Below are 72089 nucleotides of genomic sequence, written 5' to 3'. Positions count from 1 at the left end.
CCATCAAACATCTTCTATATACGTCTGACTCCTAATTTGGCAATTAATTAATTGATCTTCAACTATTAGCAGTAGATATGCCCAATGGCCTGTGATGGGATGTTAGATGGGGTGGGATCTGAGTTACTACAGAGAATTCTTTCCTGAGTGTCTGGCTGTTGAGTCTTGCTCACATGCTCAGGGTTTAGCTGATCGCCATATTTGAGGTCAGGAAGGAATTTTCCTCCAGGGCAGATTGGCAGAGGCCCTGGGGTTTTTTTACCTTTCTCTGCAGCGTGGGGCACGGGCCATTTTCTGGAGGATTCGCTGCACCTCAAAGTCTTTAAACCACAATTTGAGGACTTCAATAGCTCAGATGTAGGTTCGGGGTTTGTTACAGGAGTGGGTTGGTGAGATTCTGTCCTGCGTTGTGCAGGAGGTCAGACTAGAACAGTGGTTCCCAAACTTGTTCCACTGCTTGTGCAGGGAAAGGCCCCAGTGGGCCGGGTTGGTTTGTTTACCTGCCATGTCCACAGGTTCAGCCGATCGTGGCTCCCAGTGGCCGTGGTTCACTGCTCTGGGCCAATGGGAGCTTCTGGAAGCAGTGCGGGCCGAAGGATGTACTGTCCACCACTTCCACCAGCTCCCTGAAGCAGTGAACTGCGGCCACTGGGAGCCGTGATTGGTCGAACCTGAGGACACGGCAGGTAAACAAACCATCCGGGCCCACCAGGGGCTTTCCCTGCACAAGAGGCGGAACAAGTTTGGGAACCACTGGACTAGATGATCATACTGGTCCCTTCTGATCATAATGGTCCCTTAAAGTCTATGTTTCTATGATTCTTACATCAGTGTGCACATGTTGTAGACAAAGAGATGTTAGGGACATAGAATGTCTGAGCCTGGAAATGTGGTGCTAATAGAACACATTTATGTATTTGTTTATTGGAGAAAACACCTACAGAAAAAATGCCCTAGAGTTGTGGGGGGGGGGGGAGGGGGAGGCATGATGTTCTTGGGAATGATTTGTTCATGTTATTTATTAAATTAGCTGTTTACTGCTGAAGTAAAACAAATCAGTTTGCTACTTGGATTAATAAAATAAGGAAAGTTTGTTCTGTGGCAGCCCCAAAGCTGACACCCATCCATATCTGTTGCATCAGCGACCAATTATCTTGCATTTTCTGTTGCTAGTTTTTTTAGAATTCATGGAGGATGGGGGTAGGGCGTCCATCCCTTTTCGGTTCCTTTTTGGATCTCTGAATTTAAATGATCTCTCAGGTTTTTCTTATTGTGGAGGAGAGGAAGAAAGAACTGTCCTGTGGTGGAAGAAAACATGGGGAAACCTCTAATGTCTCTACTGGAATAGTAGGAACTTATGAGGGAAAGTGTTATGCAGGGAGCATATGGGGAATGTGGTGTCCAAATTCTTCCTTGATTTATGTTCCATGCAGTTCTGTTTATTTAAGTGGGGCTGCAAGGCAGCTGTAGAAGAAATGAATTTAGAGGAAGTAGTAATCTTACGGAGAAAGAGACCATAAGGACATCGGTGTTTCAGGGGTTTTACATTTGTTAGGAAGACATTGGGGATATCAACATGGGGAACTGGCCACCTGCAGCCACCATCCACTCAAGATCTGGTGTTAAATAACTGATTTTTCAGTTCACTGAGAATTCGGGGGGGGGGGGAGGAAGAGTTTCAGGTCAACCTGAAAATTATTTTTTTTCAAAATTTTTCAAAAATAATATTTGAAAAAGTATATATATATATGAGTCAAATGAAATGTTTAATTCGAAATACATTTTCATTTTGATTTTGAGGATTTTAAAGGGTTTTTTTTTTAGTTTATTGAAATAAAATTGAGACATTTTGAAAGAAAAAGTTGTTTCATTTTGAAAATGTCAAAACAGAATATTTTAACTTTTGGATTTTGTTTTTTGATGAATAGCTTGGTGAAATGGACATGAAGTCCTAAAATACTTCAGTGCTGCTGAATCAGCATTTTTAGCCAAAAATTGGTTTTGGCCAAAAAAAATTCACACAACTTTAGACAGGAGTGCAATTTACCAGCAGCCTCCTCATAAAATTCTTTGTTATAGCAGAGACTGGTGGCACACACCATCTCATGTGTATCTTGTCAGCTTTGCTTTGAGACACTTTCAAAAACAGTTTTCATCATAGCGATGGAAGAGCATGCAGTCCTGCAGGGTCCTTATCCCTGAAGGATGGCCACCAATATTTTTTTTCTCTTTCCATCACAACTGGTCATTCTTATTTTTGTCAATGAGAATTAGAGTGCACCTCCGGGTGCTATTAACATTTCTAAAAAGTTAATAGCAGCCGGAGGTGCACTCTAATTCTCATTGACAAAAATAAGAATGACCAGTTGTGATGGAAAGAGAAAAAAAATAAAATCTAAAATAAAGCTTGCTTGCTTGCTTGAAATGTTTGAACACCCTAGAGTGAGGGGTTTGACAGTTAACTTTTGCTTTCTCTTTACACTACCAGAAAACTTAGTTTAAATACCTTGCATTTGTTATATAGCACTGATGCATTTCTGTCAAGAATTGTTACATGATGTTAAACTTATTAAATGCCACACCCTGAAATATACTGGTTGTGGAACAAAATGTACAAGTTTGTCCACTCTGATGCCTCATTTACTTGCATATCCAATTTTGTACTTTCCATTTTCTTTATATTACTGAGACACAAGTTGCTTGTGTTAAATGGAAATCAATTGTTAATAGCAAATTAGGTGTGAAAGTCTAGTTCAAAATGTGAAGTCATTGATTTTTATAAGATAAGCTTAATTAAGCACTTTAGGGATACTAAAGCAATATTTAATATGTGCTTTACTATCCTAATTCCTTTACCTTGTCAGATATTGATACTGAAATTGATTACTTAATTTAACAGGGCATCTTGTTTTTAATCTTGGCATTAGTTCCATATATTTGGTTACATTCTGAGGAGTTCTTTGACTGGAGATGCTAGGAATGTATTCTGGTAAATTTCACACCCCTTCACTTGAACACTTGGGTTTTGAAATACCCTGCTTGTTAAAATCCTTCAGTGTTCAAGTCTAATTATTTATGTCACTTATTCATGGTGCACCCATTATACTGGTATCTGACCACATCATGGCTAAAACCAAGCATTACATTATAACTCAGTAAAGTCAGAAAAAGACATGCCAGAAAGCTAAAGCTATGTCTAAACTATGGGCTTTGTAGGAAAATAACAACTACAGTGCTGTAGCTATGCTGTGGTTGTGCTGTAGTATAGATGTTTCGTACAGCAATGGCAAGGTTTTTTTCTCCATCATTGTAGGTATTCCACATCCCCAGATTTCAGGAGCTAACTCGATGGAAACATTCTCCTGTTGACCTTGCATGTGCACTGGGGTTTAGCTGAGCATAGCTATGGCATTTGCGGAAGTGACATAGTTGTAACGATCAAAATCGTAGACCAGGCCTAATAAACGCTAGCTCGGCTGGATCACTAAGGCTTGGTCTTGAATAGAATAAAAATGTGGTATGTGGTTGTTTTTTTATTTAGACTGTTAGCTAGAAATTTCTGAATTACATGTCTACGCTCGAGTTGCAGAACAAAAGAAGTTATAATTTATTGTATGCTGAGCTTGTTGAATTCAACCTGATCAACAAGCAGTTAAAAATCCACACTGCCTTGTCCATACTAGAATTTTAGAACTTATTCTTGTAATACACACCCCAAAGGATCAGATCCACTAATCTTATTTTCTACAGGGCTAGAAGCAAGTGAGGTGTATCTTACTGGAGTCAAGGAACATCCTCATTCCAATGGTGTAAAGTTCCCAGTAGATCAAAAGACAGCATACTTTAAACTTCCCACTGGTTCAGCAATGACTATTGCCCATCCTCTGGCTAGTGTAACTTTTGTGGAAAAGAAGACAACATTATTTGTGAAGGTGGATTTAAAAAGTAGCTGTTTGAATCCTCTCATATATTGGGAATATTAAAAGTTGACCCAGTCTTAGTGGACAGAGTGCAGGTGAGGCTGTCAAGAATGCAGTTGATGCCAAATGCAGTATATCCATGGATATATTACCTCCAAATACCATGTTATGGACCAGAGATCCATGAAAACACAGATCTGCATAAAATGATTTTAACTGTAAAATTAACAGGACCTAAATTATTTTCTGCAAACGGTGGGATTAGGATAAATCAATAAAGGCTAGATCCTACAATTTCTGTTGTTAGATAGATAGATAGATAGATGAAATCTACAGGATTGTGGTGAGAAGCTACAGAGATTTCAAAGCAATCTCAGAAAACATGTAGCACTTGGAATATATGCCCACTAGAATGAGTATCTGAGCACTACATATTATGTGTATATAATATATATAAGGGTGACTATGCTTTCCATGGTGACTTTAAAATTGCACAACAATCCAGTGGAAAGTGAAGACATTTTGAATATTTCAACAATATCATGCAGATGCTGCTTTTCTAAATGCACAGCTGACATGGGTCAGGTCCCAAAATGGTGAACAACAACATAAAAAATATTTTTTTTGCATTTACAGAGTGCCCTTTATCTGATTATTTCAAAATGCACTACACATGGGAGAATCATTATTAGCTCCATTTTTACGGTTGAGGTAGTGAGGCACTGAACTCTCAGGTGTCTTGTACAAAGTCATATAAAGGTCCATATCAAAACCAGGAAATAGAACTCAAGTCTCCTGACTTCCAGCTTGTGTTTTCATCAGAGAAAGAAGTTATACTGAAGTTTACATTGCTGTAAAATATCAAACTAACTCCTCTTTCAAAATTATGGATGACATTTCCTGAGATCTAAAACAAAGCTGCTGAAATGAGGGTACATAGAATCATACAATGGGATTTTTATTCAACAATATTTTCTTTGAGCAAGGTATGTATTCAAAGATATTTCTTTTTGAAATACACCAGTGCTAAGGCGCTCTTATAGAATCAAATGATTTATTTTATCTGATTACTACCAAGACAAAGCTTGCTTTAGGTGGCTGATTGTTACTTTTATTAGGTCAAGATACTTAGGAAAACTCTTTACAAGCAAAAGTTACTCCTGGGATTGCTGATCCTCAATCCGAAGACCTAAGAGATCTATGATGTGTTGCTCCTGTAGTAAATAAGATGCTACTTAACGTTGCTTTTAATACTAGGGGTGCAGAATACGTATTAAATTTGAAAATGTATGGTTATAAATGTTACTTTGATATACTGAAAAATAGTCTTGCCAGATAGCAACAGGTTCTTTGTGATATATAAATATTCTTTTCTTACACAGAATCATAAACATTAGTGATGGAAAAGACCTATCAGGGTCATCTAAGGTATCCCCTTGCCTGTAGAGAGCTGAGCTCAACAATATATTTTCCAGTGCTTTGTTCAGCCTGCTTTTAAATGACTCAAGCAATATTGTTTCCTCCTCTTCACTAAGACTATTATGCAGCCTACAGCTTTGTCTGCACTAGACCTTTTTTCTCCTGCAATTGCTTTCATTTCAGCCGCTCCACTAGTGGCAGCAACAGTGGGAGCAGTGATATAGACAATACACCAGTGGCTGCCGGCAATTTAATTGCCATGTTGGCTAGAACTCTGCAGTTCCCTTGCTATAGGAGAGAGTGAGCGGCTGCCAGGCGATTCTCCACAAGAGCCCCATAACTTTAGAATACAATCCTTCTGCTCCCTTGCACCAAAATACCTGGGATTCAGTTACCTTCCAAGTATGCTGCAAACCCATCATTTGCTGTACACCCTGGAGGAGTGCTAAGTTAACTGGGGAAAGGGTTTCTTCTGGAAACTTGAAGGGAAGGGGAGATTTTGATTTGGTGTGTAAATGTCTTGCTGCTGGTTGCTTGTATGTATTGGGGGCAGGACAGAGAGGTCTTCGCAGCTGTTCTGGTTCTGTGTGATTTTTAGCAGATGTTAACGTGTCTAAAGCTCAGGAAAATGTGTTCTTTTATGAGCATCTAAATAAGTGTATATAAATAAATAAAAAAATAGGCATACAATTGAAACTAGAGTAAAGTATAACTAAACAGAGAAACTTCCTCATTGTGGCACCCATTCAGCAAGGTACTTATGCACATGAGCAATTGTGTAGTTTCACTGACTATGCTGGAGCTGCACACGCACTTGACAGTTAAGCACGGCTTTAAGTACCTTGCTGATTCCGGACTGATCCTTCAAGAACACTTAGATCATCACAAGAACTATGAGGCTTTCTGGTAGTATCTTGCAACTGACATGAATGGTGAGGGCTTTTTTGTGTTTATGACCTGACCAATTTATTTATGGCTTTGCCGATTATATCTAATAAGGAAAGCGTTGTTGTAAATAATATTTTTTTTCCTGAGGCATGATGATTTGAGCATGAATTATCACATTGAAATTTACTGCAATTCACTCTGGGTTATTGGCATTAGAAATATATGTTGAGAAATAGTGTCAGTTTCTTATGTGCCCCAAAAGAGCACAACAAATATTTGCTGAGAATTTAAAATATATATAATTACCTGTAAATAGGTATTCAGAAAGGCTGCGTGATCCAGAAGAATAAATATGGAGCTGAGAATCAGAAACTCTCTTATTCTAGTTTGGATTTACCGAGCATGGCTGTGCATTGTGTCCAACAATGACATCAAGCATCGCACGTGTTCTGATGTGCCTATATAGTCCAATCCATAAGGAGCAAATTTGCATACAGATATCACACAGGAATTTGCAGTCTCCCACTGAAGTCTTGGCATGATGTTGGGCCTTTTTTTCAATTAGTTTTTCACTTCTGTCTTCCTCCTAGTGTTTACAATCTTTATTGCTAGTTGATCTCTATTCAGATCTGTGGCTATGTCTTTGATGTATCAATATGCTGAAACCTCTATAACCTGATCTAAATAGGACTAAGGCCAGATTGAATAACTAACACCCTGGATAAACCAGAGAATTGGTGGTGGGGTTCCTGCTGTCAGTCCTGGTCCCCACCTCTCTCAGTACCAGGTGGCTGGTGGTTCAGTTAAAAAAGAGAACCAGATAATGGAGAGCAGGTTAAATGTGGTTCTACTCTACTTATGATGCATGAGGTGAGATTCTGCTTAATGGTGTCTTTGAAGCTTTTTTTTTTAACCACCTTTCCTGAACTTTCCAAGTTTCAGCTCGCCATAGAAAAAAATATCCTCACTGAGTAACCTTAGATAAATTACTTAGGGCTTGAGCCAAAGCCCATTGAAGACAATTAGAGTCTTTGAGTTAGGCCTCAAATCTCTGAGTGCCTTGATTTTTCCCATCTATACAAACAGAATGATAATTCCTACATACCAGTTGGCTTGTGAAAATTAGTTAACTTTTGTACCAGGCTCTGATCATATAAAGTGCTATGAAAATGCTAATTATTACTACTAGTATGTAATATGCATACATAGAGGGTAATTTCAGAAATTATGTAAATGATAGAGTAACTGTACTATGGCATAAATCGGTATAGTCTACACACTAACAGCAATGGTATCATAACAGAAAAAGTAATCAACAAGTGTGTGGTAGTAAGTTTAGAACTTCCCATTGGTTTCTTCCCCTATCGCAACTCTGTTGTTCGAATGCCATTAGAATATGGCTACATTAGAATTTTTTGTCATTAGCTAATTGATTGCTTGTTAACTCAAGGTACTTAATATGTTTGTAAAGCAGGTGTGGGCAAACTTTTTGGCCTGAGGACCACATCGGGGTTGCGAAATGGTATGGAGGGTCAGGTAGGGAAGGATGTACCTCCCTGAACAGCCTGGCCCCTTCCCCCTCCCACTTCCTGTCTCCTGACTGCCCCCCTCAGAATCCCTGACCCATCCAACCCCCCCTGCTCCTTGTCCCCGACCGCCGCCTCCTGGGTCTCCCACCCCTAACCACCCCCCAGGACCCCACCTCCTACCCAACCCCCCAGCTTCCTGTTCCCTGACTGCCGCGACCTCTATCGACAGCCCTGCCCCCAACGACCCCCCCCCGGGACTCCCACGCCTGTCCAAACCTCGGTGCTCCCCGTCCCCTGACTGGTCCCAGGGACTCCCACCCCCTATCCAACCCCCCCACTCCCTGTCCCCTGACTGACCCGACCCCTATCCACACCCCCTCCCACCAACAGGCACCCTGAGACTCCCAGGCCTATCCAACCCCCCTGTCCCCTGACCCCCCCCCCAGAATCTCTGCCCCATCCAACCACACCCTGCTCCCTGTCCCTTGACTTCCCCCTGGGGCCCCCTGCCCCTTATCCAACCCCCCCCCAGCCCCCTTACCATGCAGCTCAGAGCGGCAGCACTGGCTTATTGGAACACCTGGGAGGTGGGTGGGTGCAAGCCACGCTGCCCACACTGCAGCATGGCTGTGGGGGACAGGGGAGAGCAGGGTAGGGGCTTGGGGCTAGCCTCTTGTTCCAGAAGCTCAGGAGCTGGGCAGCACAGTCCCGCAGGCCAGATGTGGCCCGCGGGCTGTAGTTTGCCCATCTCTGTTGTAAAGGCTAGTCTGGACACTCCACAAGCATTTGTTCCAGGCTTTACAAACTTTTGTGGTTTACCCCAGGGCAAGAACAAATGCTTGCAGCCTGGAACAAAAGATTCGGGATGGTCCATGCCGGTGTTTGCACACATGTTAACTCAAAGTAAAACACTTCAATGAAGACAAATCCTTACAGCCTCCTATAAAAATATAATTTGGCAGTGTCTACACTACAGCAGAACAGTTATGGTGCTGCAGCTGTGCCAATGTAGCCCTGTAGTGTAGATGCTTTCTGCATTGAGAGAAGTGGGTTTTCCATTGATGCAGTTAAACCATCTGTCTGAGAGATGATATCTAGGTTGATGGAAGAATTCTTCAGTCAATTTAACTGCACTTACACCAGTGGTTAAGTCAACTTAACTGTGGTGCTCAAGGCACGGAATTTTTTCACAGCCCTGATCAATGTAGCTAGGCCAATGTTTAAGTGTCTATCAGGCCTTAGTTCCACTGTGCCAATATCACTCCATTGGAAGAGGGGTTATGCCACTTCAAAAAGGGGTATAATATGCTTCAGACTGTGGGGGGGTTCATCTCAAGGAGGTAGACTTGCATTTGAAAACATGCCAACCTGTCGGTACACCTTTTGAGTATACATCAGGCCTAATTCAGATTCATATTAGTGAGACATAGCATGCATGGGAAGAATTGCTTATGCCTCTCCATATAGTTTTACTAATATGCCCCTGGGAAAACCTTGCATTTTGAGACTTCTTCTGTGAGGGACAACAAAACATGCTGAATAGAGAGGTAGGTTTATGAGGTGCATAACAGGGGATGGGATGTGAACCACCAATCTCATTTCACTTCTTCTTGTTACTTAAAATAGGTTTTAAACCTGCAGTGATGGGCTAGCAAACTAATGCACACATCACCTCACCAAGTTCTGTTTACTGTCAGACTGTCTATGTTTCTTCTATGTTTGTACATTGCAGAACAAAGTGATGTAAACCATTTAAGTTTCCACTAATACTAGTTTTATTTGTAGTTTCACAAATCTAAGACTGATTGGCTACGTACTTTTTTGTATTTAGTTTTGCATTGTACAACCTGCCACTGAAATGCACTTCATTTCCTGGACTAAATTTGGTACCCTGCTGTAAGGGAAGAATAGTGCTGCTCCAACTACTTCTGCTCTTCCCTGATATTCTATTATTCAACTTTAATTGGCTAAAATTCAGTCCTGTGCTTGCCTAACCATGTCAGAATTAGATGTGATATTGAAGCCAGTGGGACTCCTTGTGGAATACTTTGTGAGTAAGGGAATCAGAATGTGGCCTAGAGGAAGAAGAATCTGGCCTTTTATGGTTCATGAGATAGAGATCAGTTAGCCATATCAGTTAGTTGAAACATTCATTGTCTGAGTTAGTAGAATTGAAAGGAAAGCCTTTGTCTCAGTAATGCAAAAATATTTTTTTATAAATATTAAAACACTAGCAAATTCCAGTAAAGTCACATCAGTTGAGAAATTTCAGGGTATAAAAAAATGCTGAAGTGTTCATTGTTCCTACTTTTTTTGGAATTGGGAAAAGATAAAGTGTTTTCTTTCATAAGGAGAAAGACAGACATTTATTTTCACAAGAAGAAGAAAAGTTCCTTAATTTGTGCTGAGTGATACCAGCCCTGGAGGAAGCAGGCGATTAACAAGAGGATAATTTTTAAGGTGACTTACACAAACAACACTTTTACAACCGGCACAGATTAGGGTCGACTTCTGAGCTAAAACACATTGTCAAGGTTCCTTCCCCACTGTGAACTCTAGGGTACAGTTGTGGGGACCTGCATGAAAACCTCCTAAGCTTACTTTTACCAGCTTAGGTTAAAACTTCCCCAAGGTACAAACTATTTTACCCTTTGCCCTTGGTCTTCCACTGCCACCACCAAACGTTTATCTGGGTTTATTTTTATTAGGAAAGTGTTGTTTGGAAACGTCTTTCCCCCCAAAATCCTCTCAACCCTTTCACCCCACTTCCTGGGGAAGGTTTGGTAAAAATCCTCACCAATTTGCATAGGTGAACACAGACCCAAACCCTTGGATTTTAGAGCAATTAAAAAAAGCATTCAGTTCTTGAAAAGAAACATTTTAATAGAAGAAACAGTAAAAAAAGAATCACCTCTGTAAAATCAGGATGGTAAATACTTTACAGGGTAATTAAATTCAAAACATAGAGAATCTCTCTAGGCAAAACCTTAAGTTACAAAAAGACACACAGACAGGAATATTCATTCTATTCAGCACAACTTAATTTCTCAGCCATTTAAAGAAATCATAATCTAACGCATATCTAGCTAGATTATTTACTAAATTCTAAGACTCCATTCCTGTTCTGTCCCCGGCAAAAGCATCACACAGACAGACACAGACCCTTTGTTTTTCTCCCTCCACCCAGCTTTTGAAAGTATCTTGTCTCCTCATTGGTCATTTTGGTCAGGTGCCAGTGAGGTTGTCCTAGCTTCTTAACCCTTTACAGGTGAGAGGATTTTTCCTCTCGCCAGGAGGGATTTTAAAGGTGTTCACCCTTCCTTTTATATTTATGACACACATCAATGGGGAAACAGCTGAAGTTAAGACTTTTTCTTTGAAGCATACGTGTAGGATGCAAACAATTTAGAGGTAACAGAAGGGAACAGAGAAGATGTGCGTGTGTGAGAGAGAGAGATGACAATAGATGTTCCAGTGTCTCTCTGTGGGAGATGAAATGAAATAAAGGTTATTTGGATGTTTATTTGCTCCTTGGTAATCTTATAATTGCTGAAAGGGTGGACTTTTTAAAAGAACAGATGTTTATCAGGGAGTACAAAATTAAGTTTGGTTCTATTGTGTTCTGGTAGCTTATAGGGTTTTATATCTAACTGCTTTTTTCTCATTTGCTAAACTCAGCAGGGAAATGTGAGCTATAAGGACAAGTATTTGTTGGATTACTTTAAAACTGTCAGTGTGTGTGTATATATATACACACAGTGTGTGTGTGTATATAAGCATTTATAGAAGATTAGCATTAGAGAAGTGAAGACAGAAAATTCTAGATTTTAAGTGCACCTCATCTCCTGGCCCCTAGGACAGAATGAAGATCTGAATCTGTCTATTGGAGTGAATAGAGTGCTAAGACTACCAGGTGTGTCATCCAAATTAACTTTTCACAAATAAAGGTAACACCAGTTGCTTAGCTAGGCCCTCGTCCTGCAAAACTTATGCATCTGTTTTATGCACTGAAAGTAGTCCCATTGAAGACTGAGAATACTTGCAATGCATAAAGTTAAGTATGTGCCCAAGTCTTTGCAGGATTGGGGTCCTCATAGCATAACTCCATTTAAGTCACAAGGATGTGGCCCCACGTCATGACATCATAGCCTGCTTGACACTTTCCATATTTTCTATACAGATAGCTGCTCTTGTTTTGTACAGTATATGGTGGCTGCATGGCTATCCCAAAGATGTTCTTACTGAAGATCCTCTAGTTGAGTATAGTATTGCAGTTTCAACTCCCTCATCACCAAACTGCTTTTTGAGCACCTCAGAATTCCACCTTTGAGCCTGTGTAGCAGAACACAGAATGGAAATGAATGGAATCTTGGAAAGAATTGAATCTTGGATCCTTTTATCTGTATCTAATATTTAGGAAGCTTTGTAGTGCTGCTGCCATTCTTGTGTGTCTGATACCCTTCTAAAACTAAGATGCAGGAATCTCAAAAAGCTTTCCTGATAAAATAATTTAAAAAAACATATAAACTGAGAGAGAAAAATATATTTACCTGACACAAATGGAGCAGGTTCAAGCTGACACCAAGTTGAAGGAATATTATTAAAAAAAATTCTGAAATAATTGTGACAGGGTCGGGCCGGATGGCTACAGGAGAGTAATAGAAGTCAGATATGTTAGCCCCAGGTTAAGTAGGTCCCTTGTCCCTGGTAAGGTAACAGGGAAGGTTCCAGAACGATCAGGAACCTTCTGGAGACAATTAAGACAGACTAGCTGATTAGAACACCTGCAGCCAATCAGGAAGCTTCTAGAATCAATTAAGGCAGGCTAATCAGGGCACCTGGGTTTAAAAAGGAGCTCACTTCAGTTTGTTGTGCGCATATAAGGAGCTGGGAGCAAGAGGCGCTAGGAGCTGAGAGTGAGAACGCATACTCTTGGAGGACTGAGGAGTACAAGCATCATCAGACACCAGGAGGAAGGTCCTATGGTGAGGATAAAGAAGGTGTTGGGAGGAGGCCATGGGGAAGTAGCCCAGGGAGTTGTAGCTGTCACACAGCTGTTCCAGGAGGCACTCTAGACAGCTGCCTTCCACAGGGCCCTGGGCTGGAATCCGGAGTAGAGGGCGGGCCCGGGTTCCCCCCAAACCTCCCACCTCCTGGTCAGACACAGGAGGAGTTGATCTGGACTGTGGGTTCACGAAAACGACCAAACTGAGGGCTGCCGTGAAACTCCAAGGCGAGCAAATCCGCCAATAAGCGCAAGACCCACCAAGGTAGAGGAGGAACTTTGTCACATAATCTAAAAATTGAACTATAAAAATCATAATTTACTGTTTTAACATATAAGTAGTTAGAGACTATTGCATTTCTCCAGATGAAATCTAACATTTTTAGAGCTCTGATCTTACAATCATATTATGACAGGGTGGACTAGGCCTAGAGGCTTCCTGCTGGAGGCCTCAGGCTCCTGTTACACCTGTCCCAGAAAAAGAGTAGTAGAGGAGTCCTCCAAACTGGCCACATCCTGTGCAATCAGGGGGAGGCTGCAATGGGCTAGCCAATCAGAGGAATTAAGGCTCATGTAAAAGGAGATTCCATGCAGACCAGAGTCAGTTGCTGCTTGGAGTCTGAGGAACGAAGGTGGTGCTCCTAGTGGGCTGAAGGACTGCAGGACAACAGACAGCTCAGTGCTGGCAGGGACTGGAGAAGTGAAAAAGAGCTCCTGGCTTGTTGCTGGGCCTGAACATAGAAGAGCCCTGAGGTAAAGGTGAAGCACTGGTGAAGGCTGGGACCATGGGGAAGTGACCCAGATAACTGAAAGCAGTTGTCTTAAAGGGACATAGCAATGTGTAGCTGCTATTCTTAGGGTCCCTGTGCTGGGATCTGGAGTAGTGGGTGAGCCTGGGTCCACCCCATAAGCCACAGGGGAAGTGCCCTACAATTGGACAGTGATAAACCACTGGAAGGGGATCTGAACTGTTAGGCCCAGCTGGAGCCAGAACACACTAAAGTAGATGAAGAGTCTCCAGGGAATTTTTAAAGCAGCAGGCCACAGGTTGCCCACCACTGGCTTTAAGACTTTGTTGGACTAATACACCAGCCAGAGGCTGAGTGACTGGAAACTGTCGGAGAAACTGCCAGAAGGGGTCACCATGGACTGAAAGAAGTACAGACACATGCCCAAACAAGGGGGCACTCGCAAGAGGTGGGTGTGCCAACCCTTTATAAATATGTATAAAAGACAGACCTTCTTATTAGCTACTGGGAATCGTGAGTTGTGATTGATAATGTGTATTGGTTTCTATAAAAGCATGTAAGAAATCTAGTTATTTCATCATGCATACTTGGTATTGAATTAAAATTCTTTATAATAAAAGTCAATAACTAGAAAAGTCTTTGATTTGGTGATGATATAGAAGTCTGAAGGTATGGATGAATATGCACCATGCCGGGTGGGAGAGGGTGAAAAACCTAGGGTGCTCCACATTACATAATGCAAAATAAAAGATTTTAGTATAGTAATACAGCTGTAGTTTTACAAACCAACACTAATCGGCATGATAAAAAGGATGTCTGCATAACTCAAAGGTATTTAACTTTTCTGCATATTTAGCTGCACGGTGTAATACTATATTTTACAGTTTAGGTTCATGAACTGTACATTATTAAAGAGCTTGGAAGGAAATGTATTTTAATTAAGCTATGATTAATGTCAATTAAAAAAATCTCAAAAGATAAAACTGAGAACATTGAGTCATTGATTGACTCCTGCATTTTGAACATAAATAAATGTTTCCTTCAGCTTTTATTTGACAAATTATGGAAAGCTTACCAATGTGAATTTGTATACTAGTGGCAAGATGAACATGCTTGGCATCTAGTCTTACAGAACAGGATAAAGAATGCCTTTTCATAGGGGTTACCTATAAACGTAGGTTCATTACCTGAAACTTCAGTAATGATGATCTGTGAGTGTTTGCTAAATTGCTAAGGTTTGAAATATCAGTCTTGAATTGTGGAAAAAATACAGTGAAAGGAGATGTAGTTATTTTGCTTTGCATGACAATAAAAATATTTTAGAAATCTAGTAAATGTGTCTGTAGGTATTAGCCTCCAAGAATTGGCTTTAATAAGTAACTTCTAAAATAAGAGCAGGAGGCAAATTTTCCCTCTGTTTACAGAAATTGTTAGGTTGAGTCACACTTAGAATTTTTGGTCCTGCAGTTACAAGAGTGCTGTAGGAGGGACTTAGTAATGTGAGAGAGTCCCAGCTGGAAAGTCACCCTGGAGTTCTCTACGTTAATACTTTTGTAAATCTCATTTCATATGCTTAATAACTTTTTGTGAATCCCACTCTGGGAGTCTGATTGTTCTTGGCTTATGCTGCAGTTTCTCAGCCAACACCACAGAGATGACTGGTTTTTTTCCCTGGAACAAGGCGTCCTATGGCTCAACCTTCAAAATTAAACTTCAATACTGATACTGTACCTTAATTTTAAATTTATGGGAGAATCCATCTATCTTCTTTCGGCTGATGTTACTCTTAAGAGTAATTCTCAAATCCTTAAGGCCCTTGTTCAGTAATATACTTAAGGAGATGTCTAATTTAAGCTTTCATGGAGCCCCACTGAAATCTGTATCTACTCACTAGCTTAAAGTTAGACATACAGCCCCATAGACTAAATACACCTCTCTATTTTAGCCCTGCCTTGAAAACTTGCTAGGAAACTTTCCTTTGGGCACAATTGAAAAGGCAAAGTCATATTGCTCTTAGATAATGATTCTCCAATTTAAAAAAGTTTAGCTGAAAAATATGTATGTCACTTACCACACTGTCTACACACAGTTTTTATACCAATTTAAATTTATCAGTTCAGAAACAGATATAGTTTGTAACGCAACCCTGAAGTGTGAACAATGCAACTATACCACTATAACAGTGCTATATTGGCAAAGTTTATTGCCCTTAATTTAGGTTAATAAGCTATACCAATATAAGCACCTTTATACTGAGATAACTATGTCTACCCTTAGGTTGTTGCACCACTTTAACTGTAACTGTTTTTGAACTGACATAGTTAAAAGAGTACAAAACCTGTGAATAATCACGAGAAATTTCAGCCTTGAATCTTTTTTAAAGCATATTGTAAGTGGAGCTGGTTTGGAAAAGTGGACACTTTTTCATGAAAATTTTAACTTTTCTCCTTCATTTAAAAAAGAAGGTTACAAAACACAATGTTTTGACCAGCTCTAAGCTGCTAAAATAATAGATTTTAATGGAAAATCTCAGTTGTATTATATATTCCTGGATAATAATCCTTAGTAATATTTTTGTTACAGTTGCTAAATTATATCACAATTTGTCTCTTGCAGCTCTTTCCCCAAATTGGATACTATACCAAAGAGAGAACCTCCACTTGGGAGTCCATTTTCAGCTTAACTATAGTGTCTGTCTCCATTTAGTATTGGCCATGAATGAGTCTTTTCCTCTCAGACCATGGGATCAAAGGGATTGTTGGCATGCTGCAGAGGCTGTGTGAAGGAAGATGCCTCAAATAAAGTTAGGATATTACTGAGCATGTCTTGTGCATGTACAAGGCTTCTAATATAACATGCTGAATTACAAGATTTTTTTTGCAATTCTGTAGTCTGTGTATGAATTATTTGTGTAAAGTGGTTGTGCTTACAGTTTCTCCATAAAAACTAAGTTTTTTTCCCTTCAATTGTATAAAGTGATAGAGTAGTAGGAAACAACTGCACTATGGAGTTTGACACAGACAAAATGACATGTCAGTTAAAATATTAATAATTTTGTTAAATATACCAGCATAAATGCATTAATGTGGTACAGTATGTTATCAAATTCAAAACATATCTTCAGCTAATATAGGGCATAAAATGTACTCACTTAGGGACAAAAACTGTCACATTTATAGCAATTGAGTTGTACTTTACTTCATGAGTAGCTCCAAGTAAACCAATAGGACTTATATTTGTAAAATACTATTCACTGTAATGATGGTGAGAATCTTGCCATAAATTTTATGCTAATTAGTTTTGCAGTGCCCTGAGAGAAATTATGCATACACTTCAAAATAACAGCCTTTAAAAATAGTATTTACTGTAGGTGATTTGAATAATTCTATATTATTTTTCTGTTTGCACAGTAGGTCTACATATTTGAACATTTAATTATGACAGTCTGGTTTTGAGAGATATAAAATGATCCTTATGGCTCTGGCTCTTACAATCCAGAATTGCAAGGAAACTTTTGGTTATATAATTTTGGCCATTGTTGCTAGGAAACAAACACTCCTAAACTCTGCATGCCTTAGTTACCATAGCTGCTGGTAATTTTTTGTCCAAGTAAGCAAAAATAATACAGTAAGGAGGTGAAATCTGAATCTGCAGTGATAATTATCGAAGACTTTTATAATTCATAAAAATCCTTAAGAGATTGATGTATGAAAGTGAGTTTCAGAGGTATTCAGCTAATATCACAGAACAGTTGGGGTTGTTTTTTTTTTTTTTTTTTACAAAAATTAGACACTTTTTAAAAATTCCAAAGATTAGAATGTCTGTGATGAACAATGAAGAGATCAGCTTGTTCGCCTCTGCATTATAATCCTTCATTTCTCACTGGCACACCACGCAATTTACTCTGCCTTCCGACATTTAACTTGCCCCCCTTCATCTTTGCTAAAAGTATACACAAAGGTCAAAATAACAAATGAATCAATTTTTGGAAATGGATTCCTTGAATAGAAAATGGGATTTTAAATTACTAGAAGGTTATAGATTTGTGGGGCAACAACCACTTAAAGCATTGCTAGCAGATTTCATTGACCAGATTATTAGCAGCTGTAAATTGGTGTAGCTCAACTGAAGAATTGTTGTGATATACCACACGAGGAGTATAGGGTCTAAGGTTATGTCTGCACTTTGAGCTCAGGGAGACATATCTGCTCTCACTCTGATTGAGCTACCATGCTAGAAATAGTGTGTATCCTTGGTGTTGAAAGCAATGGGAGGGAGTAGTTGCCCCCAATGTGCCTAGTTGCCCACGTGCCTAGTGTCTCAGATGGGTGCACAATCAGGAAGGCTAGCCCCTTCTGCCTCTTATAATACCATGGCTACGGTCTATTTCTAGCACACTAGTTCAATCAAAACTAATACTGTTAAGTGTCCTCAAGCTCAGGAGGTCATCTAGTCCAACCCCCCTGCTCAAAGCAGGACCAATCCCCAACAAAATCATACCGGCCAGGGCTTTGTCAAGCCTGACCTTAAAAACCTCTAAGGAAGGAGATTCCACCACCTCCCTAGGTAACCCATTCCAGTGCTTCACCACTATCCTAGTGAAAAAGTTTTTCCTAATATCCAACCTAAACCTCCCCCACTACAACTTAAAACCTTGTTCTGTCATCTGGTATCACTGAGAACAGTCTAGATCCATCCTCTTTGGAACCCCCTTTCAGGTAGTTGAAAGCAGCTATCAAATCCCCCCTCATTCTTCTCTTCTGTAGACTACATAATCCCAGTTCCCTCAGCCTTTCCTCATAAGTCATGTGTTCCAGCCCCCTAATCATTTGTGTTGCCCTCCACTGGACTCTTTCCAATTTTTCCACATCCTTCTTGTAGTGTGGGGCCCAAAACTGGACACATTACTCCAGATGATGCCTCACCAATGCCGAATAGAGGAGAATGATCACTTCCCTCAGTTTGCTGGCAATGCTCCTACTTTTACTGTCCAAAATGCTGTTAGCCTTCTTGGCAACAAGGGTACACAGTTGACTCATATTCATCTTCTCATCCACTGTAACCCCTAGATCCTTTTCTGCAGAACTCCTGCCTAGCCGCTCGGTCCCTAGTCTGTAGCAGTGCATGGGATTCTTCTGTCCTAAGTGCAGGACTCTGCACTTGTCCTTGTTGAACCTCATCAGATTTCTTTCGGCCCAATTCTCTAATTTGTCTACGTCCCTCTGTATCCTATCCTGACCTTCCAGTGTATCTACCACTCCTCCCAGTTTAGTGTCATCTGCAAACTTGCTGAGGGTGCAATCCACGCCATCCTCCAGATCATTAATGAAGATATTGAACAAAACCGGCCCCAGGACCACCCCTTGAGGCACTTCACTTGATAGCGGCTGCCAACTAAACATGGAGCCACTGATCACTACGCGTGGAGCCCGACGATCTAGCCAGCTTTCTATCCATCTTATAGTCCATTCATCCAGCCCATACTTCAAGAATACTGTGGGAAACCATATCAAAAGCTTTGCTAAAGTCAAGGAATAACACAGCCACTGCCTTCCCCCATACACAGAGCCAGTTATCTCGTCATAGAAGGCAAGTAGGTTAGTCAGGCATGACTTTCCCTTGGGGAATCCATGCTGACTGTTCCTGATCACTTTCCTCTCTTCTAAGTGCTTCAAAATTGATTCCTTGAAGACCTGCTCCATGATTTTTCACCATGGTGTTAATCTGATTTTACTCTGGGGTAACTCTGTTCATGTGGAGTTAAACTAGTTAGGCTCAATCTATCTGTGATTTCCCTATATATCTATATATAAAAAGCTGGAGGGTGATATTTTTGAGGCACATCCAATTTTTTGACCAATAAAAATAATGTTCATTCCCTTAGTATTCTGGTACTCTTTCAACTTCCACAATGTTAAACAAATATAATTGGTGATATGCTGTCAGAAATAAATATTTATTACTTTTACATACTCCGATACTAAGGTTTTATATGTCTCAAGCACATCCTTGTTCACTGACTTCCTTTTCTGAGAAAGAAATCATATCAGCATTAGAGTTTGTTGTTTTCACTAATTTTCCATGGTTCTGGGAAGACCTTACATATTTCAGCATTACAGGGCCAATCTGCAGATATTTTCTAGACCTCAGATATTGCCTTGCAATGATGATAAGTCATGAGAGGAAAGAGTGATAAATTACAGAAGATAAGGTAATCAGGCCTTTGACGTTTTCACAGTCCCACTAGATCCCTCATTTGTCACAGTTCTCTGCATTCTGTTGATCTCAAAGGAAATAAATCATCAGTTTATCATGTTGCTTTTTTTCATCCCCCTCTGTATCAGTATGCTTTGCACATTGCAATAAGAAGCATGACAGGAATTCTGAATCAAGAAACTTAGGATGTTATACTTTCCCAGCTAGCACTCAGATTGATGACACCGTGGTTAACATAGACTTTGTGTTGGCACCCATCAAGCTCAATAATTTTAGAGTAAGCACCTGCAGTTTAAACTGATAAACAAGTGTCTCACCCCTCCCTTCCCAAAAAGCGTTTCCTCAAAAATATTAAACTCTGCCAAAATATTAAGTCGTGTGGTGTTACATCGAGGGTTTTACTAATAGCACATTTGTACCATTACAATATATAAGCAATGGAATATTTTCCAGACCAGATGTTTAGAACTTACATAAAACAAAGACAACCAGCTATAGTTTCTGTATTGAAATCTATTATTCCATTTATTTTCCTTCAGTCCATTTCTTATACTAAAACTTTTTTTTAGGTGTGTGGTTTAAGACCGAAGGACCGAGAGCAGGTAACTTAGAAATGAAGATTTTAAAGTATGATATTAATTTATCTGTTGTCTTGAGTAAGCGCAGAATGTAAGGTGTATGAAAGATCACCTTAGGTTTAAGGACCTTTAAACATCCGGTTTTGTCTAGATGAAATAAGGACTTTTAGATTTAATTATGAATTGATATGCTTTTTTGAGTATAATATAGGCCATATTATTTTAAATACTGTGAGCTTTGCCATTGACTTCAATGGGATCATGATTTCACTTAGTGTCTCTTCATTGCATTTTAAAATGTAAAAAGCAAAATCTAAGACTTCTGTAGATTCTGAGTTTCCTTTGTGGTCTACGGCTAAGACATATTTTGGGGTTCTCTGGCTCATTGAAAACTGTGCTTTTCAGAGACCAAGAGAGACAGAACAAACTTAGAGCATGTAAAAAATGAGTTTAAACAGACTCTGTCTTCATTTTGTTGAGGCAAAAAAAATACCCCAAATCCTGCTGAAAGGTCAGAAGGGACATTGGCCTACCAGACTTCCCATTTTGAAAATGGGTGACTTCTGGTTTGTTTGGTAAATATGTAGGAACTTTTATTGTTTATATAGTTTTTTCAATTTACTATTTTTATCCTAAGAAAAAAGGTAGTGTGCTGAGAAAGAGATGCATTGTAACTTGTAACCGCTGGCAAGTTCTTGGGAAGAAAGCAACACACAGGTGCTGGCATTTAGGCAGACTGGCTTGCTGAGGATATCACAATATATGACACTAGGTTGTACAGCCTTAATCCCCTGATGTGAAGGGTGCCTTTCCCAGAGAGAGGTAATGGCTGGAGGCCTGAGAACTGGCTGGGCACTCCTGGATTGGACCACAGAGGAGGAATACAGATGCAGTTCCCCTGAACCTAGGACATTTCAGATAAAAAGTGCTCTTATCCCCATTTTACAGATGGGGAAATGAGGCACATATAGACTGTGAAGTGCCAAACTTCACACAACAAATCTGTAGCAGGCCAAGGAACTGAATCTATATCTCCTGAGTCTCAATGTGGTAGCTCAACTCTGAGCCTATCCTTTGTCTCTATCATCATATCCCCATGAGGTCTTCTGGTTTTCTGCTATTTCCAGGTATGCTGACTCCTCAAGTTTGTTTCTTTAGGAACAATGTTACAGCTTCTTGTTTGATCACCATTTTTCAGCTCAGCAGTGATTGGGCTGAATGAAGCCTTTCTGCCTCCTTGTGTCTTATACTAGCTTCACAGCTTTGTTCATTTTAAAACCTTTTTGTCCTATGCCATTAATCACCATGTCTTTCCAACACATCCTTGGTCTTCCTCTGTTTCTAGTTCCTTGCACTGTATTATGTATTGCCATGTATGACACACTTTCTGAGTTTGTTCTTGACGTGTGTCTGAACCATTGAAGTTATCTTTCTCAAATCTTCAATAACACCATTATTTCTTGTCCTAGCCATTTTCTTATCACTTCATTTCTTCATATTCTGCTGTCTTGAAACTCTGTCTTCCCCTAATCCTACTAATTTCTGCAGTAAATACCTTACATTCATCAGCTTTCCTCATAGTCCAGTGTCCCAACCTGTAGTTGGTATCAGCATGATGATTGTCTCATTTACAGTGATTTTATTTTTTGTATTGAAATGTTAATCTTCCAAAACTTGCAGATTTTTCTGAATGCAGTAGTGACTAGTCTGATTCTTCTTTTTTATGTCATCTTCACAATTCCAATTCTTCAACACTAGACCTCCAAAATACATAAATTCTTCTACATGTTCCAGTTTTGTCTCTGACTTTGCATCTTCCCCTTGTCTTGCAATTGCCAAAGTTTTGGTCTTCTCCATGCTGATCTTCCATCCAGATTTTCTGCTTTCCTGGTCTACCTTGTCACTTATTTCCTACTTGGTCAATCCTCTGAGGTCATTGCTATCTGCACATCTGAAGTTATTCACATACCTCTGACGTAACATAATTCCTCTCATTTAATGTCTCAGTGCTACAGCCATGACTTCTGAAGAATACTGCTTCCAGTACCAAGTTGAACAGATCTGTCCAATAGCGTGCATCCTTCTCTGCTATGGTTGTCCTGAGTCATTTCATCAGCTTCTTGTCTACACTCACTACACTCATCAACTTGCTGTAGATGTTTTCTGTAACCTTGATCAATTTCTTGGAGTTGTCATGCATTGCCTTTGCCATGTGTTCCTCACCTATTTGTAACACTTTGTCACATTCCTGCAGCTTTTCCTTTTTCAAACTTTCTATTGAGATCTTTACTTTTCCTTCTGAGAATCCTGGAATCTGCTCTCCCTCATTTGTACTGGAAAGCTTCTCCAGGACTGTTCATTTACGGTGTTGTGTACATTGTACACCTCTTCAAAATATTTTGTCCATTGCTTCTTCTTGTTCACCCTCAGTGATTTGCTGCTGCTTGTTTGTCTTTCACTGTTGATATCTCTAACTCAGTACAACCCATCTTGCATTTCTTTTCACATTTTCACTTACCCAGTTGTTTCTGTCTCTTTTTTCCGATTCATCTTTCTGGTCCGTCTATTGTACTCAGCTCTTAGACTCGTCTCTTCCTTTGTATTCTTCTCCAACTTCTTACACCTGTCACGCAGCAGCAGCAGCACTTTATTCATCATCCACGCTGGTTTCTTCATTTTGGCTCTGTAGCCCAGTACTTGCTCAACTGCTCTTGTACTCCCATATTTTATACTGGTTCATGTCTCTGAAATGCTCTTTTCTTCTTTCACAAGAGCCATGATTTTTTTCCATTCCTGACGGCTGTCTCTTTCAGTTTGTCCACATCATAAATCTAAGTTCTCAGCACTATTTCAGTTGCCCTCAGCCTCAACCTGATTGATGCACTAACTTATGATCTGCTCTAATATTGGCTGCAAACGATTTGCACGACAACGCACTTGATGTTCATCTGTGATTCACAAGTACAAAGTCTGTCATGGTCTGTCTTTGCCCATCAGGACCACTTCTTCTGCAGCTTTCTTTGCTGAAATAGCATGTCCATCATCACCAGATTGTTACTTCATCAGAAATTTAGTAACCCTTTCCCTTTTTCATTTTCTTCACTGAGTCTGAATCTGCTTATTGCTCCAGCCCAAAAATTCCAATATGGTTCTTCTTTCACATTACATCTCTGATCACCAACAGCATGTCTGCTCTTGAAACTTCTTGTATTGCTTTCTGAAGATTGTTATAAAATTAGTCTTATTTTTTCCTTGGGCACATATACTTGTACTATCATGACTGCACAGGATTTGATTTGCCTTCAGCGTACAAAGAGTTATCTGTTTAAATGCCATAAGAGACTGGCTTGCCTTCAGCTTTAGCATCAATGTGACTCCATGTTGGTGTCCACCATCTTCTCTTCCCAGTGTCAATATCCTGTGTTCATCATGGTAGAATTCTCCTTTGTCTACCCATCTCATTTTGTTTTAAACCAACGTTTCCCTACTCAACTTTTCAACATGTGCATTGTTATCAAAAATGGTCCAGCCTGGTAGAATGTTCTTATGATCTGATAAATGTCTTATCCTTTGTGTTCATCCTTTAATTCCTTTTTCTGCATGTTATGTTTGCGCCAATCACATACTTTTTTTTTTTTGCTCCTGCCTCGGTATCTGAGCAATGAACATAGTCTTTGTTTCTCGTGGCAATGACTGAGCTCGTATAATTTTGTTTTCTTTCCATTTTTCATTAAGTTTCTAAGGTTCAGTATTTGCCATGTGTTTGACCATGACTCCTTAGCTTTCTCCTTGAGCAGTGTATCATAATCCATCTGCAACATTGTTCTAAACTATCCATTAGCTTCCTCCAGCACTGGGTCCATCAATGTTGTATTTTGGAAGTTGTTTTGTTCGCTTCACCATAGGATACTTTATTCAGTTGGAGCACCAGACATGCCCTTTCACTAGTGATCACAGCCTGCTACCCCTCCTTAGGTTTAGCCTGCCAGCTCAGGCAAGGTCTTGGGGTCTGGCGCTGTGGTGCACACACAGCTACCTGGAGCCAGTAGCGAGGGCTGAGTGAGGCATCAGGACCAACTTCAGGTGAAACACCCCTTGTGAGTGTGCCTGTCTACTGTGCAGAGGTACTCTTTTTGAACTCACTCCACACGCTCCATCAGTTAGCCAGTCAGCACTCCCAAAACATTACAACTGAAGCTATCAATGCTGGAGAAAACCAGATCTACCAGCACAATACTATCTAATTGTGCCTATGTCAAAGTACTAAGTTTGAACAAGTGATCTCTGAGCATCTAAAAGTTTGAAATATTTTCAGATGCTTGTCCAAAAGTTTTTTCACCTGTATGAAACTACTAAGTCTGAAAAAGTGGGCTGAATACTTTATTGAGATAGGCTTTTTTGTTTTCTTCAGGATTTCCTGTACTGCCAATCAAATATTATAAGAAGATTCTGTTTCTCAGTATTATGACACTGATACTTTTTGCCCTAGTGATAACCTGGAAGTTCAGAGCTTCAAGCAAACTGAAACTAGGGTAAGTTAAACTTTTTCAGAACTCATTTTTGATTTTGAGTTGAGCTCAAGTTTATCAAGGGCTATATTTAGTTCTTATAGTATTCTATAAAAACTCTTGCCCCATCACTAGTGAGCAAAAGGCTCAGAAAATATGCTGTGGAGCACTATGCTTTTTCACAGGTTTAACACTGTAAAGTAACTCTTTGTTTTATAGCATGTTTGCACCATTAGTTCCCAACTTCATTTGAGCAAAATGTGCAGTGGTGGTAAGTCTCTGATTAAAATATGTAATTGGTATTGTGCAAGACCACTACTTCTATTGATTGAAAAGCAGAGAAAAAAAGGGCATGGCTAAGAGTAGTTAAGAACTACAGGCATTCCATAAAGCTTTTGTTTTTAATTGTTTTTTTTTACTTAGTAAACTTTGTATATAATCAATCCTGCAGGAAGGGTAATGAAGAACAGCCACTTGGATCCATATTTTTTGATATCATGCTTTAAGGTAGCTCAATTTCATATTGAAAAAATTCGTACAGCTTTAGAATATAGGCTTAAGGGAATCTAGAATATCAAACAAGCACAACTCCCATTTGTTTAACTCTTATCACCTTAGGCCATAAAACGTTAACTAAAAACAGAAACTCTTCTTCTCATCAAATGTTCCACATTGATGCAACCTCAGTCTTACACAGCACATTGATCTTTAAACAGGAATTCATTTGTTGAAATTAACTCTGAAAAGCTAATGAAAAAAGCTGGTCATAATCACAAATGATACATCACATCATTACAATTACAAATCGTAAATTATTCAAACAACATTTTAATATGTTTCTGACTGGTTCTTCACAGAAATTCCTTTAGCTCAATTTACTTCTAGCATTTTACAACTGTACAAGTCTGGAATACAGAACCCATTTACACAACTAAAAAGCCAATGGGTTTTGGCAGTATAACACTTCACTGCACCATCTAGCCCCATCAGCTAAGCTTATAGCTATTCTTCTTCTCATGGCAATGTCTCAGAAAAACTATCAAATGAAGCTGTGGAATAATGTAATTACTTATGGCTGTGATTTCTATTTTGCTTCTGCTTTATTAATTAATTATAGCCTTGTGACATAAAATATATGCTTATACTGATGGATTTTGTTTGTATTAAGAATTAGCTATTGCTATTCAATGATTTATCCACTATTAATTGAGAAGTGCTCTTATGGTAAATGGCAATGAGTTTAAAATATTTTACATAACTGTTCACAAACACAATTATTTACACTTACAAAAATACTCAGAAGAAATAATTTGACACTATCACTTATTCCCAGTATATCCAGGTTATGAAGAGATTTTCATATTTTGAAATGATACAACCCATCTCTGGCTTTTCATTTTTAAAATAGATGAGACTAAATTAAGTATCTGTTTTTTATAGTGGTATCTTTGCAAAGAATGTTATTTACCATTTCACTATAAGAAAATGATAACTTTTTCTTCAAGTTATTAGTATCTCATTTAAAAATAACATCTGAAGCCAAATCATTAGCTGCTATAAATCAGCATATCTCCATGGACTTTAATAGAGCTGTGCTGATTTACCCCAGCTGATTTTGTTGTGTATTTATGACCCCTGGTATTTTAATTAGTCTTTCTTATGCTATGTATATCACTTTCGAAAAAAGCTTTTATTTTACTATCTGATCTGTACTGTGTACTTATGAAAACTTTTTAGGTCTTTCATTCTGCAGGAACTGTTATCAAAGTAGGTATGATATAGAATAAATTAATCAATGCAAGTTTGGATCTGCAGATTTCACACATGTGGTGGTTATGACCTCAAAACTGGGAGTGGTATGAGTAAAATAATGTGAACAGTCCTTGGGGGAGAAAAGGGAAACATATGTTTTATGATATCCTACAAAGCATGCACAGCAGCTGTCAAGAAGGAAGTTTTGGCTGACTTCTGCAGCAGTAATTCCTTATCTGGTGCTTATGCTAGAGCTCGACAGAAAAACTATCACAATGTTTTTCCTCCCAAGTTGGTAAATGTTTTTATACACAATTTGAGGAGGACCAGACATTACTTAACAATCTAATGTTCACATATACTGTTATTTCACAATATGAAACAATGTTTCCAGGTTAACATTTATGACATAGTTTGACTTGTTGTGCCCATATACACAGAGGGCCTGATTTTTCAGAAAATTGAATCCTTACTAGCTCTTCTATATTCAGTCTAGTGACCGATAGGGAAGTGAATACGAGAAGGAATGCAACTACTGCTCCAATGTTGTATTTTTTTAAAAGATGCCCTAATTGTGCAATCTAACCTTGCACCTATATAGCAGTATAGGTTGCACAATCATGTCATATAGAAGAAAGGTGCACAGAAATAGCTAATGCTGGTCACTTCCCCCGGGTCTTTTCACTGGAAAGTAAACTCAGGAATATGTGTATCATCCATTGTAAAGGTTAAGGACTATGCACTGATTGCTTTAATGAGCGGACTACAATGGAAATTTTACGGCTTCATTTGAAAACTGGAGCAGATCTTGTATTGTAGAGTATGAAGAGCTGATCTTCTTTTCATTGAAGTATTGTGAGTTTGTCTATTGACCTCAGTCTGAGTAGGTTAGGACTTTGAATGTTTATTTTAAAGAGAACATCTTATAACAGACCTGATGTTGTTCTCATTGAAGTCAGTGAGAGCCTTGGCACTGACTTTGAAAGGAAGTGTGATACATCATAGGCAGAGGGTAGCAGGAGAGTGTTTTTTTTTTCTTTTTTGAAGCAGAAAAGAATTTTATTTGTGTAACACTTACAAGAAATCACCAAAAAGGATAATGCAAAACTATGCAACAAAACAAAAGCAAACACAAGGTATAACACAGCAGCCTTCAGGAGGGAGAAGTGGGTGGGCGAAATGACGAGGTGGCAGGCGGGGGTGGGGCCGCCACCGCCCGGGCATACGCCCTGGGGGCCGGGGGAGGGATGCTCGCAGAGCTGGTGGAGGGAACAGCGGGGAGGGACGCCATGGTCGATGACGAGGCCACAGCGGTGGGAGCAGCCTCTGCCATGGAGGGCTTGGTGGTTGTGGCGGGGCCCTTCCCCTTCTTTGCACCCTGGCCTTTCCGGCTAACTGGGGGGGCTTTCCTAGAATCTGGTGGGGCGGTGGGCGTAGCAGCGTAATAGTCGCCCCGGTGCCTCCGGCTGCCGATGCCCCAGCGGGGGCGGTGGCAGGTATTTTGGCAGCAGTGGTGGGGGGGGAGGCTTGGGGGTTGGGCAGGGGGGTAGGTGGGGGAGGGACAACTGAGGTTGTTAGAGGTTGTTCTCATTCCCCGCCATCGTGAGCAGGGAGAGACGGGGAGACACCAGAAGGAGGAGGGGGGAGGGGGAAGCAGATTAACCACTTCTCCCTGTTGGGCTGCAGGCAGTGGGTGGCCAAAGGGTCGGACTGGACAGGGGAAGGAAACAGGAGTTGGGGTCAGGAAGTAGGGGCAAATTTTGGGGTGGGCAGTCCGGGGGTGGGGGGGGGGAACACGGACCCACGCGCGTTTATCCAAAGAGTCTCGTTTGGTCGGCTGTTGTGTCTGGTCCGGATGATGGAATTCAAAGCAAGCAGTTGAGGCTAGAGGCAGACGGCAGGTTGTCAGCAGGGATGGACGGTGGGGGGGCCGTGACGGTTGTAGTAGTGTTGGGGGGGGCACCGATGGATCGGGGGGCAGCTCCGTGCCACACCCCCTGTGCCCCTACAAATGCAGGTAAGACACAGTCAAACTCCCCCCACACGAGAGTACAGTTCAAAAGTTACTCAGTCTTACGGCCCCCTCCACAATGATTTGTAGCTTCCCCGGGCGATGTCTCTGTCAGCTGTCTTCTCTCCCGGTCTTTGTGGAGTATTCCAAAAATGCCAAGCAAAGATAAGAAGACGATTAATTGCGGGTCCACAAACAAACAGCAAAACGGTTGGGTCTGGGGGTGTCCACTCCTCTCCTCCGGGGAGCGGGTTGGCAGTCCTCCCCCCCCTTCTCCGGGGGTTGCAGCTGAAGCAATAGCAGCGTCCGAGGGCAGGCATGGGGGGGCTGGCAGGCAAGCTGGCAGCCGACCAGCACTCGAAAGGCAGCAAACATCAAAAAAAAAAAAAAAAAAAAACGAAGAAAAAGTGTCTGGCCCGGTCGGGGGGGTGGGGGTGGGGGGTAAACTAAAGCAGGGGCAAAAGCAAGGAAAGCCCAGGCCAGAGGGCAGCAGGAGAGTGCTAGAAGGGAGCCTTCTTCCCTGGAGAGGGAAGAAAGTTTGCTGTAAATTAATTAAAGCACCTGAAGCCAGTCACATGATAAAACCCCCCTGCTTCAATCAGACGAGGAGGAGTTGAAGCAGAGTGGATTGGTGCTGGAGCAGAGAGCAGTTTGGAGGAGTTGAAGCAGAGTGGATTGGTGTTGGAGCAGAGAGCAGATTTGGAGGGAAGCAGAGGAGAGTTTGGAGAAGTGCTGCGGTGGGCTAAGAAGACCAAGACCCTAGGTAAAACATCTGGTTTGTGCAGAGGGAGGGCAGGAAGCCCCACAAGCTGAAGGCAGGAGAGGGAAGTAGCCCAGGGGAAGGAACCGCTAGTTCTAGTGGTTTACCGCTATCCCTGGGGCCCCTGGGTTGGGACCCAGAGTACAGCGTGGGCCCGGGTCCCTCCCTCTCCACTCCCTTCCTCTAGGACACTCATGGGGCAGTTAATACCCCAGTTCAGGGGCAAGAAACAGTGCCCTGAACCTCCTCTCCCCTCCCCCCCCCCCAAGAAGAGACAGTGCGAGACCCATCATAGTAGTGCCGGCAATTTGCCACAGAACATTTTGGACCGCCACCCCCATCCTTAAAGTACAATTTTTTTCTGTATTCCAATTTATTGCACGAAGTGGCAAAATGTACTAATCCAGTGGGTTTTTTTTCATATGTAGATAAAAAAATTCCATTTGACAGAAATTAGGCACTGTCATTTTTTAGTTCCCCAGTAAATAATCATGTGTTGATCTAGTGTAATGTAAGTACTCTTGCCTTAGTTAGAGTATCTAAACCAAATGCTTGTGAAGATCATATTCATATTCTGCTGCTAGAAGGAGACATTTAATAAATGACGTATTATCCCATCATTGTTCAACAATGGCTTAAATGATTCATTATACATTTAAATATTTGAATTATGCCTCCCTGTGTCAAGATTCATTCAAATGTATTTGCAGCAGCTGGTTGGTGTTTATGATTCAGAATTTCATTGATAAATAGCTCTTCTGGTACTGTTAAAGCTTAGGAATGTTCATAAAGTAAATGCCAATTTGCCTTTCTTGTATCCATGGCTAACTTACTCCCAGAGTGGTTAATTATTGAAGAATAAATGTTCATTAAATATTCTTCCCACAAGCCATCGCCTCCTGCTGCTGATTTGTACTAAAAGGGTTTTTTTTTTTTTTGGTTATAATCCTCTGTTTGCTCTATCACATTTTTTTCCTGTGGAAATAGTTATGATGAATAGAAGTTTTTAGGATTGAGAAACAGGGTGGAAAGGTCAGTTGTTGTCACAATAAAGCAATCCCTTCTGCTAAATATGTACAGTTGCAAATTGTTTATCAAAAGTTAGAAAACCTAAACAAAAGGATATCCATTCAATTATTAGTCTGCAAAGAATATCCATTTTTGAAATTAATTTGGTAATATTCAAAACTTGTGTGGGTGTATAAAGGGTTACTGGGCTCATAGTTGGGGGGAAACAGTAAACATTACATATCTCGATGTTAATATGGCTTTTGACACAGTCCCTCATGACATTCTCATAAGGAAACTAGAAAAATGTGGTATACATGAAATTACTATAAGATGGGTGCATAACTAGTTGAAAGACTGTACTCAAAGAGCACTTATCTTTCAGACTGGAGTGGATTCCACAGGGCTATGTTGTGGTTCTGGTACTTTTCAACATTTTTATTAACAACTTGGATAATGGAGTGGAGAGTGTGCTTATAAAAGTAGTGGATGACCAAGGTGGGAGGGGTTGTTAGCACTTTAGAGGAGAGTATTAGAATTCAAAATTACCTCGAACTGATTGGTTTTAAATCAACTAAATGAAATTCAATAAAGAAAAATGCAAAATCCTACTCTTAAGAGGGAAAAATCATATGCACAATTACAAAATGGGGAATAACTGTCTAGGTAGTGTTATTGCTGCAAAAGACCTGAGGATTATAATGAATCACAAACTAAATATGAGCCAACAATACGATGCAGTTAGGGAAAAAAGGCTAATATTCTGGGCTGTATTTACAGGAATGTTGTATGTAAGACAGGGGAGGTAATTATCCCACTCTACTCGATATTGGTCAGGCCTCAGCTAGATATTGTGTCCAGTTTGAGGCACCACACTTGAAAGAAAGATGTGGAGAAACTGGAGATAGTACAGAGGAAAGCAAAATAGAAGGTTTTTGGAAGCCTAATTTATGAGGGAAAGTTAAAAAAACAAAACAAAACCCTGGATATGTTTAGTCAGAAGAAAAGAAGACCAATGGGGAACATAAGTCTTCAAATGTGTTGTTACAAAGATGACAGTGATCAGTTATTGTCCCTGTCTACTGAAAGTAGTGTGACAGACTGACAATATCCTGTAATGTCCTGAACAAACCTTATGGAATTAAGATACATTTTGTTCAATTAAGTTGAATCTTTTTGAATTAGAGTTACTAATTTTGAGGTACATTGTATTAAAAATGCCATTGTGTATGTGTTGTTTTGGCGCTGTATATACCTTCTCTAGTGGGAAGTGGGATGCTAGTGTGCTTGCTCCATTATAACCCTTTGAAGTCTTCCCCTGGAGATGTTTGCATATACTAGTTCAAACTAGATTATCCAGGGACAAAGAAAGAGATTTTGGATAAATAGCCTGGTTTTAAACTGGCTCACGGACTCTTCCTGATGCAGCAAATGGACAGGACCCCTGGGCCACAGAGGAGTCCAATCCTTTGGAAAGGATTGGAAGGACTGGGCTTACTGAGGCCACATAATTGAGTGCTTGTTCTGAGCTAAAGCTGTGATGAACTTGTAACCCCTTTGAGTTGGGGTTTGAAGGACTGCTCCTGCCAAAGCCCATGTTAGGGTTGGAGTTAACTTTGGCAAACTTATTAACATGTATGTAGGTTCTTAATTTTTTTTTAATATGTTTTTTCTGTAATGCTTCTACCTTAGGAATAAAGTAATCTTTCACAGGAAGTGCTGTGTGGGTAACTTGCAATGGCAGCAATTACAGCTCTGATCATTGAAGAAAAAGCAAGCCGGTGTCCTTGGGTAAACTGTCTGTTCTGGGAATAACACAGTGAAGGAAGGGAACTGTTCAGCCTGGAAATACCCATGGTCAAATATGCTTTATATACCATTTACATTCAAACTGTAAAATTCATGAGATACATATATTAAAACTACTATGCATAATTTCTCTGGACATTAATTGTTAAATGTTATTGTACAATACACTGATTTCATGGGTGATGTATTAGAATACTACACTAACAGCCTGGAGGCTGCTGTAGTTAAAGGATAGTTGCCATTTACATTATAAACCAAATTTTTCATGAATTTATGCTTCAATTTTATTAATTTGCACTAAGCTCAAACTTGGCATGTAATTTGTCAACCAAAATGAAAAAATGTCTGAAAGAAAAATTTACTTAAATCAGTTAAGCAATATTTAAATATAGAACATTCAAAAAGGAAGTTTGTTGTACTTTCAGTCAAGTACAATTTGTCACTTAGTGAAACTGCAAATGGTTTATTTAAAGAACAGACATTCAGGTAGGTATTTTACTTAGTCTTTGATGCTGCAACTATCTTGATTTTAAAATAGATATATTTATCGGGTTTAGATTTTTTTGTTTTAGTTTGTTTTTTTGCTTGTTTGTATGTCTTCAGAAAATCAGATTATTTACATTTGAAAAGGATTTATTGCATGTATGCAAAAACTCCTTTCTGATGCCACTCTGAATAATGCAGAAGGAAAGCACAGCACATTGGTAATTGGATTAAAGGCCAACGCTACAGGTTTTCTTGAAATACAATAATTCAAACTGCAGTGTTTGTCCTGCAGCCAGTAGTCCCTAATCATAGTAAGTAATTATAAATGTGAGGGCACCTGCCACGTGTCCTGGATCTTAAGGAGATTCAATACTCAATCTACTATAATAGTGGGAGAGAAATATTTTCCTACAGAGGTCTTGTACCTAGTCATGGTAATAAGGCCCGCTTCTGTGTTTCTTGTGTTCTTAACACAACTGCACTCAAACCTGCAAATAAATTATGGTAAAGGTGGCCACAACAACCACATTTAACAGCAAGGGGACTTATACCATAGGAATGCCAGAAAACTGCTTGATTGTTCCCAGCCAAAGCCTGCTGGGAAATAAACAACTATTTAACAGAGAACCAATGCCTTTCAGAAAATATCAGCCCAGTTGTCCAGTTAATAATTAGTGAGCATCATCCTCACAATGGCTTGGTCAGCATCATAACCTGTTGAAGGCTGGTTCTGATGCTGTGGTCTCAGATCATGCCACCTGCCATGGAACAAAACATTGGTAATGGTACCACCAATCCCAGGCATGTGCAAAGTCATAAAATGAGTATTTAGTTGGAAAAGCTCATATCATTCTTGGAGACTGACTTGTCTGTTGGCTGATAATCTGGAATGCAAAATTAACATATGCAAAAGATATATTCCTACAGCTTCTACCAGAGATAACCATTACTATGGCTATATTACAATTAATGTAATATATTGTATTTCCACTATGTGTAACTGACAATCAAGAGATTTTAACGTAATTCAGGATTGAATAATTAATTTATTGACCTACCTTTGGGGTGCTCCTTTAACACAAATCTTGGGTTTTCTTTGGTGTGTATTTGCTTTTTTTTATGTGTAGAAGGCACTCATAGAAGAGAATTGGGTTGACAGGCACTACTGCTAAAAGGGACCCCCTTTAGATGACACGTTCAGATGACCTTTAGCAAAGCTTTTGACATGGTCTCCCACAGTATTCTTGCCGGCAAGTTAAAGAAGTATGGGCTGGATGAATGGACTATAAGGTGGATAGAAAGCTGACTAGATTGTCGGGCTCAACGGGTAGTGATCAATGGCTCCATGTCTAGTTGGCAGCCGGTATCAAGTGGAGTGCCCCAAGGTTCGGTCCTCGGGCCGGTTTTGTTCAATATCTTCATAAATGATCTGGAGAATGGTGTGGATTGCACCCTCAGCAAGTTTATAGATGACACCAAACTGGGAGGAGAGGTAGATACGCTGGAGGGTAGGGATAGGATACAGAGGGACCTAGACAAATTGGAGGATTGGGCCAAAAGAAACCTGATAAGGTTCAACAAGGACAAGTGCAGAGTCCTGCACTTAGGACGGAAGAATCCAGTGCACCGCTACAGACGAGGGACCGAATGTCTCAGCAGCAGTTCTGCAGAAAAGGACCTAGGGGTTACAGTGGACGAGAAGCTGGATGTGAGTCAACAGTGTGCCCTTGTTGCCAAGAAGGCCAATGGCATTTTGGGATGTATATGGAGGGGCATTGCCAGCAGATCGAGGGACCTGATCGTTCCCCTCTATTAGACTCTGGTGAGGCCTCATCTGGAGTACTGTGTCCAGTTTTGGGACCCACATTACAAGAAGGATGTGGAAAAATTGGAAAGAGTCCAGTGGAAGGCAACAAAGATGATTAGGGGACTGGAACACATGAGTTATGAGGAGAGGCTGAGGGAACTGGGATTGTTTAGTCTGCCGAAGAGAAGAATGAGGGGGGATTTGATAGTTGCTTTCAGCTACCTGAAAGGGGGTTCCAAAGAGGCTGGATCTAGACTGTTCTCAGTGGTAGCTGATGACAGAACAAGGAGTAATGGTCTCAAGTTGCAGTGGGGGAGGTTTAGGTTGGATATTAGGAAAAATATTTTCACTAGGAGGGTGGTGAAACACTGAAATGCGTTACCTAGGGAGGTGGTGGAATCTCCTTCCTTAGATATTTTTAAGGTCAGGCTTGACAAAGCCCTGGCTGGGATGATTTAGTTGGGGATTGTTCCTGCTTTGAGCAGGGGGGTTAGACTAGATGACCTCCTGAGGTCCCTTCCAACCCTGATATTCTATGATTCTATGGCCTAACAGACCAGCTATCCTGACTATTGGTATCATGTCTGAAATACAACATGTGGCATGGTCTTCACGTTTTGGAGGAATAAGAAGCGAAGAACAGATCCTCTATGGTGCTGAGGAGAGGAGTCGGAGGATAAGCAGAGACTGGCCAGGACTAGTATGCTATTGATCAATTGTGCAAAGAATCAATTTAACTTTGAGTAAAACCTTTATGTGGTGAATCAATTATATGCAATAATAATGCAGGGGATGAACAGTAAAATGAATAAATTATATAGACAAATAGTTATGCAGTGAATCAATTAAGGAATGAATTTATTGCAGAACCAATCAATTATGCAGATAAATAGGTGGAGAAAATTAAACATTATCTGATTTAGCTAGCTTTTTTCTGTTTGCGAATAAATCATGATGTCTGCTAATATATTTGTTGAATTTGTTTCAATGGTTTCTGGAGAAAAATGGTTCATGTATTGTTCTAATTGACTACTCCCTTTCCATAGGGCATGATTGGTCCTCTAAGTTACACAGCGGTGTTTCTGATCCGATGACTGAAACTTTATAAGCAGGAGAATGAATAATAGGAGCAATGAATAATGCATGGATAGTACCAATTTTCAGTGGATAATCATTCTAGCTAAAATATCATTAAACATTTAGGGTGTTTGAACATTTCATGAATAAACTGAAGATTGTCCCAATATTTGCAAGCAATCAATAATGTGGCCTCTTGAATAGTAGCAGAGTGAACTTGACACACTGATTCACAACAATTATTTGAAAATAACTTGTTTGCCTTATTCAACAGCTCTACAGGTTAGGCCATAGAGACTGTGTTGGGGTTGGATAAGACCTTCATGATGGCTGAGGCTAAGTAAATAATAAATAATGATGATGAAGATGACGTCATATGTCGGCCCAGAGGGAGGGAGGGGCAGCATTCTATAGCGGTTCCCTGTGTGGAAGAGCACCAATTAGTCAGCCACATCACAAGGTGCTGTATGTAGACCTGGGCAGGAAACAGATATACCATCCCACAGAAGTTTTCAAAATAATATGGGAAAAAGGCAACACTTTGAACATTTTTGTGACCTGTTAATCTGGGGGGGGGAAATTATTTGGGTCAATTGAAACAGTTCATTTCAATAATTTCAAAATGTTTTGGGTTGATTTTGCCTTTTAAATTATTTATATCTTCTTTAGTATAAATTAACTAAAATTTCATAATTAAAAGTTGTTTTGACACATTTTTATTTCATTTTGAAAATGTTAAAACTTTGTTTTTCAAAAAAAAAAAAGTTTGAATTGGGACTTTTTTCTAAACCAGCCCTTTCAGTTTCCCATGATTAGTTTCAGTTTAGACTAAAAACATGTCATTGGAAAATTCCCAACTAGCTCTAACTATATGCCAGGCATGTTTATGTTGGGAGCAGCAGAGTAGATCTGCCCCAGAGGGGCAGAATCCAGTTGGGGAGCAATTAGGAAGGGCTGGGAAACTCCTGTTAGGCACAGTAGACTAGTATTGCACTGAAAATAGGTTGCAATATGCGAAATAGGAGGCAATGCAGATTCAGCCAGGAAGACCAGTATCCTGAGGGGTACAGAATTGGAGTAATAACACGATAGCATAACTCCATCTGCAATTATTCTGTTCCTGATTCCAGTTCCTCCACCATGGAGGACAGGTTTCTTTGCCAGACAAGCACTCAAATACAGAAACACTAGCTGTAATTCTGTTTGAGGACGATAAGGAACTCAACCCCTTTGAAATACTTTGGCATAAAAGAACTGAATTTTCTTTACCAAAACTGAATGGTTCACAGTTGTTTTAGTTACTGAGTTTGATAGATTTAGTAATATTAGCACTGATGTTTCGAATCTCAGTTTTGTCCCTATATAAAGGACATATACTGAAATTCAATTCTTAGTTTAAACGTTGGGAATTTTCCTCACAATTTAGTTAGATTGGCAAAAGTTAGAATACATTCTATGTAAGTGTATAATTTATTATGGCTTTCTTAAATGAGGACCTGATTGATGTTTATTTTCTTGTGCAATATAACATCTGCTGAACAGGTTTTACTAGATTATATTTTATGTGAAGTCCTGTGGCAGTATAGTCCATTATAGCATCATAAGCAGTGAATCGAACCCTTCTATTGCAAATTGTGGAAAAGAGAGAGCTTTGTCAGTTGTTGTACTTGGTATGAATATTTGCAAGGAAAGGTTACACTTGCATGTTCATCTGCATTATTTACCTTACTTTATCTACCAAAACTACTCCAAATTAGTTAATTAGAATCTTGATTAGAATTTTGAGGCTTTGAGTCAAAACGTTATTGAGCAATAGTTTTCTGGGGTACCATGGAGGACAATTCCTGCCCCTTGAGTCTGACAAATTGGTGAGCATGTTGAACAAAGGCTAATGAAAGTGGGGCAAGGCCTTCACTCTGTCTTTCTCCTCCACAGCCTCCCAGAGAAGGGGTGACATGTTTCTTCTGCAGAGGAGACTTACAATATTTTAAAGACTCTTCAGCCGGAAGAGAGCAGGTGGAGTCCTCTCTCATTATTCTGGAGACAGAGCTCAGTTTGTGGTCTATGAAGCAGCTTATAAGAGCCACCACTATGATCACCCTCTCTTTTGCTTGTGCCTGAGAAGATCAAACTCACCAGGAAGAACTGTGACTTTGACAAAGCCTTCAAAGCTGTGAGGGAAGTATCCCATTTTATGTACTTGCAGACAGCACTTCTAGAAAGGGCATGTGACAGGGCAGCCAAAGGCACAGGCAGGCTTGGCCAGGTAGGTAAGAAATAGGCAGGTTGTTTTCTCTGGCTTCTCCTAGAAGCACCTATATTTGCATGCTCAATGGAATTCCTCAAGACATGCTTAGGGAATTTTCTGTAGGGAAGCAATTTGGATTTCTGTGTGTTTTAATCAAAGTTTAAATCCTTTTCTTTGTTTTATGCCAAGGCTATAGCCTTACTTGCATCACCAGTTTAGTGGCTGTAATGAAGAGAGACAGCAACAAGCCTTAAGAATGACAGTATCTAGTATAGGTGAGTTCTTAGCACAAAATATTTCAGTGCACTGCAACATGGTATGCTTACAGTTGGGACAGGGGGTGGTGTGTTGCCTGTGAGCTACACCAATCGACCAGGAGCCTCTCATTCTTGTCGGCTATCTTCTCACAGCTTTTGCTCTGCCAAACGGGAGTAAAGCCCCTTGCCCCTTACTCTGCTGCTTGGCCATGTGCAGATTGATTCCAGTCATGAGGGTAGAGACAGCTCAGTTGCTACTCCCCTCTACAAGCAAAGGGAGAGAAAGTGGGAGGCGCTCGATCACCGGGGGGTGCGGGGGTGGATGCAGGTGTTTCAGAAAAAGAGATTAAATAAATTACCCTCCATCCATACAATTAGATGGTAAAACGGGAGGAACTGTGATGATGAGTTGCGATTTATTCTATCTCATCCATTACTAGGGGCAGAGTGTAAAGTTACAACCTTAGCCTAACTGAGGAGTCAGAGTTAAGAAACAGGATCAAATTCAGCACTATCACAAGCAGGTGCCACTCCTATTAAAGTTAATGGAAGCGTCCCCTTTTGACCCCAGAGCTGAACTTGGCTTTTAGAAGCTAATTAGATACTCCAGAGTAGCTTTGCCAACAATGTAGACCCACTTTGGTCCAGAGACTTATGATCTTCCTCTTATTAAATAGTACCTTACTCCACAACCAGTTCCACTGAAGTCAGTTGAAACATTCATGGCATAAGATGCTACCCAAGACAAGTATGGGTATTGGAACCTGGCCCTTTGTTTGAACAAGTATTGCTTGTTATTTCAAACAGCCAACAGCATTAGAGTCTTGCTTCAGATCATTACAATGCATGCCTTCTCTTCTGCTCTTATATTAACACATATTGCATGCTACAACAGATCTTGCATCTTAAACAAGAATGACAAGAGCTTTAGTCACCATTCCTATCAAGCTTGCTTGAAAGATGGGAAGAATAGAGGGAAATAGTAAGTAAAAATGCAAATAAATAAATGTTGAGAATGTCAGTGTATTGCTATACTTTGTTGTTATACGAACCTGTCAGAAAAGATGTTTATCTTTCTAGTCTTATCCGTGAGAATTATGCAAATAGAGGGAAAGATGCAGTAACATATAATTAAACCAGTTTCTCTCTCCGAAAAAATTGTCAATGTCCTTTAATTCAAAACCAAGGCTATTTTCTTCCTATTTGACACTGATTTTTATGGGAAACTAAAGAATTTGAGGGTCTGATTCTCATTTACAGTAAGGCCCCTTTACACTACTCTGGCAGTGAAAAGGGATGTAAATCACAGCTGCACTCCCACCTTAAGACCAGCTCTAAACACAGTTTTTCTACTGGTATAACTATGTCAGTTAGGTGTGTGCTTTCTCACTGAAATAGTTATATCGGTACAAGCCCTTGTGTTAGTTCAGTCATATAGGTATAAAGGTGCATTATACTGGTATAGCTTATTCCCCTGCCCGTATTGGAATAGCTATACCAGTATAATGCACCTTTATACTGATTTAGCTGCATCTACAGGAGGGGTATGTGGGTGGTGTTGGTGATGAAGAGGAAAGGAGTTGTATTGCTTTAAGAATACTGGTGTAGTTATGATAGCTTGAATTATCTTTCTTTCACTAATTTGTATTTTGTACAGTGAAGTAGCAAGTGGCTTTCAGTTACTATTTCTCTTCTGTCACAATGATTATAGTTTGTCCTCCTTGGGTTTCCAGTGTACCATGTGTCCCAGTCTCAATTTTCAGTTTTATAATCCTGACACGTCTGCTGGCATTATGGACATTTGACTATTGCATTTCTATTAGCATTACTGTCGTTGCTAGTTTACCAAAGTCCTTGGTCAGGACACTGTTGTGTTAGGTGTTATACAAAAACAGGAGAACCCCAATTCTTGCCCCAAAGATTTAACAGTCTGAGGTCCAGATGTTGCTGCTATTGTTGTTCTTCTTATTATTTATATGTATTATGGTAGCATGTAGGGGCCAGCTGAGATCTGGGCCTCATTGTATTAGGCATTATAATAACAGAGTGATAGATGGTCCCTGCTCTGAAGCACCATTCTTACTTAATTTAAGTAACACCTAATGCCACAAGTAATCCCATTTTCAATTCAGCTGTAAGATACATTTGTCAAGTGTCTCCTTTTCCACAGTCTAAGAATGAATCTGAGTTTGCTGTCTCTCTGCCTATCATGAATCCACAAGGTAGAAAAAATATTCCATTTCAATGCTCTATCCATTGGACTATGTTGCCTCTGCAGATTTTAGTTCACATTTTGCAGTTCTGAGCACTAGCTTACTACAGTATGAATAATGTACATATATATTCATATCCAGGCATAAGGATCAATGTATATAGATGTATGTCAATTTGAGATTGAGTATTTAAATTGTAAGGTATGTTACATATTTCTTTTTTTAACAGGTAAATAATGAGATGACACAATCTGTGAAAATAGAGCCACCGCCTTCTCCACTACCTGCCATAAATAAAATATGGCATAAATAAAGGGTTGATACCATATTGTGATTTGCACGCTTAGCATCCATTAAGAAGATTAATAATAAAAATAAGTTAATGGAAGTTAAACATACAGATCACTTTGCAGAAGCAGTTGAATTGTGCTGGTTCATGGTGGTCTGTCAAATCTGATGGAATTCAGAGTCCTATTTGCTACTGTTTTAAACTGATAGAGCTCTTTATGGTTCTGTAGAAACTCCTGAAAATGTGGGTTGAATATAAATAGATACAGACAGCCTGAAACAATAGCTGTGTGAGAAGTGTGATCTGCCCACATTTTCTTTAAAAGGACTGCTAAACTCTGAAATCCAGTGATGAGCATTTAAATTTCACCATTGTGCCTGTCAAGGTTCTTCCCCCACTCTGAACTCTAGGGTACAGATGTGGGGACCTGCATGAAAAACCTCCTAAGCTTATCTTTACCAGCTTAGGTCAAAACTTCCCCAAGGTACAAAATATTCCACCCGTTGTCCTTGGATTGGCCGCTACCACCACCAAACTAATACTGGTTACTGGGGAAGAGCTGTTTGGACGTGTCTTTCCCCCCAAAATACTCCCCAAAACCTTGCACCCCACTTCCTGGACAAGGTTTGGTAAAAAGCCTCACCAATTTGCCTAGGTGACTACAGACCCAGACCCTTGGATCTTAAGAACAATGAACAATCCTCCCAACACTTGCACCCCCCCCCTTTCCTGGGAAATGTTGGATAAAAAGCCTCACCAATTTGCATAGGTGACTACAGACCCAAACCCTTGGATCTGAGAACAATGAAAAAGCATTCAGTTTTCTTACAAGAAGACTTTTAATAAAAATAGAAGTAAATAGAAATAAAGAAATCCCCCCTATAAAATCAGGATGGTAGATACCTTACAGGGTAATTAATTCAAAACATAGAGAACCCCTCTAGGCAAAACCTTAAGTTACAAAAAAGATACACAGACAGAAATAGTTATTCTATTCAGCACAGTTCTTTTCTCAGCCATTTAAAGAAATCATAATCTAACACGTACCTAGCTAGATTACTTACTAAAAGTTCTAAGACTCCATTCCTGGTCTATCCCTGACAAAGGCAGAATATATACAGACCCACAGACCCTTTGTTTCTCTCCCTCCTCCCAGCTTTTGAAAGTATATTGTCTCCTCATTGGTCATTTTGGTCAGGTGGCAACGAGGTTACCTTTAGCTTCTTAACCCTTTACAGGTGAGAGGAGCTTTCCCCTGGCCAGGAGGGATTTCAAAGGGGTTTACCCTTCCTTTTTATTTATGACAGTGCCCAATTTCACTGCTGACCAAAGCATCTAAAAAAGGAGGTGGACAATCATATTATTAAGATCTACTGGTGAGCAGAGTCTCCTTTTGGCATCCCAGGTGGGTGGAGCTTGTTTTATGAATGGAGTATAGGAACGTACCAAGTTTTATTTCTTCCCAATTTGACCCCCACATATATATGGTAGATTCTTAAAGCTGCTTAACTTTCCATGTGAAATTTCACAGCTTTGGGGGCTGGTGCTGGCTATAGTGTGATGTGATGTGTGTACCGAATGTCCTCTGAAACCTTCACATACCAGCAGAAACCAGTGAAGGATTTCAGTACAGATTGTCCATGGTTTAACCAAGTCACAGCAAAACAGTGAGCTTTCCTTTATGCTTCAGCTTTTAACTGTGTTTTATCTGTGTCATGGGAGAATGGTGGTGTAACTGGGTCTCTTTTTTTATTACAATTGTAGATGAAGTGTTAGCTGTTGATTTACTTTATGAACACTAGCAGTGTCCTCTCTCTCTCTCTCTCTCATGTTCATTTTGTTCTTTTTGATGCCTCATCAACAAATATGACCTTATTTTTAAACACAGCCTATTTAAAATGCATGTGAATATGTTGGTAAACAAAATTCCCATGGTGAGGAGAGAAACAGCTGGAAATCTACAAATAACATGCTGAAGATTGTTTAGGGATTCTCTCTTCTTGGCTTTATAAATTGGAAATATTGTCAGCTTATTAAAAATACAGGAGTACTTGAATAAATAAAATATATAATTATGTGTGTCTGGTATGCTGAAGTGCTTATTACTACCACGGAGCTCCATTTTGAAGTTTTCAGTTGAAGGTCACCTAAATATTCCAATCCACTATACCAAAATACTTGCTTTCTAGGCATTATCAGTTTAGAAGTGCTGAAAGGAACAAATGCAGCTATTAAGTGAATTCTGATTCGTCCTGCATGCTACAGCATTTTCAAAATGATAGCAATCAAATGAGCAAAATGTATGGGATGGTGTAATTTTATTCTTAAAAGTGATTTTTTTTAAGGGAAAGGGGGAAGTTAGCAAATAAATTAGCAGCAGCAGGAAGGCATGAGAATAAATTATGAAAAATTACTATAAAAGTCAAACATCGATGCTATAATTATGATAGGAAGAGCAGAATGCAATCTAGATTTTGATGTGAAAAGGTTGCAAAGCCTGACTCTACAAAAGCAACTTGTCTGCATCTATTAACATTTAATGTTTCTATGCAGACTTTTAGACAAGATCCAGCAGTTTTTCCTTTCAGTTGCTAGTGTGAACATTTTACAATATGTTGCTTCTGAGGTTGTAAATTCGTAATGTTGTGTTTTGCCTATGTTCGCTAATTTGAATTTCACCTGCCTAAATTCAGTGTGTCTCCAAATAGTAAATTTTGAATGGATCTCAGCCATATGGGCCTGATGCTTTCTCCCTATCCAGCTCCTTTGTGCACCTCTTGAACTGTTTTTTGGACCTCCATAGCAGCAAGGCATAGGCAGGGTCTATACTGCCAATGCCTCCTGTTGGCCAGGGATCCCAATGCCTTTCCACTCAGTTGTTACACCAACAGGGGTGAAAGTAACTTAAAGAACTTACCGGTATGCCGGAGTCCTGAGCGGGAGCGTGGCCTCAACCGGAAGAGGCGGGGCCTTTAAAGATTTAAAGGCCCCGGGGATCTGGCTGCGGCTGGGAGTACCAGCTCCTTGAAATCACCCCCAGAGCTCCCAACTGCAGAGGCGGCTGGGAGCCCTGGGGCTCAGGGGCAATTTAAAGAGCCCGGGGCTCCAGACATGCTACTGCAGCGGAGCTCCAGGCCCTTTAAATTGCTGCCCACACCCGGCTGCCTGAGCCCCGGGCCCTTTAAATTACCTCCGGAGCCATGCCACCGCTACCTCAGGGCTCCGGCAGTGGGGCTCGGGAGGCGATTTAAAGGGCCTGGGGCTCCAGCAGCTGTAGGGAGCCCCGGGCCCTTTAAATTGCCAGCCTGGGGAAGCTGGTCAGGTGTGCCATACCATACTGGCTTACTTTCACATCTGTACTCAAAACAATATCAAATACCTACTGGTGAAGAGAAGCCATTTGAATTAATCATATCAAGGTCCTTAGGAGTTCATTTAATTGTTCAAGCTAAACTGAGAGAAGCAGCTGTCAAGGAATAGGGGAGAGTGTCCACTGAGTAACTGCTTTAGATACAGTCCTGGGACATTGTCTGGGACAGCTGGGCCTGGAAAAGGTTCAAAGCCCAGACTTAAACAAGGAGATATACTGTTGGCTTCCCTTTTCTCCTCATTCCCCACTCACTGGAAGAATCCAAACTAGAAGCAAAGAAGGCAAGATCCCCTCTAGCAACTCTGAGCTGCCTGTCTGTTCTGGGAGAGCAAATAATTAAAAGTTTGGGGAAGGATGAGAAGTCAGGGCGGTGGCTTTAAAAGAAGCACTTTTGTGCCCCCTAGTTTCTGCCTCCTAGCTAAGGGAGTGCTTCTCCAGCAAAAAAAGGTAGGTTTTTTTTTTTAAACAGCTGGCTCACGTGTAGTTATCCTCATGTAATATCCTAGTGGAAACAAGGCATCTCTAGTTTTTATTGCAAGGTAGCTAGGCAAGTTCAACTCTATATCACCTGCCTGTAGTGTACCTCACCTAATTTGATAGCAGTAAAACTTCAATGCCTTGTCTCCACTAGATTTCACAGTGAGATTGCTAGCACTCATAATTTAGCCTGAGGTAAAACACCATTTGGGGCAGTGAAGACAAAGCTTCCTGAGTGTGCATACATCTATATACATAGTGTCCTCTAACTGGTGCTGATCTCACCAGCTGTCACACTGACTCCCCTCTCCCAGTCACAGGGTGACCAATCAGAGACAGAAGCAAGGAAAGAAGCTATCGGGGGTAGCTGTGTTAGTCTGTATCCACAAAAATAACAAAGAGTCTGGTGGCATCTTAACACTAACTGTGAGCCCTTCTTTGGATTTTTGCACCCCTGTCCTGCAGGCAGAGTGGTGTCACTGGTCAAATGAGGCTGAGCATGCAAGGTCTCCCTTAGAGTGACCTATCCATAGTTTGGAAGCACTGAGGGAACACTTTTAACCAAATTTATATTAAAATCTCAAACACAGTTTGCTCATAATCTTGATCCAATTTTATCTGTTACCAAGGTTTGGAAACAAGTTGATGGCCACTGAGCCTTAGTGCTTCCTCCTTTTCACAAATCTCATTGGCTAAATACCAGTTCCACCATGGATAAATCTACTCGTCATTATCCGTTGATGTAATATGCAACAACATATTTGCCAGTAGTTCATGATCTAGCTTGGTCTCTGTGCAAATATGCAGTGACTGGAGGGATTAGGGAGGGCACAGACTGCCTCCTGATGCTCTTCTGCTGAAGAGGTGCAATGGTAAAAATGGCTAGTGAAATCAAATCAGGAAGTGAGGGAGAGAAATAGGGAAGAAAAGAGACCAAATAGGGAGAAATAGAGGGTATGGGAAAATCAAAAGGGAGAAAAGAATGGAGGAGAAGGAGAAGAAAGGGATAGCCTGAGTGAGAAAAGGAGGCCAGTAGAAAATAAAAATACAAAATGGTTCTTCCAGTAAAGAAGGTCTCCACAATGATAAGTGTTAAAGGAAAGATATCAAAGCTGACTAGCTGTCAGCAGTATCATCTGCTGTGGGTGAAGTTGGAATGCAGGTCTCTGCCTGTGATTGTTCAGGTGTGTATGAGTGGAAATGTATTCTGTCATGGATGTAGAGCTACAGTAAATGTGAGACGGTAAAGTCCTCAACAACATTTTTAGGTGGCAGGAAGGAGTTTCACAGGTTTAAGAAGGCTCTTTCTTTCTTTATTCTAAAGATACCTTTCATGGCTCACTAGAACCATGATGTTAAATAAATGAACTAATAGCTTTAAAAAATTTTAAATGACATATTTCATATTTATTTTTTCTCATTCTGTTCACCACCACCCCCGCTCTCCCGCTGTAAACTCCCTTATATTGCAGTTTGTGTCCTAATAAAAACAATATGGTGATATTATGTTGTGGAAATTGTTCCAAAGATTAAATATCAATTTTCATCTCATGTTTTCACAGGAGGCCATTAAAAAGCAAAACCAAAAAGAAAAGGAGTAAAGGAGTACTTGTGGCACCTTAGAGACTAACCAATTTATTTGAGCATGAGCTTTCGTGAGCTACAGCTCACGAAAGCTCATGCTCAAATAAATTGATTAGTCTCTAAGGTGCCACAAGTACTCCTTTTCTTTTTGTGAATACAGACTAACACGGCTGTTCCTCCAAAACCAAAAAGTACACTAACCTCTATTTTTTAGACTCCATGCAAAGTTCTTAGTGCATACCACCTATTTGGACTTGCTCTTTTACATTCATCAAATTCTGTCCTTCGTTAGGTACTGGAAGCTAGCTCTTTATCATTTCCCCAAAGGTATTCAAGAAAAGAGAAGCTAAAGTCAAATGAAAAATAGCTGTGGTACTTCAAGAGTAAAACTAGGACAACATTCAGTTAAATCCCTAGTCATTTCCAGCAAAACTTAAAAAAAACCCTTGTTTTCACAAAAGGGAGATATTGAAATGATAATATTGGGAGATTGCCAGATAAGGGAAGATAAAGTAGTTGGTCATACATGCTAACCATTCACATACAGTAATTCTAGATATCCAACAACTTAGAGCACCATTAAAAATACAGTAAATTCAATTTATAGGTATTGCATAAGCCAATGTAAGAAAAAAAATCAAATTTTCATACATAGCGAGGTAAATCACATGTGGAAATTCCACATTTTGGCAAGCAAATGGGCACTTGCAGTAAGCATTCAAATGGGCAGTTATACCTTAAATGCTCATTTGTGAATGTAAACACAGGAGTCACACACACAGTAGCGATAGCTGCTTGCAGAAATTTGTCTCCCCCGCATTTTATACAAGTCATTCAGTTTTGTATATGTGCACTCCAGTAGTTCAATGTCAATTACTGTTACTTACTGTACTTGATATAATTAGAATTGTGGAAAATTTTTGTTTTAGCATGTGAAAATTTCCCTAGTGCTATACAAAAAGTTTGTAAATTGCCCTCCAAGAATGAATTTTAGTGTTGCTTGTTAGAAAAAAATCATATTATATTTTTCAAAAATTTCTATTTTCTGGCTGCAGTGATTTTTTGTTTAAATCAAATATATGTGAATCTGTGCTGATAAAAATGAATTCTGTGTTGTGGTACATCATGTGAAACGTTAAAAGTTACTTAGTTATTTTTGTTTCATTTTTTTTTTTTGGTCCCACAATGTTTTGCACAGATCTTTATAGGCCAGACCCAAAGTCCATTGAAGTCAATGAAAAGACCCTTATTGACCTTAATGGGCTTTGTATCAGGCCACTCAAGGCAATCTGCGCCCCCCTTGCCCCCCCCCCCCCCGGCAAAACTTCAGTGTTCTATGGATTCGCTGCCTTCTCCCAATAGGCCTAGGATGACTAATTTGGCCCGGCTGTCCTTTCATCATGGTGGAAGGGTGGCTGGTCCAAATCATCCATCCTAGGCAACTGCCCAGAAATCTGCTGCCCTAGGCAGCTGGCTAGTTCATCTATAGCTAGAGTGGCCCTTGCCTACAACTCCATGTGTTGGGATGAGAGGAAGATAGAGATACACTGCATTAAGGATCTAGTTTAATAGTTAAACCATTGACTTGATTCTTTTCTTTCTGATTAAATGGTTGGAATTCTCTCAATTTTGATGTTTCAATAAAGTAAAATGGGAATTATTTCTGAATGAATCATCCTATTTTTTGACCAACTATAGAGCTGGTTGAACATTTAAAAAAAAGAGGAGGGGGGAAACATGTTGTGATCCCCCCCCTTTTTTTTTTCAACTAGCTCTACTCAGACCTAGTTATTACAGGCATATATGTAGAGAGGAAGGCTGGTCTTGTGGTTAAGATGCTGGACTGGGACTTAAGAGATCTGAGTTTACCTCCTAGCTCTCTCACGGACTTCCCCTATGACCTTTTGCAAATCACTGTGTCTCAGTTCCCCATCTGTAAACTGAGGACAGTAATACTTCCTTTCTCCCGTTCTTTACCTGCTTTGGCTATACAGACTATAAACTCTTTGAAAAAGTGACCTTACTCTGTGCGTGCGTGCGTGCGTGCATGTGTGTAATACAGGGATTGGCAACCTTTGGCATGCAGCATACTTCCCGCAGCCCCCCATTGGCCTGGAGTGGTGAATCGCGCCCAGTGGGAACTGCAATTGGCCGAACCTGCGGACACGGTAGGTAAACAAACTGGCCCGGCCCGCCGGAGCTTACTCTCGTGGGCCACGGGCCAAAGGTTGCCAATCCCTGGTATAATACAATCTAGCCCAAGCATAATGGGATCTTGATCTCAGTTGTGGCCTTTGGCCATTAGTATGATATGAATAATAAAAATGTGTAATTAGGTACCAGCATATACTGCAGTATGTGAACATTCCCACACTAACTCAGAATATTGTTCAAAAGACAAAAATACAAAACTAAGTGGCAGCTAAGTTCAGTGATTTGTGCATTGCTACCCACATGGTATGAAAACCTGGTATGCGGCATCCTGAAGAAGGTGATTAGCTACAGCCTATCAGTTAAATACATTTTTATTATCTGCAGTAATGCTGACAGATTTGTATTATTTACCTGGTATTTGGTAATGGTACTTTCAAACTTGATATTAAGATGGACTTTCTGCAGCTGCTCCTCTTGAATCCCTTGTTTTTCATCTGTCTCTGTGGGCCATTGACTCGTCCATTTTCATCGAAGATACTTGCCTGTAGAAACTGTTACTCATGACCAGTTGCAGTCTGGAAGCCATGTCAGGGAAATAGTGCATCACCGAGAGAATTTCTAGCATGATGGCATAAATCAAGTTTAGGCCTCTGGGGTTTTTCAAAAAGCAACTGCATCACATTCCTCTGTAGCACAGCTTCCTTTTCATTCAGTGCTTGGGGCTGTCTTCTGAGTTTTCATGTCTCTCAGGTGTGATTGGAATACCATATCATTTGTGAAAGTGATCTGTTTTGTATTGTGTGAAGATGCTGCAAAGGGTCTCATGTCTTGTTCAGTTATAGTGGAGCTAAATACTGGGCTGAAGAAAACAGAACAATCAATTCTTTAGCAACATAGAACACAATAATAATAATAATAATAATTAATAATGTGTACCTTTTAAAGGCAGAATTATATATACCTTCCTCATCTACAATTGAGGTATTTTTGTGATCATTCTGAATCTTGGCCTTGGATATTTATGTCCATGTTTGCTTCTATAAGAACTCTTTCTCTTCCACAGCTCTTATACAGTGTTATATCCAGTCAACAGAGCCTCTGTCGTTGTAGTGAACAAAACTGACCTCTTTAATTAATGAAGATTACACAGAAACTAGAGTACAACCTCAATTAGCTGACTGTAATGGGGGGCACTGAATAATTTCAGATAATTGGGAGAATTTTCAGTACAATGAATTGACATCAGGATCATGACCCTGTTATAGTTAACTCAGTTATCTACACTCCTTCTTAAGTGCACAGCTGTCTAATCTGATTATAACAGGCATGCACAAAACAAGGAGCTCTGCCTCCTGCAATGGAATGATGTTACCATAAATAAAATAAAAGGTTATGTTTCTTTAACAATGGATATATCTGGTATTTCCTTAACAGGTATCCCCATCACCATCCCCTTCTCCCTGGTCTTACTGCTTTACAAATTCCAAGGACTCAATTTCTGCTTTTGTCTATCATGGTAATGTGTGGAGATCTGATGAATAGCTGTTAACAACCAGAAATATGGAGAAAAATTTTGATCTGAAAAAAATTGCGCCAACCAAGCTTTAGATTAGAGTGACAGAACATCAAGGCCTAGCACATTTGTGCACAGGCATTCAATCCATGATTTACTGGGCATTAGTGCTTCATTTGTGCCAGGGCTTGCCAGGGCTGAGTCCTGACACCTCTAGGCTTGGCAGTTCATAGCCCTGGCATCTCTGGGCTTGCTGCATCAGTTATGATTTTTTTTTAAAATTGCTTGAGCCCTGGCACCTCTTTCATTACAAATTAAGCACAGCTGGGCATTGGCAAAGACTAAATCAGTGACTAGGCTTATAAATAGACCTTGAAAGTATGGTTGTTAATGGACATGGCCCAGTAAGTGATCATTTTCTGGATAAAAAACCCTGGAAATATTGCCCTCTTTCTTACATGCTTTAAAATCCCTCAATGTCTTAAGTATAGGATACATATGCATTAGAGTTATACTGAAAAAGCTGGGAGAAATGTTGAATCATAGAGAAAACTATTTGTTTTAGGCAATATTCTTGCATTATTTAATGTTATCAATTTATTTTTTAATCTTCAAAAACTCAACATACTTTATTGTATGTGGAATAGGAGTGTATAGCAAGGAAGAGCAAGTCAAACTCAGATTAGTGTGGGGTTTACTTGTCCCCAAGTGTATACGCTGTTCCCATGACACGCCTAGGTCTTACAAACATGGGAAGTAGGAGACTTCAATTTAGGATCAAATATAGATTTTAAAAAATATCATTAAACTAGCAGGACAGACTATGATTTGTATTTTGAGTTGAACCCAATTTGAGCAACATTTCCCTTTCTACTGTAACGTGAGAATATAGATTTGCTGTGGTAGACCTTGAAGCATAAGGTTTCTGACTTTCCCTGCTTCCACTCACACCTGAATGCTCTAAGTGGAATGAAAAGGTATATGTTCATTACCTAGTAATGAATCTTCCTCCGTCCTGCCGCACAGAGCAAACATTCTGAAGTGGCTCAAAAGGTCATGTTCTCCATGTACAGGAGGAGTACAATTTTATACTAAAGCTATTTGTAAGCTTTAGAGAGACATTTTGACCTTCAAAATACTGTATCTTTTCCTGAACTTTTTTTGTTTTACTTTGTCTTCCCTGGGCTGCCCAGAAGGCAAAACAGTCAATGTTCAAGATCCTCTAAAGCACTGTGCCTTAACAATGCGGCTTGTTCCATACTTTTATCTCTTTCACATTTGTTTTATGTGCATCTTGCAGCTTCCTTTGCCATATTGTCTCTTTAGGGAAAAGAAAAGTGGATAATGAACTTCCCATACTTGTCTTTAACTTACTGCATGTGAAACTGCCGGACAGTTTTAACATATTGGAGGGTGAGTGTTTGTGTGTAATTTTCTGAAGTTATTTAAATAAGAAATACAAACTCATCCACCAGAAATATTAAATTGCATAATTATTGCTAGAACTTGTTTGAAAACACAAACAAATTATCCATGAACCCTAATTAAAAAAAAAACAAAACAAAAAAAACCCATTCACTCTGTGGTATTTTGGAATATTTTAAAATTATTTCCCTCAAATATGTGTAAAAGTTTGGATTTCTTTACAAGAATGGTAGTGGAAAGTGGAAGTCTCATGAATATTTATTCAGGTGGCTTCACATCAGAATTGTGCAAGTGGCCATCTTAAAATATTAGTTTTCCCTCCTGTTTTTAACAGTTTGACATCCAATCAGGGGTTCTGGAACCATTTTTATAGTGAGAGTGCTGAGAGCCATTGAACAAAATTGTAAACCCTGTATATGATGGAAACCACTTCAAGCCAGGTGTGGGAGGGTAGTGGGGTGCAGTATCATGCCTAGTTCCAGCACGTATGCATCCAATCAGGGAGCAGAAACAAATACCATGTGTTGTAGATACCAAGACACCATGGTCCATTGAGGAGCCAAAGACATAGATAAGCAAATAGGGTTTCTCTCCCTAAATAGCTGTAATACTGACAGAAAGAAATTGGAGATTCTCATTAACCAAGTTAGCATTTAGCAAGAGCCAAATACTTTCTTTGAGACTTGCTGTGGCTGTCACAAAAAAAAAAAAAAAAAATGAATCAAATAGAGAATGAAATTGCCAAAGTTGTAAGCATTTTTTTATTTTCTGAAAAGTATTATTTTTGATTTGTTTATTTTATTTTACTGTTATGATGTTCACCACTAAGTTATGAAAATGCTAGACTGCTTAAAGGAATTTGTCAAAAACTAAATTTTATCTCTTATTGGTGCAGGGAAATGAGATACAGACATGAAAATAGGAGTTAGAGGAAAAGACTAAATTACTATTTAGAGAGAGGATTAAGATGATGTGGAATCTTAGGAAGGTACTTTGAAAAAGCAAAGACTGAGTATAGGAATCTTTGGCTCTAGTCCTGCAGACTCTTGAGTTATGGGTATGTCTACACTGCAATTAAAAATCCCTGGCTGGCCCATGCCAACTGACTTGGGGTCATGAGGCTTGGGTTTGTGGGGCTGTTTAATTGTGGTGTAAATGTTCAGGCTCAATCTCGAGCCCATGCTCTAGGACCCTGTAAGGACAATATCAGTACCACAATTAAACAGCTCCTTTGCCTGAGCCCTGTGATGGCTTCTGCAGTGTAGAAGACAGTAAGGCCATTAGAGGGCTTGAATATTTAAAGAGGTACTATCCAATTCCTATACACTATAGATAAGTATGCTTGCTCATGTGAGTACTCCCATAAAAGTCAACGCACGTATGTAAATATTTTCAGGATTAGGGCCTATGTTTGAAAATGTTTGTAGCTTCTTTGACAGCACTTCCTCCTTTCTCTTTTATTTGAGTGTGTGGCATTTTATTTTTTAGATTCAATATCTAATTAAACTGTCTTCAGCAACCACTCAAGCCAACAAAAAAACCCTGAGTTTCACTGAGTTGATCTTCTAACCAGTTGTACTCAGTCCATTTGGGGACACTTTGGGTATGTGTACACAGCATATGGAAGCGAGCCTTCCAGCTTGAGTAAACAGACTTGCGCTAGTGTAGCTTGAGCTAGTGCCTTAAGAAGCGCAATGCGAATGTTCCAGCTCAAGCCAGAGCTTGAGTTTTCAAGTTTAGGGGGTCCCAAAGGCTTGAGAGCCCAAGCTTTGGTCCAAGCTGTTTTTAGCTCGCTAACTCGAGCCCTGCTAGCTTGAGTCTGTTACCTGGTGTGGGAGGCTTGATCCCAGCTGCAGTATAGGCATACTCTGGGGGGCAATTTCCTAAGAATGGATGATGCTTAATAAGACTGGTCTCTGTTGGGTTTATTTAGGGGTTGGGTGCGGCAGCAAAGAGAAAAGATGAAACAAAATGAAAATTAGAATAAAATAGAAGGAAAGTATATGTGCTGTAATGTAAAGTGGATAGAAATGAAAGAAAAGAAAGCTTACCATGCAGTGTACCAATGTTAATCAAGAGTGATAGGTGAAAGATATCTTGCTACTTAAAGGAGGGTCTCATCAACATCAGCAAGACAACAGAGCCAAGTTTTCCAAAAATAATCTAGCATTAGGACAGTCTGGCCATTTATTTGGGTGCTTGAATATGGATTTAAGAGACTAACCTTCAGTTCCTGGTTTTGAAAATTTTGGCCTAGATGTTTGCAATTTAGTGAAAAAGGTTAATTAAAACATATCTATCACCAAAAATATATTGAGCCCTTTTTTTTGGCATTAGTAGGTTTGCTTGTAAGTGTCGGTTAATATCTTTTTAAACAATTTTAGTGTTTCTGCTCTCTGTAAAGCACCGGGTATCTAACAGATTAATATAAAGAGAGCAAACCCTTTCATTTACATTAAAAATCTTTACAATTTACTTTCAGCAAAGGAAAAAAAAACGTATAAAGCAGCAAAGTTCTGCTATCTCCTTGTTAGCTTACCATACTGGTGCATTAAATCTTTCCTCGCTCTGTGGAATCTCATTCCACTTACAGTCTTTGAGTAACAAATTCTCTTAAGAAAATGAAAAGTGTTCCTCCAGGATCCAGATAATAAATTATTTAAAAATGGCAAGAGCAGTCAGTGTTGTTTACTCTACTTCAGCTTTCTGACAATGTCAATTGCCTAAAATTAGGACATAAAATAAAAAGTAGTATTGACAGTATGTTTTTATATGGAACCCATCCATCAGTTTGCCTTAAAGGTGCCCTTGATGCACACAAAAAATGACAATATGATGTACTGAAACCATACTAATATTCAAACCAAACCAAACTACTGCTGAGGATATACATGATCAGACAAATGGAAAATCCAGTTGAGCTTTGCTGAAAGCATTAGCAATTTCCATACTTTTAACTTCTTGGTGTGAGGAGTCCCACGCACAAAAATGGTAGTAACTCCTTGTGTGTTTTAGAGAATTTGTTCATGTAATCACTGATGTGTTTTGTAATCTTCCTTACAATTGGCATTTATATTAGGGGAAAGCATCATTAGAAACAAAATAATGATACTTTCAAATGAACCAATTTATTTTTTAGGGATAGTCTTAAATCCTAGAGATGCAGATTACTTAGAGATACCTGGTTTATGGGAAGAATAGCTCAGGGATGTCTAGAAATATGAGCAGGGCTATTTATTGACTTCAGCCAAGTGCACCAATCAGTATACTCATGTTGCATACTCTCAGATGATTAGTGTTGTAAAAGCAAAGGTAATGTAGAGATTATGAGTAGAGCTATTTGGAAGAACCTCAGTGGAACAGAAAATGCAGTTCTGCCAAAAGGAAAAAGTTTCATGAAATTGTGTCAATTTTGCTGAAATTTAATTTCAGGGAGAAAAAATCAGACAATGTCGAAACTTTGTATTTTGACATTTTTGGAATGAAGACTTTCATATTCTCCTTTCAAAATGTTTTCAGTTAGAATTTATTATTTGTATTATATATTATAGTATAAAACATATTTCAAAATTGAAACACAACAAATCCATTTAAACAATTTTCTTTTGAGGAGAATTTAAAACTATTGGGTTTTTCTTCCAAACAAGAATGAAAACTAATTGTGAAATCTGTTCTCTCTTTAAGCTCTAATTAGAAGGCCTTCTACAAAGGAAATGTAGCATCCTACAGGACTAAGTCTGAGAGATACCATATTGGCCTACAGGGGATCCTTTGGTGACACAAAGGAAATGCAGAGGCTTCTGTGTTGCCCCCCTGCCTGATGTCCACTGCGCTGGAAGTGCAAATTTTTAGTATCACTTGAAGACTGTGTTTGAGGGATGTTTCCTGGTCTTGCTTGCACGCCAGGAGGCTATCAAGGAAAGTGTGCAATCAGAGTCAGAATGGAAAATCACATTAAAGCAAGGTGGGGTAAGCTGTGCTTTTCTACCTTAAGGAGCAGCCTGTTTTTTCTCTGTGTGTTTTTGGGTTCTGGTGTGTAATCGTTCTAAAGTTTAAGAAATAAAATAATGTTACATTGCTACCTGCCAGCAAGAGATGTATATGTTTTTTTTTTAAATCTAACTTCTCTGTGTATATGCTGTGACCATATCATCATACCAGTTTCAAGCTCTTTGGCACTGTGAAAGGCTCTATTGTGAACATAGTAACTCTAGAGTCAGGAGATAGCAAAGGTGAGCTTTAATGCCCTAATGGCACAACCTGTACTATCATCACCTCTGGCTTGTGCAATTGAGCCAGACTGCAAGGTCTGGCCCTCTGTTTTAATCAAGGCATATTTATGTATTTATTTTGTTTGTATTTGCAGAAGAGGAATAAATACCCCTTTTTGTTGACTAATATGTCACTTACACGTCATTTTTTCAGGCATGGGTTTTAAAGTTTTTTTTTTACAGAGGCGACTAAGTAATATCCTGATTTTTAAAATATTCATGCAGAATTGGGTTATTGACTGTTACCTAGTAAAACTGCTCCATGGACTCTCTCATGAGAACTGGAACTTAGTCTTCAGGGATGGTCGAGAAAGGTGAATATGAAAGCCAATGCACCATGCCATTCAAGGGCATGAAGCAGTGTGTGGCCTTCACCCAGAGCAGGACTGTAGAAGGGGCTGAGAGGGCCAGTCAGAACTGAGGCATCAGAAATTCTAAGGATATACAAGGATCTGTCACATACACTTAAACCACGCTCCCCACAACACACACTTCTCCTTTCCAATCCATAATGCTTGTTATATTGCACATTCAGATACTACTTTCCTTCATAAAGCACTTCAGGGTTAATCCATTTTAAGTCCTGGGTCTTTTCCAGACAGAAACGTTCCAGATAGATGGTGTTGAATTAAGTCACGGTTATAAGATTGGACCAGATCAATTTAGGACTAAGTTAAGAGATCACCAAGTGAGACATTTCTTTACGCTATTCAGAAAACTGTATCAATTACTTTGTATGGAAGAGGTTTCCTATATTCAAGTAGCAGCATATGTGAAGCTCCTCTTGAGGTAAGGCTGCTCAAAATACAATGTCAATTCAAATGGAAACTTCTACAAAAGAACGTTTTGCATTATTAATGGGATGTTTCGAAGATACTTTATCACAAAGGTACCAGTATGCAGTTGAAGCTGCTGCTGCTGCTGGAATTTAACTACTACACTACAGTGTTAAGTGCTTTTTTAATTACAGCTATCAAAACTCCAACTAGAGAGACTTAGACTAGAGGAACAGGGAAGTTTGATTAGTCTGATCAGTTAGGTGTCATCATTCCAGACAAGGTTTTAAAAACAAGTTTTAAGATTTGATCTCTGTGTAGAGTTTTATTTCCAGGCAGTCCAAAATTGTAACTAAACTCTCAAAGGTATTTTTTTAAATGGATCTTTTATGTGAAACAAAATGTTCTTTTCTCTTGGAGAAAATTCACATCAGAATAAATAATTTAAATTATGATCTACTTTTAACTTCTTGTTTGCTTGAATTCTAAACATTTCCAATGATTCATACCTCTAAGAGAAGGAGTTTTGTAGGTGTGTGGCATGTAGTAAAAGAACAAAGATAATGCTCAAAATTAATTAAATCAGGGTTGGGTATAATACTTGATGTGTTCAGTGGTGTTATATTAGTGAGGGAAAATAGAAATTAAACTATTAATAGAAATATTAGAAACTTTAAAATGTAAATATTTCTCTAAATAGCTACAAAGCAAACCAAACATATCACTATTATACTCGTTCATGAGAACCAGAAATTAAAATTTCCCAGTTTAGTTTCACAGCTGAGTGAAGTGCAAAATATAAAAAGCAAAAATGTTGAAAAATTACATTTTAGAAATTCTTTCAGTTTTATTCATCTAAGGTGGCAGATGCTGTGACTACAAGCAGATTCTGCCCCCACGCCTCCCACCCTAAAAATAGGATTCTATCTTATCAATGGACCTGATCCAAAGGTCCCTTGAAATCAGTGGAAAGACTTTCTTTGATTTCAATAGGCTTTTAATCAGGGCCATTGTCTCTACAACCATCATTACGGGGAGTGCCAGCCCTTTGGGATTCAGTGAGGAACCGTCTTGGATCAGAAACACCATGTCTTCCTTTAATTGCTGTGTACCCAAAGGTAGATGGAGAAAAGGAAATAACCAGTCCAGGTCATCCAAGCACAACAGTTTCTCTCCCACTGCTCCATTTGTGGGAAGAGTAAATGCAGCTGTAGTTCCTTGTCCCCTACAAAAAAAGCCTTGTCTACATGAGATTTATGAAAAATTTCTCACTATTTTAAAAACATTAGGAGTCCTAATGTAAAGCCTTTCTGCCACAGGACTTTAGATATTATAATGCTGAAATCAGTAAGCAGGATCCTGAGCATCTGTAACTTGGGAAAGAACTTTGTGTTTTTTTAGTTTGATGTCACCCAAACATCATCCCTCCTACCTGCATGTTTTCAATATCTACAATCTTTGGTTCTTGCAGCTTGAGTCCTTGTATTATTATAAACACATCTACATTGAACAGGTTACAGAGAATAATAGGAATGGCTGAAACATTTTCTGGAAAAAAAATCAAAGAATTAAGCAAAAGGAGATATAATTAAACACAAGGTGAGAGAATAGGACTCTATATAACACCATGCATAAAATAAGATTAAGTGGAAAAGGTCAAAGACACAGGAAAAAATCAAGAAGTATTAAATAATGAGAACTATTCTGAAAGTTTGACACAGTCTGAAAGTTTAATTTAAGATATTCTCTAAGCGAACAGATGTTGTTATAAACTTCAAAATCTAGAGTGTGTGGATGAAGAAACCTACACTCTATAATAACAGTGGATTAAAGAACAATGACACTCTCAGAATGCTTCCTTATTTTATTTACTCAGATAGTCAAGGTTGGAGTTCCTGACTTGGTCTGTAGGCTGTTGTCAACAATACAATTATATTTGTATCACTGCGGAATTTATGGATTTTCATTTATAAAAGGATTTTTAGGTAGATATCAAGGTGGAGGTTAGACTAACAGCAAGATAAGAACAATTCAACACATGTTTAATTTTCAGTATTATTAAAATGGTAAATAATAGGTTCAGTACTTCCTTTGAAAATGGATACAGATAATGTGACAATGAAAGCTAATAGGTTGCTCTATATTGTAAAAACTACATGTTTTGGTAATAATCTGAGATCTGACTGATTAAAATAAGTAAAAATCACCCATTTGCAATAGAAACCTTATCTTTCTTTGTAGGACAGCAGAGTCTTTGGGATGTGCATGTTCTTGAAAGGCAGCTGACCTTAGAGAGTAAAACTTGGATGAAGGGCAAACAGAACCATTAGTGAAAGACAAGGAGTTGTAATGAGTTTTTGGAGAGAGGAGTGATTATTGATAGAATAGATGGTGTCTCAGTGAGGTCATTTGAGGTTGGAGGGTTTGTTCTAGAGGAGAGCAAACATAAAAACTGGTGATGACGGTAAGAATCCATCAAAATGAATTTCTTTTGTTCCAGTGGACAAGCTGTTGGAGAGGGTGGAAAGACACATATTTGTTGGATAATTATCTTCTATGTATGTCTGTGCTAGGATTGTTCCTTGAGTTTGGCAAACACTTGACAATGTTCTAATTTGTAATATTTGTAAATAAATACAGAATTATCTTTGTAATCAATTATGACAATCAGAATATATAGAAATTAAAAGGAATTCTGTAAAAAATCTTCTAAATTCTACAAAATTTAGTATAGAGTGTACTTTTCTATAGAATTTGAGAAAGAATTCTATTAAAGTCTAAAGTACAGTTTAAAAAACCCTAAAGAGTATCATTTGTATTGCATTCTTTAGAAAACGTTTGTAGAACAAGTTCTGTAGAAATTCTTTTGATTTCTATAAAAAACCTATTGATTTAATTCCAATTCAATTACATCCCTGATTTAAAATTCCAAACTGGAAAAATCCTATTGCCCAGAAACCCAAGACAAGTAGAAATGTTGTTTGGGAAATTAGAAGTGTCAGATGTCCTATCCACTGGAGAACTGGGAAAGCTAGGGATAACTGTGTGACATCAGAAACAACAGTGTTGAGCTGACAGCCAGAAGTAAGGGTAGCTAGAGGGGCTGAGTGGAGGTGGAGACAAAGAAAACAGCTTCTTCTGGGGCAGGATGAGTGGAAAGGGTCAGGGAGAACAACTGAACTGTGTTACGAGCCAGGAAGGGACTGGGAAGGTGGTAGACCTGGAAGTGTGTGACCTTTTTTTTTTTAAAGTGTTTTATATATGTTATCCAAAATAAAGGAAGTGGAGTGGAATACATTCGATGGGGGGAAAAATACTTGTTCATATTTACATGTTACTCTAGATATATTTGTTCCTATAAAGACAAGCTTGTTCAAAATTAGTAGATGAAGTGTTGTTACTGGTGTGTTAAGTAGTGCATAAATGTATGTTAATTATAGCAATCAAGATTTATGATTATGGAGATTTAGGAATAAGCAAGTACAACCAAGGCCAAAACCCATTTTAAGAGTGGAAGAAGTACTTATACTACAGAGATTTTCTGTCAAAAATATTTTTTCTTGGTGAAGAACCTCAATAAATTGTTTTAATATTTTACTGTGTAGCATGAAAAACACAATTTATATCACTGTATTTCCCAATCCTTTGTATTTTCCCAGTCCTGAAATACCAGAGGTTCTTAGCAGTTCATAAATGTGTCAAGTTTATTTGGGTGTTACCTCAGTGACTGATTGTACAATTTTAGATCATGTGTTTGACACTCAATAAATATTTTCCAAGAATTCTATGAAAGTAATTATAGTTTTTATGTCTAAAATATGGAAATACTGTCCCTTTAATGAGTGTTACATGCTGGGATAGTGGCATGGAACTTTAGTACTTGTTTTCAGAAAGACTAAAGACCCAGAATTGTTAGCTAAGTGCTGTGAGCATCGGCTGTGTGTCCCTGAAAAATACTGAAGAAAACCAAGCAGACATGAGGCTCAATAAATGTACAAGGTCTTGTCAACCCCCTGGAGGATTTTTTTTTCCAGAGCTGATAGAAAAAAATAGAATATCAGAAGTTTCTGATGAAGAATCCACCACCTCCCTTGGTAGTTTCAATGGGGTTCAGAAGGGAGCTAGGTAGATTCATGGAAGATAGGTCCATCAGTGTCTATTAGCCAGGATGGGCAGAGATGGTGTCCCTAGCCTCTGTTTGCCAGAAACTGGGATTGGGTGACAGGGCATGGATCACTTGATAACCTGTCTGTTCATTCCCTTTGGGGTACCTCCCATTGGCCACTATCAGAGGACAGGATACTGGGCTTGATGGACCTTTGGTCTGACCCAGTATGGCCGTTCTTATGTTCTGTCCAATGGTTAATCAAACCCCACTATTAAAAAAAACTTGTGCCTAACTTCTTTTGTATATTTTTCAGGCTTAAACTTCTAGTCATTCATTCTTGTTATGTCTTTCTTTCCTAGATTAAAGAGACCTTTAGTTCCTGGTATTTTCTCCCTCTGGAGGTACTTTATACATTGTAATCAAGTCATCTCTTAATCTAACTTTTTTGATAAACTAAACAGATTGAGCTCTTGAAGTCTCTCACTGTAATCCATTTTCTCCAGATCTTGACTCATATTTGTGGCTCTTTTCTGCACCCTCTCCAAGTTTTTAACATAAAATGTGGAGAATAGAGCTGGGTGCAGTATTCTAGTATCAGTCTCACCAATGCTGCGTACAGTGGTAAAATCATCTCCCTAATCCTATGCTCTAACACCCTATTTTTACATGCAAGAATAACACCAGCCCTTTTTGCCACAGCACTGCACTACGAGCTCGGGTTAATTTGTTTGTCCATTATGACACCTACATCCATTTCAGAGTCACTGCTTTCTAGGATACAGTCCTCTATTTTAGGAATAGCCTGCATTCCTTGTTTCTAGATGTATTACTTTGTATTTGGCTATAATAAAATACATTTTGTTTGAATGGGTCCAGAGTGAGATCAGTCTGTATGACTGCCTGGTCTACCCTTTCCTCATCATTATTTACCACTCTGCCAATCTTTGTATTACCTTCAAATTTTATAATCAGTAATTTTGTATTTATTTCCATATCATTGATGAAAAAGTTGAATAGTGTCAGGCCTAGCCTAGAGTTGTGTCAGTCCCTAGATCCTGCCATATACCTAACTGCTACAGGGGCGTTTCTGGCTGAGTGGCATTTAGCAGGCCATAGAGAAAGAAGCCAGAGCAGGGAATTCAGGCAACCGTGATGCTAGCCATGGATATGCTGCCTGCATTTGCTCTTAATTTTCCATATCTGGCAACAAGATAGGAGGTAGAAAGGAAAAGAAAGTATTTTTAGCCTGGACATTGATCGACCGAGCCTAGAGTGTTCTGGGTATGGTGAATTATAAATATTTTCTAAGAAAAACATGTAATTCCCCAAGATTATGTATTGGTATACAATTTTTTCGGATGAATTAAATGTAGCAGCTACATGAAAATAAGATGTAAGGCAGCTGAACTCTAGCAGTGACTAATGCAAACTCCTCACACTCAGTAAAGATGGAGCTGATTTAAAAAAAAACAAATAAAAACAAAACAAACAAAAACAAAGAACTGTGGCCACCTGCTTCCTTTGTCCCTGTGCTTCACTGCTTCTGTTACTGCTTTATTTTTCTTGTACCTCTGATTGGCTAGTGGGAGAAAAAGAAGGAACTCTCATTTCAAATTCACAGCACTTTCCCAGATGCTTTAAAGAAACAGCATCAAAGATATTATGTTCCAGCTTCAGTTCTGTTGGGAAATTTCAAGCCCACATCATTGAAGTGAGTTTAAAATTTCCCTCCCATTACCATTCTGTGATGGTAGTAACGCACAAGTGAGGTGAGTTTTTTATACCATTATCTTTGGTGTATCAAATTACACAGCAGAAGTAAAATCCTTTCTAAAGGTACATGTCTCATTTACAAATTACCTAAAAAAATCCTTGTTTGTTTCCATCCTTTGTATTGCCTCTTGACCTGCTCACGTGAGTAGCCAGTGCAGAGGAGTAAGGGGGTCTTCTGTCTTCTTATGCTCCCTTAACCCCCTGCATCATATATATGAAAGTAGGTTCATCACTGAACCCTAAATATGTTTAACTACTAACTGCAAAGTGTCCATACGAAGACATTAACTACACATAATAACAAAAACAAATAAATAAAAAATCACCTAAAATGCCCCACATTTGCCTAAGGAGAAGGGATGATTGCAACATAACATAATAGCCTGGCAGATGTGTTAGACTGAATTAATCCTACGCTGATCTACTGATGGTCTCACATGTATTTGTATTGTGAACTGAACTCTTGAGTGACAAATTGAATAGATGAGCTGACACTGTAAACAAATTGAGCAGCACTACTCTTGCTCTGGTTTGCTTCTGTTGCCTCATTGTTTACCTTTGGGGAATCTGACATGCTGTGATGGACCCCAGCTCCATCTTCAGAGGTCAGTTTGGTCTAAACTGAGGTGGATTCAAATCAGGTGACTTACTAGGTGGTGTAAGTATTAAAGCTCCTTGTCTTGTTGCATAATAATGTGCTAATTTACTGCCCTTTTTTTTTTTTTTTAAAACAAACACTGGGAGAGAGTTTTGTCTGTGCCTCTTGAAGCAGTGAACTCATAGCAATGGGAGGGCTAAGTTTGCTTAAAGTCCCCTTTATGCCCTCCCAGTTCTGGGATGCTCCAGGAGACCTAAATGGCTCCCAGTGGAATTAGATAACTTAAATCTCCCATTGAGTTCATTGGGCAGGACGAAGCCCTTAAGGGTAAAATTCATTCATGAGTGAAGCCTTCAGGACTAGGCCCTAAAGCCTGGGTTCTGCATCCTACAGTGAGCTTGAACTGGTGTTCACCTGCACAGTAGAGATGGGCAGGAAATGGCTTTCCCCTCCTGTGCAAATTTTTGAGAGTTCAAAAAAACTCCCCAGTCTGCATCAGACCAAAATGGAGACTTTATGATGTTTTTTTGAAGGGAGAGAGACAGAGATTCACCCCACTCTCACATAACCCAAGGGTTATGGTGCATCCCTGGGAATTGGGAGACCCACATTCAAATCCTCACTCTGCTTGATTCAGAGCAGGGACTTGAACCCATGTCTCCCACATGAGTGTATAACCCATGTGTCTAATAGAGAGATATCTCCTGAAGACCTCTATTGGGGGATGGGTAGGTATGAGTTGTGTCTGGGTCATTGATGCTAGGCAAGGCACAACTAGCTCTCCATACTCAGAAGTTTCTGGAACTGGGTGTGATAGTTTTGGGTGTGCCCAATAAGTTCCCTGTTGCTGGACTCAGATGCCATGAGGGAAAATAGTTAGGGCAGCTGCTTTACAGAAGACAATTTGCACTTTGTGTGTTCGGAGAAGTTGAGCCACAGGAACAGAAAGCAGGCTGTTTCCTCCTAACTCGGAAACATTTTGCAGCAGGTTATTGATATTGCTACACCCTCCAACAGAGGAGCCCAGGCAGTGTTAATTATAGAAAGTGGAAATAGGAAGGGAAAATATTTATTTTAATTCTACACTTTGAATGTTTGATATTAGCCAATCCGTTTTTGTTAAATTCTCTTAATGAGTGTGATTCAGCAACTTTTCTCTTATTTAAATGTGGTGATGGGGAAAGAGTTATTTATTTTTATATTCTCTCTCTTTTTATTTTTCTTGTAACAGGATTGTTGGTTGGTTGATTAACTAGTTAGCTGCCTAGCTGAGTGACTTCAGCAAAGGAGGAGGAAGAGCCTGCGTGAATTCAAACAGAAAAATTCTACAAGCAAGTGGAGGGAAGATGTTTCTTTTGATTCAGCAGACCGTGTAGATTTTGGTGATCAAAGACTGTAGCTGAGACTAGGTGAATTCAATCTAAGCTTTTGGATACTCTGAGTTTCTTCTCACTGTTTCTGTGGGGACTGGTCTGTTTAGATTTATTTTTTTTCTTTATGTTTTTGTATAATTTTAATGTATGTAGCTTATCAAGTATCAAAGTTATATTATAAAAATATTATTATAATTTGTTTCTTTTTCCTAAGCGTTTATAAAGTTGGTATTTAAGAATTAAATTCTTTTGGACTTGATTGTGGAGATGTTGACCCTGTTCAATTCTTTTTGAAAATCCCCAAAGACTGAATTCTGGGTCTCTAGGTACTTTCTTATGGGAGCTGGGTTTATGAGCCACTGGAGAAGGGCAATAAAGTAAACTCAAGCTCACCCAAAGGTTACAAGTGCACTAACTGTTGGACTATTGATTCAGCGTCTGTTCTCTACTCAATCTCTCCTACTGGAGCCATTCTATTTTGTATTAAATATTAATTGGGCTAAAGACAGAGACTTACTCTATTGGCTAGTGGTTGTGATACTCCACTGTGACATGAGAGCTCCAGGTGCAAGTCTCTGCTTTGAATCAGATCCGGTCTGCCACATCACAGCTGAGTCTCATAATTGCTGGGCTATCGGGTATTACAGGATAGAATGAGCTCTCATATTGAGAATTCTCCTCTGTTGGACCTGAGAAAGCTTTCCTAGCAAAAGTACCTAAATTGGTACATCCCCCTCCCCACTCCTCCCCACCCAAAAAAGATGACTCAATATTTTCTGAGGGGGTGGGGGCAGTTTTGTCAAAAAATCCTGACCACTTCTATTGCACAGAGCTCATTGCAGGAGTGGGACCCAAGTGTGTACTGTTATGCAATGTGTATAATAACTGTAACTTGGTTCACAGACCTAGCCTTACAACATTAAAATTTGCTCCCTTTCCTTAACTAGTTCTCTTAGTACTCCCAGTTTTCAAAAATATGTTTTCAGCTAGCTTCAAAAAGTCTTTGAAATATTTTCTTTAATGAATCAGTAATAATCGCACACTTCAGTTTTAATTAGAAAAAAATGCATCACATTACATGAGAGAAATGTTTAAGAAAAAATGACAACGGCAACATGATTTTGAAACTGCATAAATGCAGCTCACAAAGGAAAAGATGTTTTATATGCTTGCCAAATGCTTAATGAAGCCTGTGCTGGTCTCCACTGGTGTGACACTACAGATTCTGAAGGTGAATTTCCTTCTCAGATTCAATCAGGTCAAGCTACTTTGACTACTCCTTCTCTCTTCACAGGAACATAGAAGGTGACAGCCCAAATACTGTTTAACTGAGCACTAACTACGGAATGCAACTAATATGTGGCAACTGTTGTCATGCTGTCTGGAGTGGCTCATGACCATGAGTACTTGCCTCAGGGTAGACACGCGAAACTGGTGGTATGTTCTATAATTAGATTTCACCAACTCAGTAACAAATGTGAATTCCTGGATCACTATAACAGTCTGATCATGGAGTCACAGACCGTTCCCTTAGGCTCTCCAGTCTATCTTGCCACCCAGGCAAACTGGACTTAGTGGTGAATGGTGATTTACACCAAAAATCACAAAATATTCATGTTGCTCCCAGTCCCAAGAGACCAGTCACTTATCCCAGATCAATTGGTACCTTAGATTTCACACCAAAGACAGTGACTAGAGCCAGTTTTGTAACAAACTAACTGAAGATTTATTAACTAGGAAAAAGAAATAAGAAAGTTTATTTACAAGTTAAAGCATGCAAACATACATACAAATGAGTTACCATCTGTGGTTCCTAAAGATTATAGTGATACAGTAATCTGTCAATTCAAAATGTCTTTCAGGACAGACCCAGAGACAACCAATGGCAACCTCTGCCTTAGTTTACAAAAACAACAAGGAGTCCGGTGGCACCTTAAAGACTAGTATATTTATATGGGCATAAGCTTTTGTGGGTAAAAAACCACTTCTTCAGATGCATGGAGTGAAAATTACAGATGCAGGCATTATATACTGACACATGAAGAGAAGGGAGTTACCTCACAAGTGGAGAACCAGTGTTGACAGGGCCAATTAGATCAGGGTGGGGAGTGGATTTTCACTCCATGCATCGGAAGAAGTGGTTTTTTACCCAAGAAAGCTTATGCCCAAATAAATCTGTTAGTCTTTAAGGTGCCACCAGACTCCTTGTTGTTTTTGTGGATACACACTAACACTACTACCCACTGATACTTGCCTTAGTTTAGGGTCTCTGGCTCTGTAAGAGTTCAAACAGCAATGAGTTGAAAAATTTTCCATTTCCCATTATCATCATTACATTTGCCACTGTGATAAATGAAGGGGGAGTAGGGTAACTCCCATTTATCAACACCCCACCATCGAGGTCAGCCCAAAGCCCCACCTCACAAGGAAGAGCCCTCCACACAGCCAGGGAGACCCCAGATGCCCTCTTATCCCACCACCCCACTCTCCAACCACCCACCTCGCCCCAGCCCACAATCAGCTGGGTGATGCTTTAAATGTAATGAGCTGGGGCATGTGAAGGCCAACTGCCCCAAGAGCACCAGCCGACTACAACTCATCGCCCCGGAGTCCAACCAAGAGACTTCAGGCCCAGATGTCTCACAAATATCCCCAGAGCGAGGGGAAACTGTGTGTGGGTGGGAGGAATATTACTGCATGGAGAGACACTGGAGCACAGATGTCAACTATCCACCAGTCCCTGGTGGACCCAAAATTCATTGACCCAGAGGCCCAAGTGATGGTACAACCCTTTAGGGACAACTCTTTTAACTTGCCTACAGCCAAGTTGCCTGTCCAGTACAAATGCTGGTCAGGAATATGGATTTTGCAGTCTATGACGATTATCCCATTCCCATGCTGCTGGGAGAAGACTAAGCCAACCATGTGAGGCTAACAAAAAGGGTGGGAATGGTCACTTACAGCCAAGCTAAACAGGCCTCCACACCTAACTCCATTCCTGAGCCTTCTACAGGAACCTAGCCAGAGGTGGTGGAACGAGAATTCAGCCCAGAGTCTTTGGCAGCAGTTGTAGATCCAGTTCCTGGAACCCAAGCAAAATCAGCCCAGGAACTGAAACTGGTGGAGCAGTGAGCACCAGAGAGCATGCTTGTAAGCCTACCAGAATCAGGTGAGCCAGCACCAAAGGGCGCCACAGAGCCTGCATCTGCAGCAGCAACTAAACCAGAGCAAGAGGCTCACCTGGAGCCTGAAATACCGCGTAGTGCAGCAGCAGAGAGCAGTTCACAGTCAACGGAAACAACCCCATCACCTGCATCACTTCCAGAGGGACCAAACCCAAATCCACTACCCAGCGAGGATCTAATGTCTTCAGCATCAAGACAACAGTTCCAGGGAGAGCAGGAAGTGGATGAGAGACTCAAGGGAGCTTGGATGGCAGCATGGAGTGACCCACTGCCTCTCAGCTCTTCTGATTGAGTGCATGTTTGTTATAGAAGGAGGACTCTTATACAAGGAAATCCTTTCTGGCGGGCACAAGGAGGATTGGCATCGTCAAAGAGAGTTGGTAGTTCCAACTAAGTATAGGGAAAAGCTCTTGAGCTTAGCCCATGATCACTCTAGTGCCCATGCTGGGGTGAACAGGACCAAGGACCATTTGGGGAAGTCATTCCACTGGGAGGGAATAGGCAAGGATGTTTCTACCTATGTCTAGTCTTATGAGGTGTGCCAAAGGGTGGGAAAGCCCCAAGACCAGGTCAAGGCCCCTCTCCAGCCACGTCCCATAATTGAGGTTCCATTTCAGCATGTAGCTGTGGATATTCTGTGTCCTTTCCCTAAAAATACACCCAGAGGAAAGCTGTGCATACTGACTTTCATGGATTTTGCCACCCGATGGCCGGAAGCAGTAGCTTTAAGCAACACCAGGGCTAAAAGCGTGAGCCAGGCATTGGCAGACATTTTTGCTAGGGTAGTTTCGCCCTCAGACATCCTTACAGATTTGGAGACTAATTTTCTGGCAGGGACCATTAAACATCTTTGGGAAGCTCATGGGGTGAAACACTTGATTGCCACCCCTTACCACTATCAACCAAATGGCCTAGTGAAGAAGTTTAATGGGACTTTGGGTGCCATGATACATACATTCATGAATCAGTACTCCAATGATTGGGATCTAGTGTTGCCACTGTTACTTTTTGCCTACAGGGCTGTACCACATCCCAGTTTGAGATTTTCACCCTTTAAACTTGTTTATGGCTACAAAGTTAAGGGGCCATTACAGTTCGTAAAGCAGCAATGGGAGGGGGTTACATCTTCTCCAGGAACTAACATTTTGGACTTTGTAACCAACCTGCAAAACACCCTCAAAGACTCTCTAGCTCTTGCTCGAGAAAACCTACAGAATGCTCAACAGGAGCAAAAGACCTGGTATGATAAACATGCCAGAGAGTGTTCCTTCAAAGTAGGTGACCAAGTCATGGTCCTGGAAGTGCTGCAGGCCAATAAGATGGAAGCATCATGGGAGGGGCCATTTATGGTCTGAGAGCGCCTGGGAGCTGTTAATTACCTCATAGCATTCCCAGACCCTAAACTAAAACATAAAATATACCATGTTAATTCTCTAAAGCCTTTTTATTCCTGAGAAATCAAGGTTCTCCAGTTTACAGCCCATGACTCTGAATGGCCTGAAAGAGTCTACTATGAAGGAAAAAACAATGGTGGCGTAAAAGAGGTGAGCCTTTCCATGTCTCTTGGGCATAAGCAGTGACAGCAAATCCAGGAGCTGTGCATCAGCTTCGCACCAATGTTTTCATCCACCCCAGGATGGACAGAACAGGCATACCACTCCATTGACACAGGTGATACTCACCCAATTAGAGCCCAACCCTACCGGATGGCTCCTCAAGCCAAAACCTCAATAGAAAGGGAGATCAAGCACATGTTACAGATGGTTGTAATCCGCCCCTCTGAGAGTGTGTGGGCCTCTCTAGTGATTCTGGTTCCCAAACCAGATGGGGAAATCCACTTTTGTGTGGACTACCATAAACTAAATGCTGTAACTCTCCTAGAAAACTATCTAATGCCACGCACAGATGAGCTATTGGAGAAACTTAAATAAGGGGTACTGGCAACTGTGACTAGATGACCCAGCCAAGGAAAAGTCAGCCTTCAGCACACATGTAGGGCTGTATGAATTTAATGGGCTCCCTTTCGGACTGCAAAATGCAGCTGCCACCTTCCAGAGACAGGTAGATAACCTTCTGGCTGGATTTGGGGAATTTGCAGTCATCTACCTTGATGATGTGGCTATATTCTCAGATTCATGAGCAGAACACCTGGAACACCTCCAAGCTGTCTTCAAGCACATAAGGGAGGCAGGATTAACCATTAAGGCCAAAAAGTGTCAAATAAGCCTAAACACGGTAACATACGTTGGATACTAGGTGGGTCAAGGTACTATCAACCCTCTACAGGCTAAGGTAAATGCTATCCAAAATTGTCCTGTCCCTAAATCAAAGAAGCAGGTCCATTCCTTCTTGGGTTTGGCCAGGTATTACCAATGATTTGTACCACACTACAGCCAAATTGCAATCCCACTGACAGACCTGAAGAGGAAAAAACAGTTGCAGTTCAGTTAACTGAAAATGCAGTTCAGTTAACTGAAAAGTGTCAAAAAGCCTTTAACCAGCTTAAGGCAGCCCTTACGTCTGACCCTGTATTAAGGGCTCTGGACTTCAACCAACCTTTCATCGTAACCACAGATGCATCCGAGTGTGGTGTACGAACAGTTTTAATGAAGGAAGGACCAGATCATCCATTTCATCCTCTTGTGTTTCTCAGCAAAAAACTTTCTAAGAGGGAAAGCCACAGGTCTGTCTCAGAAAAAGAATGTTATGCCATTGTGTATGCTCTGGAGAAGCTATGCGCATACATTTGGGGATGGTGGTTCCAGCTGCAGACTGACTATGCTGCACTGAAGTGGCTTCACACAGTCAAAGAGACTAACAAAAAACTTCTTAAGTGGAACTTAGCTCTTCAAGACTTTTGATTTTGAAATACAACACATTTCAGGAGCCTCTAACAAAGTGGCTGATGCACTCTCTGGGAAGGTTTCCTAGAATAAACTGGCTAAAAATGTCCCTGCATTCTAAGTCATTGTTGTCCTTGAGATGTAAAAAGTACTGTTTAGTTCTTCATGTAATTATTAGTGAAATTAAAGGTGCATGTATTTTATTAACTCTGTTTCCTAAGCTTCCAGGAAGAAATCCCAGCCAGAGTGGACCTCACCTAAACCAGGTTGGCTAGCACCGTCTGATTTGGGGGCCATGTGATAAATTAAGTGTGTGTGTGTGGGGGGGGGGGGAAGGCAGCTCCCTTTTAAGGACACCCAGCCAGCCAGTTAGCTATAAAGTCACCCTTGGTGGCTGTTCTCTGCTTGCTTTACCTGTAAAGGGTTATCAAAGTCCCTCAGGCAAAGAAAAGGGCACCTCACCAAAAGAGAAATGGGAAGTCTAGAACTTTTTAAAATTGGGAAAGAAGCTTTCCCTTTGTGTCAGTGGTTGTTCTCCAGAGCGTGGAGATACAGAGCAGCAGTGCTGTAAACAGCTTTAAGCCAGGTATGATCATAAATCAACAGATCATACCTAGAACTATTTATCTGGAACTCCCAAGTGTGTAAGTAGATCAGGAATGTTTAGAAAGACGCGATTAGGGTTATTTCTGGTTATTTCTTATTGCTAATTGACTCCCCTGTGCTAACCCCAGATGCTTTTGTTTGCTTCTCACCTTTAAGCTGAGCCCCCAAGAAAGCTATTTTGGGTGCTTAATTTTTGGAATTGCTCTTTTAAAATCTAGCAAAAGACTAAGTTCCAGATCTATTTTCTTTTTTTGTTTGTTTGTTTTTTTAATAAAATTTACCTTTTTTAAGAACAGGATTGATTTTTGGTGCCCTAAGAGGTTTGTGCATGTTGTTTGATTAGCTGGGGGCAACAGCTAAATTCCTTTGTTTTCTTTCTCAGCTCTTCCCCAAAGGGGAGAGTGGTGTGAAAGGGCTTGAGGGTATCCCACAGGGAGGAATTCCCAGGTGCTCCTTCTTGGGTCCAAGGGTTTTTTTTTTGCATTTGGGTGGTGGCACCGTTTACCAGGCCAAGGTCAGAGAAAAGCTGTAACCTTGGGAGTTTAATACAAGCCTGGAGTGGCCAGTATTAATTGTTAAAATCCTTGTGGGCTCCCACTTCTGCACTCGAAGTGCCAGAGTGGGGATTCAGCCTTGACAGCCACCAACATGCTGGATACCAGAATGGCTAATTTAGGAAGGTGTCCATTTGATCATACTCACTTCAGTGGCAGAGAGACTTTTGGCTATTTTAGCTACAAGGACAATTGATGAGCTTGTCACAGGTGGTTGGCTTCAGTATAGACACGCTCACAACATGAATGTACTAACCCCAGAGGAAATTTTTCAGCCAGTTCTAACTCTAAGCATCCATAGATGTTTCAGAGGAATTGAGGAGGTTTTCAGCCAGGAGGGGGATGGGTGGTTTCATATGATTAAGTGTGGGGCAGAGTGTAGGCAGCAAATCCAATTGCTGACTAAGCAGGGAGAGTGGTGTCTGGGAACAGAACATGAACGGGATCATCGAGTGATAAATACTGTTTTCTCCCACTCACCACTCTGCCCTTTACTGTTAAGTGTCCCTCCCAATTTCTCATTCAGAGAAAAGGTAGCAGAAAAGTGGGTCCCTCTTTTAAATTCACGCTTCTACCCTAACCACATTAATCACTCAGCAAAAAGGTTCCCTATGACACTGCTCCTCCTGACCACAGTGTCCCAGTTTGATGAATCTGTATGCATGTGCACAGATTGCAATTTCGAACTCAACTGCTTCTTTTGGCACCAGCATCCATTCCCATTCCCTTAACATATACAGCTGTGGAATTCTTCTGCCTCCAATCTCTCCTGAATCTCGTGCAGGAAGAATGGGGATTTGCAGTGGTGACATTATTTGCTATTTGTCACTTATTTTGTATTCACTACTTTTTATAAAGTTTCATCTAGTCAAGGAGGAGAAACACTACTATATGGTAAAAAGAATGAGGAATCCTTGTGGCACCTTAGAGACTAACATTTATTTGGGAAT

At 39.9% G+C, this 72089-nt stretch overlaps 1 long non-coding RNA gene across 3 annotated transcripts; it reads left to right on the top strand.

The window, feature by feature from the left end:
• The first annotated feature begins 37516 nt into the window (after positions 1-37516).
• On the top strand, positions 37517-63958 carry LOC125644407 (uncharacterized). 3 transcript variants are annotated; one of them, XR_012666440.1, is made up of 4 exons: positions 38927-39009; positions 54737-55021; positions 60567-60608; positions 63810-63958. It is a non-coding gene; the product is annotated as an uncharacterized LOC125644407 (long non-coding RNA). The 3 variants fall into 3 exon arrangements; XR_012666439.1 differs by lacking the exons at positions 38927-39009; positions 60567-60608 and adding an exon at positions 37517-37788; XR_007358994.2 differs by lacking the exon at positions 60567-60608.
• The last annotated feature ends 8131 nt before the right edge of the window (positions 63959-72089 follow it).

The sequence above is a fragment of the Caretta caretta genome, chromosome 1, assembly GCF_965140235.1.
Source record: "Caretta caretta isolate rCarCar2 chromosome 1, rCarCar1.hap1, whole genome shotgun sequence".
NCBI classification, from domain to species: domain Eukaryota; kingdom Metazoa; phylum Chordata; order Testudines; family Cheloniidae; genus Caretta; species Caretta caretta.
Note: the sequence above shows the minus strand (reverse complement) of the source record. Positions and strands in the feature narration are given on the sequence as shown.